Raw genomic sequence first — 72,089 nt, 5'->3', positions numbered from 1 at the left:
ATACTACATTGTTATTATTATTATGTATTTATTTATTCATTTATATTATTATTATTATTATTATTACTGATGTTGATTTTTTTACTAGCACCATTGTCACTGCTGTTACTTATGATTATTCACTATTATAACTTTACCGATGATGATGATGATTATTATTATTCATACTATTGCTACTACGATTATTATTATTAATGATATTATTACCGTTACCACTTGAGAATATTCACCATTGTAACTATTATTATGACTGATGCTAGATTATTATTATTATTATTATTATTATTATTATTATTATTATTTATTATTATTGAACTGTAATATAGTGGTGCTGAGGTAGGATTGATGTGATGTTTTGTTATATGTTTTGTGTTGTATGTCTGCTTGTATGTATCTATAAATAAAATGATTTTTAAAAAAAAGACTTAAGCTTGCTACCTTACATAGCCTTCACATTCCCTCCAAAAAAATTAAAAAATTGAAGTGTGTCTTGGAAGAGAGATGTTTGTAATAGTAGAAAGGTCTAGTGGCAGTGGTAGTAGTGTTAGAGATAGTTGTATATTTATATTTAAAAAGGTATGAAAGGTAACATGACATAACACTCTGAAATTAAAAATCTCCTTGTTAAAAAACATGAACATAGACACCAGTGGAACTCAAGAATTCCGGCTAATTTTTACTAAGAAATGTGTACTTATAGCAGAAGATCTTCCCTAACAGTTAAAACAGACAATAACAATTTGTCTTGCATTTGAGTGGATATATTGATAAGATATCCTATACACTAGAGTGACTCATTACCTCTAAATCTGAAGCAAATCAAGGCCATTAAAATGAAATGCTACTGGTTGTCTGGCTGACTTTGTTTGGCTTCATTCTTCAATAAGGTATTGCTTTTTCCTCCAGCAGTACCACTTGGTTGTTTCTGGGCAGTAGGTCTTACCTGTCTTTGAGTGTCTTTTTATTGAACTAAAGTGTAGGCATAGTCCTATGTTAAGTTGCCTCTGCCATTGAACCTATGCCCTCTGCTGTACTCTGAGTTAAAACATGACAATTCATTTTGTTTTCATTAGAAATTCATTCCAAAATGACAGATTTTCATCAAAACTCACAAAAAGAAAATCTTTCTTTTTTTTAATAGCTAAGCTAACAGTGATATGTGTACGCCAGAGAAAAACATTTGAATCAAGTCATTATGAAAATATTATGCCGAGCATCAGGATGACACAGCAAAAATTGGAGGAGACATGTTTTAGCCTACGCCCTCTCCCACCAGCAGGGGACTTGCGCAAGCAACAGGGAATAGAAAGTGTGAAAGAACTGGCAATGACTAAACTGGGTGAAAAGGGTGTAAAACAGCAATAAACAAATAACGATTACTATGTCAAGTCTGGCACTATCTGCTTTGTTGTTCGTTTTTCTTTTTTTTTTTTTTTGCTTGTGTTGTGTTGCACATAGTCTCCTAATTAAGCATGGTTGTGTCAGAATAAGATCTTTCTGGTGTTCCACACTAATATAGAAATTGTGGCTTGTTTTTATAAGTAACCAGGGCCAGCATCTGCTCAGCATCGTCTGATCGTGACACAGAATGGAGAGTGAGGTTAATATTTCATTAATATTTCAAAGCTGTGGCTCATTCATCCAAATATTTTTCTGTTTTTTCCACTTAAATTTCTTTAACAGGACCAACCATAATGGCTGTGAATCATGGGCCAGAGTCACTGGGAGTAAACAGCTGAGGACTGCAGTCCTTCCAACATGCATATTGAAACAGCTTCCACAAAATAAATAAGATCCACATCATCTCTCTCTTCTCTTTTTTTTTTTAAAGCCTATTTTCTCTATCGGCGGGGCTGAACGCGGCTGTATGTTTAGCTTTTCACACTGTAGTAAGCAAAAATTTAATTGACTGTCACAAAGATCTAAAGACAAAGACATAGCGATGAATTATCTGGAATTATCCACTTTCGTCTAGCATAATTCGTATTCATTCTCCCTCTCCTTTCCCTGTCCTCCTTTCTCCCCCAGTTACTCCCAGGGGAGCAAAAAATCTTTTTGTTAAAAGGGCACCTACTCTCTCAGTGGGACTATCAGTAGATAATGTTTTATCTCTGAATAAACATAATCTTTATTTGGAGACAGTTTCATGAAGAAAAGTTTTATTTTACATGGTTATTTAACTCAAAACCATTGGGTTGTACACTAGAACTTAATTGTGCTTACAAAAATGTGAGCCATCCTGGATTCTTATTCACTTCTCATTCTGAGATGGTGCTCCTGACTATGGCAGTGGTTAATCAGGTTTGCATCACATTTGACTGCTGCTAATATGTCATGGAGGTTGAACTGATATCTAAGGTTATTTCAATGCTTCTCTTTCAAACATTTCTTCCTCATGTCCGTGTATAAATAATTACCTCCCAATATTATAAATGAGCCCAACTATTGTTCACATGGTTGTACGAAAGGGAGGGTCATCTGACTACCTATTAAGAGAGAGAGCTTTTCCCGACTGAATGTGAAAAATCTGAAGAAAAATCTGAAGGAATATTTTTCAAAAATTGGGAAATATCCACCCTGAGTTTCTCTCCTATAACAATAAGCCGGGGGGGGGGGGGGGGCAGGCTTCCCTTTCTGTTGGGAGAGAGTAAGGAGTGCTGCAAGCAGGCAATTAGGTATTTAATGGCCTGCAGAACAGCCAGTGGAACAGCCAGTGGAACAACCAGTGGAACAGCCAGTGAGTCCCCTGTCTCTCAGACTCTAATTACACAATTATTATTATTATTATTATTATTATTATGATTATTATTATTATTATTATTATTATTATTATTCCTCGTATTCCCCTTGTTAGTTTACCAGTAACATTGTCATAAAAAAATTATATGCTTTGGCAATATTGCACATAATACAGTCATGCCAATTAAGTTTGCTAAAGTGATTTGAATTGAGAGAGAGGGGGGGAGAAATGAAAGGAGAGGGGCAAGAGAATATGTGGTGAGAAATGGCCGTTAAAATATTTATAGATGACCTTCCTTCTTTCAAATTCACGGTGGCATCTGCGGCAGAGGGTGAAATATTCCTGAGAGGAGGGGTGATGACATTCACCATCTTCTCAGTGAGCAGCTCCTCCAATGCAAACTGACTGCTCCCATGGTTTGGCCTGTCACCTCAAATGAAGGCTAGTTCCCTCCTGCACTCTCCTATCATGGTCTTTTGTCCCTGTTCTCATCCAAACCACTTCTTTTTGGAGGGTTTTCAACCATATATCATAGCAACAATTCCAAGACCTGTAAGAGACAGTCATGGTGTGCACAATAAAGGTAACCACACGCCTGATCCCAAGTCACAATGCAGATTACAGATTGCAGTATTTTCCTCAGTTCTCTGGCTCTTGTTCTATTGGGAGTAAGACTTAAGAAAGGTAAGGAATCAAGCACATGGGCTCCAGTGAAACAAAAGAGGAATCCATTCCATTCATACATTTGCACATTCCTCTGTTTCATAGGGATAAAGTGTTTGATTGTATGTTACACACAAAGCCAAGTGAAAAACATTGTTTATCAAGATTAAACAAACAATGACCAAATCATATACCTATTTATATTCCCAGTCCTCTGTGTTAGTTCTGAATGGGCTGACAAGACAAGGAATACAATTTCTAAGTCCTTTCAATTCCATCTCCTAAGAGTCACTTGTACTCTTCATTACTTAGAACATCTGGTAACCACACTGTGTTGTCGTGAAGTCTACCCAGGGAAACTCGTCTACTTTTTTTAGACTTGGCATGGCATTCATTAAAAAGCCATTTTAATTGGCTCTGTATCTCTGGGGTTTTTTTTGGGGGGGGGGGGTTACATTTCCCTCTATATTAAAACTTGAGGCAGGAAAAAAAAGCATTAAGTGTGCAACTGACAAAGGTTGTGCCGGAGAACTGAAACAATGGGGCAGATGTTATTGCTGAACTGGGGAACCAAATGGGTCAAGCCTCCACATGTTGACATTTAGGAGGGTCTCCTATGGGAGTGCAAGGACCCATCATTTCACACTCTGCAGACGGCATCATCTTTATGCAACATGGTTTTCGTTACATTATACCTGCGATTCCAAGAAAGGCGGGGTTGTGTGTGTGGGGGGGGGGCCCTCAAGAGCACTTTGACGTGTGAAGCTGTGCATTTCGGTTGTGACAGCATTAATAAAACATTAACCATGAGAGGGTCGACAGCTTACATTACTACATCACCTCCATATTGAATGGGGAGCCGAGTGTCTTCATTGATTTGCTTGGGTTTTTAATTCAGGTGAACCATGGCTAAACCCTCATATCAGTATTCATGAATTTTGCTCAATATTTCATGAAACTGAGATAAGCATGAAGCACAAACCAGGTGTCTGTGGCCTGAAGTCATTGTCACAGCTAAAGATTCACCATTTCTGAGAACCTCAGGAGAAAATAACTAGTAAGAAACACACACACACACACGCACACAAAGACCTGTGGGGTCATTCCTGTCCATTGGTTATGACATTCAAATATCTCTTGCACAACAGTATGCAAGCTGTTTGGTGGAGTTAGAGAAAAGTCTCTGACACCTTTCAAAAGAGTGTTAATTAGCTGTTTTCATTGGACAACATTCACATTCTGACCTCCGAGGAAAGCACAATAGTTGTGCGCACCTCCTGTTTCCCACAGTGCATTGCAATTCATCATACTGTCACTTGTAGCATTAAGCAGTCACATGGGTAACTAAGTTCTCTCAGATGTTGGTGCTACTGCTACAGCTAAAAAGGGACAGAGTAACGATTCCATTAAATCATTTTGGATAGGTTTCTTATTATACTTTTAGAAACAGTGCATAAACACATCTCCTTTGAGGCATTCCTGAGTTCACTTGAGTCTTTGTGGCTCTTTTTCCCCCTTCTAATCTGTCCAGCATTCTCAGTTTCCCACCCTTCTCATGTCCCCAGGCGAGAGGAAATTTGAATAATCACCATAATGAACCTCTAAGCTGCTGGATATAACTATGCCACACAGGTGATATACCATTTCATAAAGTTCGAACTGCAAATGGATCTCAACTTATGTTCAGCAAAAAGGGGTATAAACAGTAGAAAAATTGCGTAGAAATATATATCTTGTACATATATATATCTTGTCTGTTTTTAGACGATAGGAAAAATATCTTATAGGAAGCCATTGTAAGCCATAACCAGTTTTTAGTAAAGCAATATTTTTTTGTGGTGGACCAGAGAGATGGTGACATTTTTCCTTTGTGAATCTGTCTTCCAAAATTTCAACTGTTCCAAACAATTTAGCTGTTGCATTTTGCAGATATCTACATCAAAACCCATTTTAAAGTTCACAGAAGCCAAGCTAGAAAAGCAAGAAAACAGTTTGTAAAGATTCTGTGTATCCTGTTTCAATTTTGTTTCAAGTTCTCTTTGTAACAGGGACATTGGAGTTCCTCTTGTCAATTTCACCGGTTGAATCAACACTTGACTGATGCCTTTTACTGTATGGATATTTTTTAAGAATGATTTGAGGGGTAACAGTTTTTCTTTTGTCTAGGAATCAGTTTTATATGTGGTTGTTGAACTCATGTTACCAAGCTAAGATGAAGCTTCTGTTGCAGTCTGGTAAGTGGAAACATTTAAAAATAAGCCACAGTCTTAAACTTTCAACAAAATATAACAGCTTTACAAGGATTTAAACAATCAGATAAATGCACCCCCACCTTTAATTTTTCATATTTCCTCTTCTTATATATATATATATATATATATATATATATATATATATACAATATATATATATTTATACACACACACACACACACACACACACAGTATGTGTGTGTGTGTGTGTGTGTGTGTGTGTGTATGTGTATAAATATATATATATTGTATATATATATATATATATATATATATATATATATATGTATACACACACATTTTTTTTAAGACAGTCAGCGACACCCCATGGGTTTCTGTGGGCTGTAACACATTTTTTCAAGTCACCATTAATTTAGTTTGAACACTGTCCTTTTCTAAGAGCAATCAGACAACAAACACAATACACTCAACACTCAAAGCAATTCCAATTCTGTTTTATAAACCCCCCTAGCAGACAACAAAACTAGTATTAATTAATTTCCATCTCAGACTTCATGAACTGACATATAATGAAAAAGTTGTAATGAATACACCAAGGACAAGGGTTCTTAACACAGTCTCGGAGAATTCTCAGCCATTCCAGGGCAGCAAAGAACAAATATGTTGATTGGCCATGGATTCTCAAGAACGCTGCTGAGAACCTCTGATACAACAAATTAGTAGAAAGCTCTCAAATCGGAACTCACTGTCCTGTTGCCTTTTATGATCCAGCAGAGTATTAAATTAGCTGAATTTTATATGAGATGGGTTGCACACTCTGTTCTCATTAGGACGCTGCTCACAAGCATAATTAGTCTGAATTTAGTAGGTACAGAGAGGGCAGGGCAGTAGTGTGGAATAGTGTGGGTGTAGTTGCTACAGAGAGGGCAGGGCAGTAGTGTGGAATAGTGTGGGTGTAGTTGCTACAGAGAGGGCAGGGCAGTAGTGTGGAATAGTGTGGGTGTAGTTGCTACAGAGAGGGCAGGGCAGTAGTGTGGAATAGTGTGGGTGTAGTTGCTACAGAGAGGGCAGGGCAGTAGTGTGGAATAGTGTGGGTTTTTATTTTTTCTAATAAACGATTAAATGAACTGCTTGCTTTAAGGATCCTTTCCTCTGGATTTTAAAATGCTGAGAAGTTGTTCATTTAAAGTTTATCTTCAAAACTGAATAGATCCATTTGCCCTCAATCCACAGGTTTGGGAAGAGTTTGCTGCATTGGTTATTCCCAATGAATAAAATGATCACAGTAAGCTTTTCCACAGAAACATTGTTCTATATTATGTTTAGAGTCTTAGGATGTCTCGATATTGCTTCTCTTGCTTCACTCTCTTTTTCCCTTAAGAAAACTGTTATTCTCAAATTGAGATTTTAATAAGAAATCTATGAGAAGATTAGAAATTTATATGATTAGACGAAATCTAATTTGTCACAAATGTACGAAAATTGAGCACATTATAATTATTTCCTGAATTCTTTCTTTTTTTTTTTTTTTTAAAAAAAAAGATTATCTAGTGATTATCTTGTATTGGATTATCTCTCCTGGCAGAGAGAAGAAACTCATGGCTAAGCAGATTCATCCATGTTGGAGAGGAAAGTCTGGATTGTGATGAACCTTTACCAGCTGTTGCATCAGTATCATTACAAGCAATTTGGTTAGCATGCTTACCTGAACCACTGGCCGCTGGATGCACTAGTCACTAGCTACTGGATCATCATCATCATCATCTCATGAGTAACACTGTCTCAATCAAAAGCACCATTATTACCATCATCATTCTCACCATCACCATTATCCCAGTAACTTAACCGCCTTAATCACCACAGACAGATCATTAAAATCACCATAGCTTCATTTAGCTACACAAAAACATCACAGCTGTTATGTTCATCATCTTCATCATCCATGTAGTAATGAACAGCCCTGTCATCTTCCTGCATTGCTGATTTGCATTTCTGAATGTGGAGTAGTCTTTGCTTTGGTAGGCCCTTTTTCAGATGGAAACAGTAGATTAGGCAAGTCTAGGGCACTGGGGGTTATGTTCAGACAAATGATCTGCCCTCTAACTTTGTGAAGTTTCTCATCCAACAATCAATGACAGGGGATCCCCAGGGAAATATCAGTTTATTTTAAAGTGTGTGGGCTGCCAAGTTAAAAGAGAAGCACGTGACCTCCTTCTGTGGCCCTCTGTCCAACCTTGTTTCAAAGCAGCCTTCCTCCTTCTCTTCCTCCCCCCTTCAAGTCTGATTCTCCAGAGGGATGACTGTCAACACAGACCCGGCAATCCAAAAGATGACCGGAGCAAAAGGGCCATTGGGGGTTAAACACACTCTGTTCCAGTTGAGCCCTGAGGAAAAGCATTGAGCACAAACCATTCTCCTGACAGTTCACTTTGCTTCACACGACACTGCACAGTGCAGAAGGCACTTTGTTCAGACTACGCAACATGCATACACACACACACACACGCATGCACATACACACACAGACATACACACATATGTGCATGCACACAAGTGCACACACACAGACACAGACACACACAGAGACACAAATACACACACACACATACATCTGAAGAAAAATAATACACTCAAAGACACATTCAGAACTGAGGGTGATGTGGAGGAGAGGCCTTGTGCTCAATTGCTTTTGGAGAGATATAGAGATGAGATATAGACAGGAAAAGTGTTCTCTTTAAATGAGTAGGAAATCATTTTTACTGCAGTTGGCAGCAAGAAGATTTAGGTGCAAACAGAGACAGAGAGAAAGAATGGTGCTCCACTGTGCCTACTGTTTTCTTATGCATCCTATTCTCATGCAAAGAGCAAAGCGTTCTGTTACAAAAGCATTCTGTTAACTTAAAATCTAAAAATCGATATATAAAGAATTTTAACAACAGGTTGAATTCAAAATAAACATGGGCCTTATGCATATTAATCCCGTATCCAAGTCATTCCAAGTAACACACAAAGCACATCTATGTTTTCAGAGCTGAAGTCAATCTTGTTTATCAATATTGCATTTTTGAAAGGCTGTCCAATGCCTCTCTTATTTTATAAAGTGATGAAATATGTTTGCCGTCACATACTGAGGTAGTTTCAAAGCCGCTAAAGAAACACAGAAATTTTAAAACATGTTTTGATCAATACGTTCTGATGAAACACAAGTCAGAGACGGTTAACTTCAGTTCCCTCATCCATGAGAGCATATTCCATAAAGTAACACAAAGCTGTGTGAGTGTGTCTATCTCTCTTGCTCTCCTGGTTCCTTTTTGAACATTTTATTTATCCCCCTTTCCACTAAGACTCTCCCTCACTGGTCTCTGTCAATCATTCAACTTCTTATCAGATCAAGTATGCAGTCACTCAAAGAGATGAGATGGACACATTAAAGAAAAAGTAAAAGAAGAAAAAACTTCTCCAGTAACTGCATTAATGCTGAAAGTGGTACCAGTGGTTCATGTTGATTTGTTTTAAGCATCTGACATTTTTTGAAATGCATGAGGAGAGTTATATACGGGACAAAACTAAAAAGCAAATCCTCCTAAAACTGAGATGTTGACAGTAACATCAGTTTTATGCTCTGAGGTGGAAGTTTGAGATTGTTCACATCGTAAATTACATAAGACTATGTGAGGCAGATTATGTGGTATATTATGAACAATCTTCTCTAAGTGATCTGCAGAAAAAATCCTTAATGGATCTCAGTGGCTTAATGGCAAAAGTTCTGAAAAAGAATTTCTTAAGAGCAAAAGGCATAGACAGTGGAGAAAACATCCACTCAGCCAAGTTTTCTTGCTCTTGTGGGTAATTACAGATGGTTGTGAATTATTGGGCTAGGGTTTCAGACAAATGGTACTTCAGAATCCTGGCTCCTCTGAGACTGGCCTTCCTATCTCGTGCTCCCAGTGCTGCCCAAGAAAAAGTGCTCCAGTGTTTTCTACATACACAAGAAAAGAGCTGTGCGCTCCACCACAGTCAGGGTAGACATAAGAGAAATGTTAGGGAGCATTGATTTGTTTATCTTAATGAAGAGAGACTGAGGGGATCAGAGGGAGTGTGAGCGAGAGAGGATGAAAGGGAAAGTGCATAAACAAACACACTTGGATTGGTATCATGCGTGTAAACATGAATGATTTGAATTAGTCCTTTTGATATGGCTGAAAACACAACCTGCATATTTTTATGACTGCTATAGTACCGGAGTCTCAGGAGAGGTCACTGGCAATATCGAATTATTTAAACAATTTTCACGCTCTTCTTCTCTTTTCCGAAACTCTATTGTTTTTCTTTTTGATTGTCTCAGTCATGAGCCAATAATTAAATTCGCATTGTAGAGCAAGAGGGTTACCCAGGAGAAGGAAAAGTGGGAAGTAATATTTCTTTATGGTATGTCGAATTCTGATGATGAATCTAGCAGATGAACTCTACATTTATTTCAGCTAGTAAAATCAGCAGCTGAGGTAACTGGAAACCATAACGCCTTTTTTCTCTCTCCCTCTCTTTTTTATTTTGGCAAGGCCTGGACACTTGGTCATTGTAACATCATCAGTCTCATGAGTTACAATTTCCAGCTGTCTACAAGCAGGATTCCCAGTGGTCACTGACCACCTATCAACATTTCGATCACACTTACCAATTTTTCCAGGATCTGAGGGTTGATGGAAGGCCAGGCGCATAAGTGAAGGTGTCTCACCAGCAGCCATTGCAGCGTCATTGGGCCAATCCACAGCAGATACAGAAGATAAGTCTCAGAGGTGCTGCTTCAGTTGACTACTCCACTATAGGATACTGTGATTACACAGGTTCTCTTGTTTGGTCTAATAACACTGCAGCAGACAATCCCCAGTGATGGATTAGCCATGTTAGAACAGGGTGAGTGATGAGTTCTCTAAAAACAGGTCTATGATGTCAAGAACTTCTTAAGGAGACAAGCAGTGCCAGTCACCACAGGCAATCTTCCATGGTTTCCTCTTTTGCAGAAAATTCTTATTTGCAAATGACCCCATTCTCAGTTGATAGAGGATAGAGGAGTACAAATTTCTTGTATTACAAATTGCAAGAGGATTACAAATAACAAGTTGGGTTTTTTTTCTCTCTCTCTCTCTCACATATATGTACAACACCTGGCTTCAGACATGAACTCAACTTCTCAGATCCATAGGAGAACTGAAGCAGCTCAGGCCAGACTGGAGGTACAGGGGACAGATCGATACACTAGTCTAGTGCAATCACTTCAGAGGCTGAGTTAACGGCATCAGCCTACTTAAAATACACAATACATCAGCCACATCCTGATTACGGTCAATCCACCTGCCATAGCCCAACATACTAAACTATTCCTGTGGCCAGGGGCAAATTTCACATTTGTGTTCCTGTGTTACCCCAAGGGGAAAACCCAGTTTGAATGATTCTGTTGCTTTTGCTGTCCTTGTGAACTGCCTGCATACAGCCTCTCTCTGTCTAATAGAGAGAAAAAATTGACTGAAGTTAACTTTTCATACTCACGTCCTCCAGAAGTGTAATGAACACAAAAAGTGGATCCATATAAAAAATGAACAAAAAGTAAAAAAAAAAAAAAAAGTTACAAATAGTTGCATGCATAAATAAAAAAAATGAAAAACCAACATGAATAATTGTCACAACCTGCACCGCCATTTTGGACTTTTGGTTTGACATGTCTTTGTGCTCCTGTTCTCTGTCTGTCTCCGCCCCTCACCTGTACCTGTTTGTCCAATTATTACCTTGTTAATTTCTACCAATCCTGTGTTGCCCTGTTTAGTTCTCCCTCTATTTAAGTCCTAGTGTTTGCCTTGTCTTTGTCTATCGTTGTTTGTGTAGTTTGCACAACTGTTACGCTGCACCTTTTTGTTATTGGCTTTGCTTTTGTTTTGCACTTGTATTTTGATCTTCATTTTCAGTAAAGTCTTCCGTTTTTGTCACTTCAACCATCGTGTCTTGCACTTGGGTCCTGCACCACACCACCAGTGTGACAATAATTAAAAGTTACTCACAGTTCTGTTAATTGGCTTAACTAATCCTGCGGTGATGCCATGGTGTTGTCTTTTTTCCCATTTTTGAATATCTCACACAAGGTCAGTAATTTCTGATTGAAACTGACATTAATACGAAAATGAATCTTCATGTAAATCATGCTGAACTCACAGAGCAGCTGTTTTACTTCGGAAACTTTCTGATCACTTATGACAATCTCCTCTTTTTTTTTAACCACTGCATACAAACCCTTAAGAGGTGACTGGAAAATGCACTAATACTGGACCTAATTGACTGCAAAGGGGCTGACAAATGGAGCATTTCTTACAAACTTCAAATGCTTCAAAAATTCTCGCAAAAAGTGTGTTGTATCAGCCAAGGGCTAATGTTTCAATTCAGCATTATGGGGATAAAGCCTTTTAAGAATGTGACTTCAGCAAGTGAACGAAGATGCCATTTGTTCACATCCCTCTAGCATTTCAGTGCTGCTTGCCAGGCACGGCCATACTCATTAATCATTACTGAATAATGTTATTTTTAGAGTTTAACGTGTGCAAAACTTTAGAATTTGTGCCCTACCAAAGTGCTTGATGTAACTTGGTGGAAAGGTCTGTATCACACTCATGGATGCTCATGTTTCTTTCAAACAAAGTCTTTGATTTTGGAAAGGCTTTTTTGTGAATGACATGATGAATGGTACTGAAGTTGTTAAAATATTCTTCGTAAATGTGCTATGCAACTTATTTCTGAGGACAACTAAGACCCATGATTAAGGTGAGTAAAAATGAAATAAATATAAAAGTAAATGTAAGTTTTTATTTCTGATTCTGTGGTTTAATATGCTGCAGAACAGAAGACAATTTCTAATTCAGATGGCAAAAATGACACTACTCAGGTCACTCTCATGCAAAATAAATTTTTCACTTAGGAGGAAGAAAATGGTAAACTTCCAGTAGGATTTGTCAGAGTGCAGAAGTTACATCACTATACATTGACAAATATTCAACTGCAAATTCAACCTGAAACACAGAGGTTTCTCTATCAGGTTCATGGATCAGGGTTGTGGATCTGAGCACAGTGATTGTCTTTGGGTTTGGTTTGAATGGTGCAGGTAATGCTGAAGGTCTCCTCCATACCCTAACAGTAGAGATTCATGATTCCTTTTGTTCCATTGTCCAGGACTACATCTCCTTAGTCAATGCCATAATCCTTAGTGAATTCTTCACCATGAAATCTTTTCTTTTTAGAGGCAGACCAAGAACTTTATTTGTAAAGACAAACTTTGAAACACTCATTAACATACACACACACACACACACACAGAGGCAGTTGACAGCTCATTGGCTGTGCCTTAGTAAGCTTTGTAAGTGACTGAGGAATTTAACAATTGGGCTACTAAGCTTGTCGGACACAGAGAAAATGACTGTTTTGTGAAGGTGAAGCAGCGTGTATGAAGCCCAGTCTGATTGGTCATCTCAGTGCAGAAGGCATGTGTCGCTACAGGGTCATTCTGACTGATTGTTTTAAAGGCCACTCTGGTCATCTGAGTTGCTGTTTTAGAAAAAGAGGCCATTGAAACAACTGCAAGTGACGTGTCCACAACACTCTTCTTGCTGTTTGGCAGGAGAGAGTAAAAACAAACAAACAAACAAAACAAATTAAAAGTTAGTCTTGGAACTTTGTGGTGGTAACACAAAACACGTCTTCTCTTTTCTGACTTAAGAACTTACTGAGTTACTGTCCTGACTCAAATCATTAATTACTTTTACTTATATCTACATATACAATCATTCAACACAGATCAAAGTCATTTTATACCAAACTCACTACTGGTTACATTGTTCTGCCTGGTAATGTGAAGGCTGCTGATTTCAACCCTGTAGAGGAGTTATGATGAGAAGTGTAGGGCCACAAAAGACAGCCCCGGTTCTTCAAAGAGATGGGAATTATTATATTAATGTGTATGAAAAGGCAATACATCACTGAAAGCTCTTTGCTTAACGTCCAGTGATCAGCATCACTCTGTTCCTATACTCAAGCATATTTTGTCTGCACTGAGATGTTTGGCTATTTATCAACAGACAGCTGCAGCCAGACCATGGGCTAAACAAGTGTAGCTAACTAACCTGCAGCGCTTTTTTGGCTTCTTCTCTTTTTGCTGTGTTTGTATGAGTGTCTGCGGAAGCAGGGAGATCAAAGAAAGTAAACATCTACAATCTTAGTCTTGCATCAAGCACATGTAAATTTCACACGCACAACCAAGAGTTAAAACATGGTCTCATCTTACAGCAGAATGTTTCACTTTATGCTAGAAATCATTACTGTTTGTGTATTATGACGTAAAATCTGATTTTTGTTTTTGGGGTGTGTGTATTTATGTTTTAGCAAATATTATTTTCACTCTCACATTCAAGGCAGTGTAAGTGATACCTTGATCCTCCTCCGACCCGGGTACTATCGGTGCATCTGATTGAGACACCATCAGTCTCCTGCTCCTCCTCCTCTTTTTGCTCCCTGATTGGTTTGCTATTCCTCCTTGTTTCCTTGCTCCATTTTTCACTGTCACGCTTCACACCTCTGTTACTCCAGGTTACATTCATCCAGGCACGGGCTTTTGTTCTTCTCCACATCCAGAGCCTCAGTGAGCTTCTGCACCTCCTCCTTTTGGTGTTTCAACTTCAGTTTCACAGCTCCTCCACTAAAGCCTGCAGATGCTGATAATACACCTTAGTTTCAAAGAAAAGGTATCTAAAAACAGTTAGTGACAGTAAAAAACACACAAAACCAGAGAATGAGTTAGAAAAATGGGCTTTTATTACTCTTTGTATTCATAAGATTGCATCAATACAGATTTAAATCCAAGCAGACAACTGAAACTTTAAGCTATTAACACTAGAAGCGCCGAGCGCCGGTCATTTGACCGCTGTGACGTCTTACTAGAAGCGCCGTGCTGGTTTGACCCACTTATACCTAGAAGCGCTGAGCGCCGGTCATTTGACCGCAGTAACCCAAAAAAAATTTTAATCTTTGCACTCGGTCAAATTTCAGTACCGTCCTTTCATGACTTTTCCTGTTAACTGTATGTGTGTTGGCTTTGCTCTGACTAAACTGTGTAATGCACTCAGTAAGCTTGATCACACCCCCCCGCCCCAAATCGTCATAGTAGCGACTCTCGCCAGACCTCGTTCAGCACAAAGTCTTCACAACTGTTCTGACAGTTAACTCATGAGAGGGTGTCAAAATGTCTGGAGTCCATGTCGGTAACAAAACATGTCGGTAACAAAACACTGTAATGAATGGAAATGATTTCATATTCTCCCAAACAGCAGAAAAGCCCTGGAAGCTTTACCATGTTTGTGAGAGAATGAAGTTGTGTCACAAACTTTCACTCAGAAAACGATTGCCACTGGATTTGCGCGATACAAAGCTCAACAACAGTCTATATATGATATTTGCTCCAAGTAACAGGGACATCATCCAAAAGAGTTTCTAGTCAATCAAACATCCCCTGAACTCTCAGACTTAATGCCTGGGAGGCACTCTAACAGCTTCTGACTTAAGTTTCCATCAAGTAGTTGCTGAGCTGGTCAAGTGGCAGTTTGTCTCCCGGTCTGTCCTGGTCTCAGGAGGATGAGACAGTTAAAACTTTTCAATCTCACACTGCAGAGATTTCTTAAGTGGCGCTGTCTTCAGTAAGCTGAGGAGCCAGCAGGCGAAAATGCCCTATAACTACTGCAATGTTCCCCTTTGGTACCTCTCCATTCTTTCCTTTTTTGTGTGCATGTGTGTGTGTGTGTGTGTGTGTGTCCCATTTTAAAGATGGGGGAGTTTTAACCTTGAGCGCCTCTGCATTCAAAGGTCTACTGCACACTCGTAACGATGCTCTCACAAGCCACAAGCCTCTGAGAAACGTTAATAAAACACTAATAAAATTGTGTCCATTTCCACAACGCTCCTCTCCTCCTGCTCAAGTTAAACGCTTTGGCTTGTCCCTAAAACTGCAACCCATGTTCCGTTTCCAGGAAAATCATAAAATGAAAATAGCCATGAAATTGTCATGAAGTAAGTAGTATTGTATGGTACACGAGAGCAGTGGAGCAATGAACTGTACGACAGTAACACGCACAGGAAATGATCTACGTCAAATGAGCGAGATTTGCTTACCGCACTTATATCCCATGATTATTACTGCGCTTCACATTTTAGCTTTTTATCTATACCTGTCGTGATCCTGACCACTATATTATAAAATATGGTTTCATTGGCGACAATGTACACGATGATTCGCCAGCAATTCTTTGACTTTGTGTAGTGAGACACACAGATGTGCAAATTTAACTATCTGATAATACAGTGCATGTGCTAGCGGGATTAGTTTATCACGCCACTATCACTCTACCCCTAAAGCCAAGGTTAAAACGGCAGTCCACTCTAGAGCAAACCGTATCGCTTCTGTTTTCGGTTACAGCAGTGAAAACAATGTGCTGGCTGGTTAAACTAGTGCCTGAAAAGGTGATTCTGCCTGTCAACATATATAGGTTTTGTGTAATCTATGCAAGTGTATAAACCCCTACGGGTTTACGGAGTATGAGCATGCTTGATCCTATGATCCTTCCACTCGCTGCTTAGACAGAAAGTTTGCACAGGGGCTTCGGGGCAATGGTTCTTGTCTACAAGGGGATATATCTCAGGTTAGTCTGTACCCTGCAGCATACACAAGCTCATTTCAGCCTCAGTGATCCCATGGTAAAGCTTTGGCATGGAATATACGCATCAGTGCAACATAATGTACACTGTATTCTATTCTATTTCCTAGTAAACGTTGGTGTACAATACATTTCGCAGACTATTGCCTTTATGTTTGCTCACACCAGAATTTGTGTAAACAGAGTGTTTGTAAAATTAACAATGTTAGATGATGTTTTGACACTGATGCTTGCCCTCTGAGAGGAATCCAAACTCTATGGAATGCGCTAACACACACCTTATGGAATGTTCTCTTCCTTCAGTATAACAAAACAAAACCTCCCTGATGATCAAAGAGGGAGGTTGGAGGTACACACACACACACACACACACACACATACACACCAACATGAGTGAAAGAAGGTTCCAGGATGACCCATGTAAAGCTAGAGACACACTTTAAACACATTTAAGGCATATTCTTACAGGGACAGTGAAAAACAACAGGTGTGAATTCTGTATTCAGACTGTAGGCCACAATGTGAAATTCAGCAGTGCTCTTACTGTGTTACTTCAACTCAACAAGCCCTCTCTCAATTTATTTATTTAATCTGACACCACACATCAGTCAATACCAGCAGTCACCTTCACAGTCTCTGCCATGAAAGAGAGCAGAGAGAGAGAGAGAGAGAGAAAGAGAGAGAGAGAGAATAAAACAGATAAGAATGTCTGGACAGTTTTTGTCTTTTTTGTTGTGACTAAATTACAGACTCCTTTTGATGATAAACAGTGATACTGATGAATTATGAGAGCCATAGAGAGAGAGAGAGAGAGAGAGAGAGAGAAAGAGAGAGTTGACAATGACCTGTGAATGAACTGTGTTGAATGGAGAGGGGGATGAGAAATAGTCTCCTCTGTTAATCACGTCACCTATCCTTGTCCCCTGTGGCTCTAAACAGAATTGTTTTTTAAATGAGAGACAGAGAAGTGCATTTCTCAGCTAACCAAACCTGTCCTCTCAACACTCAAGAGTGATCGCTCTCTCACACCACAACTGGAAATCACTGACACAGGCCCACGTGTCATAACGAAAAAAGGGAGGGATGGAGAGGAAAAGAGAAAGGAGGAATAGAAAAATGAAAAGGGCTGGGAGAGTGGAAAGCCTTTGAATTGAGTTACGTCTGGGAGGAAGGCCCTTATGACAACATTAATAGTCCCCTACCATTACAAAGAAAAGCAGTGTGTGTGTGTGTGAGAGAGAGAGAGAGAGAGAGCGAGCGAGCAAGCAAGAGGGAGGACAGCATTCTTCAGATTAGTCCAATGCTAGAAAAAGAGCAATTTCTATTTTGGACTTCTAAGCATGGCCTAGTGTTATATAAAGGAGCTTCTTTCAGTTATTAACACAAATTATACTTCTTTTAAAGTTCACTCTCTTAGCAAACCCAGGGAAGCTGACAGACAGTAGAAAATCCCATTCACATTCCATAGGATTCCACAGAACTCCAATGTAACATGGTGAAAATAATTTCTCCAGGGGAATCTGCAAATAAGAGGACCTGTGGTTGGTGGAAGCGTCAGGGTGACGGGTATTAATATTCGCAAGGATATTTGGGACATTGAAACAATAGCACAGATCAGAAAGATGAATGGTACACAGCCAACTGTGCCTCATCTGTAAGCAGCCGGCCTCCAGGCCGAGTAGGGTGGATACTTCGAAGAGAAACTGGTAAATGGCTGGTCAAGCTGGGAGCTGAGATATGTGCTAAACCGGCTTGCGTGATACACACTGGTGAACATCTCATCTGGCCTCACACAGTGTTTTGGACACACACACACACGCCTGCAGCACTATACTATGTAATACAATAACATTGTCGACAAAAGTCACGTGTCTGTATGCTTGTTTCTGTATACACACTGGACACACACAGACTCATTTTCCCACAAGCTCACACAAGCGTGCGCGCGCGCACACACACACACACATATAGCACTGTGGTTTCTTTACTCTTTTTGAGCCTAAAAAGCACCTGTAATATAAACATCTCTTGCTTCTCTCAACCATGTTTCTTGAGACGGATCTCAGATCTGGTTCACAAATTCATTGCTTATTTTTCCCTTCAACATAAATGAACAGCACAGTGGTCTCCATTCTTGCAGTGTAGCACTTTGCTTCATACTATTAATTTATTATATAAATATGCATCTCTATCAAACTATTAGCATACGAGTTGTGCTGTCTGACTTTAACTGAAGCGCACACAGATGTTGCGTAGTTAGTGGGTATTCTGTGGATGTAGCCAGGAAAAGGCAGCCTGGAGACAGCGTAACGGTGTGTGTAGGAGGAAGCTGGAATAGAACTGCCTCAGACAGTTTGCCATGTAGCACTCTCTGGAGCATACTAAGTAGCGCTTAAAACCAGAGATCACAATGTTGAAATTCTGCAAGTCACCACAGAGAAGTATCGAACTTACTGACACCTGGACCACTCCTTGATCTTATCCCACATTTGGGTCTGCCTATTCCAGCCTGAAAACAGTACCTGCAGCTCCAAATCAGGCCAAGATCTATTCAAATTAACGTCATATGTTACCCGAAGAGAAAGTAAGAAGACGCGTTTGTGGGAAAGAAAGATTAAAAAATAGTTTGGTTTTTTTTTAATAAAAAATACATATATACGTATATAAATTTTTAGGTCTGTGTCATTATGCTGTTTACACAATTCAGACATCAAAGACTTTACATTGTACAGCCAGTCGAACTGAAAACACTGGAGACAGATTTAGGGAGTGTACAATTAGGCTGAACTGGACAGAAAAAAAAAAAAAACATAGAGTAAGAGGAGAAATAAGGCTTTGGGCTAACACCACAAGGTCATTTCAGTCCTTTTACAACAGCAGCTTGTATAAATAAAAACAACAAACAAACAAAAAAAAAAGGTAAGACTTGGACACAGTTTCCTTGACTACGTCACTGGGTTACTTTACAAAACAGCACTACTGAGTGTAGCTGACAGAGTTTGTGTGCGAGAGTTTTTTTTTTTTTTCCTTCAGAGCGTTTGCTGTGCTTCAGGCATAGTTCAGTACAGGCAGTCCAACATGGCCAGATGCTGAATGGTCCCATTCACTTTGCCTTTTCTAGCAAGGTAAACCCTGCTCTTCCAAATGGGAGTAACAATAGACTGTTCTCATTGGTGACTGGGGAAATGGGAGGCCAATCAGCATAATATGCATTTAGTGACTTCTTATGACTCTTTTAAGCCAGTTTTTAAAACCCGTGGAACACCTCTACCTACATTAAGAGGCTCCACTCCTCATGAGTCTGCAAAGTCTACTTAGCGTTCAACGCTAGAATATGCAAGATTAGAGAAGAGGATGATAGACTGTCTGGAGCCCATTAATGTTACCTCACACACCAGACAGGAACAAACAGACCTAGTACCAGTCCAGATGCAGAACCTTTCTGCATTCACAGGCAGCCCCGTAAGATAACTAGATATAACATGTATGGCACAAAGCATTCACAGAGAGAACTGGTGTTACACTCATGGTCAGGCACCTGAAACTGCTGTGTAAGAGGAAAAGTCATGTGCAGAAAACGTACTTTAACCCCCGAAACGAAATGTTAACCATAACTTTGTATAAAAAACCTTGTATAAACCTCTGATGAATGTCTAAATTTGTTGTCCCTCACTGCTGATCCATAAGTTGAAACTTTAAGTGAATTGTTCAACCTGGACAAATTGTTTTAGCTATACAAGGGATACTCAGATGAAAACTTTTTTTTTTCTTTTTTAATCGCCAAAATATTTCATTTTCTCTGCAGTCAAAAGACCACATTTTTGGAGCGCCAGTCATTTGACACTGATCTCACATGACAAATGAAACTTCAGCTTTCAAAGCACTTGTCACTTCCATTTGAATCACCCTCATAGTGAGTGACCTGCCAGTCATTAGCATTAGAACTGGATGTGCCCTAGACCAGTGGGTTTAATTCCAGGGTAATCACTGTACTTCTAGACCAGTGGGTTTAATTCCAAGGTAATCACTGTACTTCTAGCGATCTTGACTGAACTAATCCTCCTGGAGAAACATACATTGTGCTAGGATTTTTACTTCTTTAGGCGCTTCTCAGGACTAGCTGATTGAGGTATGTTTGTATAAGGTTTGAGCAAACATAATCTCTCCCCCTGGAGGAAGATGTCCTAACCCTGTTCTACACAACCAACATTGGAGACCGCAGGAATAATGCACCACCTAACAGTTTATCTGAGTCTCTATGCTGAAAGCACCTATGTGACAATACAAACTGTACAAACATCTTAGGGCAGGACCTCTGAGTGTCCTGCTGCTGTTAACCTAGGACACGTTATTACATGGAGGACCTCTGTGCTGACCCAACTGGTAGATATTAAAACTATGAAACTTAATGAAGAACACAATGGAATTCCCCATTTTGTCATTTATACACTGAAAGGTATATGTTGTGCTTTGACACCATTTAAAGGCTTTTTTTTCCCCCTACAACAATGTTTCGGGAAATATCCCCAAAATCCTGCATACACTAGGTAACACCACCATCCTACAGTCAGACGCATTGTACACTGAATTGGGAGAGTTTTAAAAAAAAAAAATCTTCAATGATCTTTTCATGACATGCATCCTCTGTCACAGTTTTGTAACTTGAATAATCAGTTCACATCGGATGATAAGCGAGCAAACAAATGAACCTAGAAGAAAACACTGCTTTGAGACGCAAGGAAAGTGCTACGTGGGTACTGAGGAAAACACACAACAGAACGCTTGTTTAACGCATGCAGCCAGTAAAAGCAGCCAGTCAGCCTTTCCAGGGACAAACATGTCCATGCTGAAAGAACAAAGGAGACACTTACACTATTAACTTAAATTAACTATCTTCAATAAACTATATCTCTGTTTCAGTAGACCCACTTAAAATACTTGGGAAACGGAAAACAAACAAACAAACAAACAAAAAAGAGGGCATCAAATGAAACATGTCTGATGCAAATCTACACCCACAAACATATGAACAACTTTAATATGTATACATCAATATGGAAATTTCTCACTCTCCATTTTTCTCCTATATATTGTATAGAACTCTGTATAAAAAATATATATACAGTCAGCTAAAAACGGGCCAGCAGCATTTCAATGTCCAGAGATTTTCCTTAAGAAAAAAAAAAAAAGATCAAGTTGGGCTATTTGACCTTTGAACTGCAGCAGTGCACTTCTTGGCAGGATTACAGAGGAAACCGAAGTCAGAAGGTCAGAGAGAAAGAAAGCTGCTAAGTAAAGTCTTCTTGTTGGGTCGCGAGCCCCCCCCCCCTCTCGTCTGATTGGATGTTTCTGGACGGACTTGCTCTGCCAACCCTAACGCTCCATGCAGAGAATACTTGAGGTTCTCAAATGGATGGGAAGACAAGCTTCTGTTCTTGGTTTCCTCCCGAATGCTGTCATCGCCTGTAAAGACAAAAGAAAAGAAAAGGTTTAAAAACAACTACCAATGTAGTGCATTCGCCAGAAAGGATACACCTGAGGGAACAGATTCCTCTATTTGGGTGGAGAAAAACTCTGCATCTTCTGGCCTACGCCATAAAATCAGTCATGAAAACACGAACCTTTTAAACAGGTGGCAATGGATTGGAATGTGCTGACTTTTATAAACAAACTAATGTTTGGGGTTTTTTTCTCCTTTTACAGTGATTTTTTTCTTAAGTGGTGGATAATGAAAATCCTATCAGAGAGCCAGTATGGTGCAGTAACTTTCTGAGACAGATGGTGCAGAGGAATGCAGACTAGGGAGAATAATGAGAGGGCTAGAGGGCTAAACCGCAGAGTTGTGTATTTCAGGTAAAGGAGGTGACTGATAAGCAGAGCTCGTGTCTTTCCTTCTAAGTACGCGGATTTGCGCATGTGATACAGCATGCCAGGGGCACCTTAAGACGAGTGCAAGGCATACAACTTATGCAGGTGTAATCAGTATGGCTGGCATACCGTTGCTTCACTGGACCATAAGAGTCTAAGAGCTGAGTGCTGGCCAGCTCCAGGTTCCAGTCAAACATTTCCAGAATCTTAAGACATTCCACCCTGCTCTTTAGACCCAAACAGAAGAGCTGCTCCACCTAGAGAGAGAGCGAGAGAGAGAGAGAGAATGAGCATGTGTGGGTATGTCCATTTGATGGTTATGATGCACTGGATGTATAGCCTATGTATAGCAACACTCTGAAACTGCAGGGAGTCTGCCTGTTTATGCATGTGTGTGTGTGTGTTTGTGGGTGTGTGTGTGTAGGTGCATGTGTTTGTGTCTAAGGTTCTGCTTGAGGGCAAAAGTAAAAGCAGACTCCCTGTGAGAGGGAAAAGCAGACATTCTGTCTGTCATTCTGTCTGTGACTTCATCGATATTAAGAAGGTTTGAAAGTTTGCCCTCCAGAGTGATTGAACAGAATGACTTTGAAGAATGAGGTCTTCCCTCTACATTTACTTCACTCTCTGAATAACAGTCCTCTGCACTGTGCGTTTGTTCCTTGCCTCCTAACAATCACTCAACACAACAAATGCAGTACACTTCAGTCATTCGGAGGCAGAAGCAGTAGAGAGACATTAACAGTAGTCATGCACTGAATGAAAAATGAGACGTGTTCAGATCCATGAACTCTTACCTTTAGGTAATTCACTGCTTTCTGCACATTCCACCCATGGTTCTGCAAAGCTGTCTGACACTCCTCGATTGTCACGCCATGCACCGCCTCCTGAACCTGAAGCCCACAAAAAATGCCCAATCCATCCCATGCTGCTGAGTGACAGACACTTACACTGCCCAGTCATAAGAATGTTGTCTGTGACTGGCACCTTATTTAGGCAATTATGTTTGACATTAAGCTTTGATTGAGAGATGAACTTTGAGCCCTATTACAAATCCAAGTCAGCTGTGCTTGGCCGTGCTGCTCTTTGGTGCCCTCTACTGTTCCATAAAGAGACATACACAAATCTACACTCCGCATACACAACCCCAGGTGCTTTTATCCCAACAAATGACAGAAAATACATGTAACACAGCAAAAACTAAGACCCGCACCCTCCACTGTATCAATCCCACATTTAGTAAGATTATGGCACACAGAAAGTAGTAGTCCAATCTTATGCAAAATTCCTCTTTGGAATGTAAGTTTAACTTTGTCCTAATGTCTGAGAAAACAAACATGTTTTCATTTCCAATGAGATGCAATGGCAAATCAACCAAACTCGACCAAGGTGTCCGTTCTTCCTTTAGCGGTAGTCCATGTACCTCCCATTGAAGCACATGACTCTGTCATCAGTACTCACCAGTCTCACCCTGTCGCAGGTACTGGCTCCCGTCCCATCCACACTCACTCTGGGAAGGCTTAACGAGCACTTCAGTGCCCCCCTTCCCCCAGGCCCCGTCAAGCTACTGTTGTTATTGGTGGAAAAGTTAGCTTTCAGGTCACCCTGCTGATGCACCATGGGCCTGACGGTCGCCGTGTTGATCTGTCGGCGTTCCTCTCCGCTATCCGCCTCTCGGAAGAACTTGTCATAGCGGTCCAGGTAGGGCGGCCGCTCGGGCAGGAGGTAGTAGTGCGTGTTGCTGACTTTCTTTCCGTCTCGGACAATGGGCAGGATGCAAGGACCCTTGGTTGGTTCTTTGTCTTTGCCCTGTGCCTGGATGACCTTGGGCGCAGCATATTTGGGGTCGGAGGCAAAGCTCTGGGTCGTGGGCATGAGTTTGCCCGGCGAAGTGGAGAGGTAGGTGGAACCGTAGGAGCCTGCCAGGCTGCCACGTGTCTGTGGAGAACCCACGTGAAGGCCCATTGGACTGGGCGTGCGTGAACCTGGCCGGGAGAGGGGATCTCTTGGGGGAATCTGCGGGGGCCGGTCCTTCTCCTCCTCACCTCCCGAGGCTTGGGAAAGTTCACCGGACCAGCGGGCGTACTCGCCGGCCGGAGATCGCTTGGCCGGCCGGGGCGGGATGGGCACACGCGGGGGTATCTGCGGTTTGTCCTCGGAGAGGGAAAGCACAATCTGGCGGTGCACGTCCAGGCCGGGACTCGTCGTACCCACCGGGACGTTGAGGCGTCGCATGCACTCCTGCTGAAGCTCCTGGAATATCTCGGCCGACTGGTTGTAGGTGGAGGTCCGGCCCTGTCGGCACGGAAGGAAGAGGTTGTCCTCCACTCGAGGTTTGTCCTGGTCCTCTGTTGGGGTGCAGGGCAGCGCCGAGGGAGGGGCAGGTTCGTCGGCAGCAGGGCGTTCCATGCTGTTGATGGAGCTCACCTCAAAGTCGTCCTCGTCCTGAGCAACGTCATCGTAGGCTGGAGGTGGGGGCAGAGGTCGGGCGTCCCAGTCCACCACCGGTGTGGGGTGTAGAGGTCGGGGGAGGGAACGAGAGGGACTCTGGGGAGGAGTTCTGTCTAAGAGTGACTCGGCTTCTAGAGCCAGTTTAGCTAAACTGGGAATCTGGGCGTCCACGACGGGGGAAGGGGAGGGTGTGGAGGAAGGGACTTCCTCGCCAAAGTCTATGAGAGAGACCTCAGTAGGGGTGCTTCCCCCGGGAGTCCTGGGGCTGTAAAGGGGGCGATCGCCCAGTTTGGTGGCTGAGACCCAGGCAGATGGTTTGAGCTTCAGGCCTTTCACGCTGGGTCTCTTTAAAGACAATCTCCTCGTTCCTGCAGACGTCAAGTCCTCATCTTCAGTAACGGGGTCATAGCACGGCTCTGGAGACACCCACACGCGCACACACACACATACACACACACACACAGAAATCTACATGAGACACTTCAAAGAACTGACCGAAAGGAAACTGTTAACACAGGAGTGGCATCCTGGTAACATTTGAGTGAGAATCATTTCCACTCCATTTTATCAGTTTGATATGATTTGTCACAGCACTGAACATTCATCTGAACACTCATTAATCTGAATGACAGGGTCCTGCAGGGACAACAAAAAAACAGCAGTTGCCTCTCTCTCGCTCTCATAGGGCTAAGAGAGAAGAGCCTGTAAATCCCCATTGGCATTATAAAAGTCTCAAAGCAAACAAGGTTCCTCATATTTATGCCAGCTCTCTGAGGAAAGCTGACTGTTCTAACCTGTGAATAGGCACAGCACACAGACTAGAGAGACAGAGAGGATGGGGAGGCGAGGGAGAGAGAGAGAGAGAGAGAGAGGGAGTGGTGTTAGCCAGGAAAACTGCACATTAAGGGAGAGAAAGAGAGAATGGGAGACATGGAGTGTAGGCTGCACAGAGGGGTGTTAGGAGAAGACAGAGGGGGTAGGAGCAGAGCAGACACTGGACTAAGGGGCCACACTTACTCTTGACCAGCACCGCAGGCTGGGGGGGGCGAGGGGGAGGTTCCTCTGCTCAACAGCACCCCAACAGACAGAGAGAGAGAAAGCGAGAGAGAGAGAGAGAGAGGTAAAGAAAGAAAGAAAGAAAGGAGGGAGGGGAAAACATATAAGAAAAAAGCAAGCGTAAGAGGCAATTCAGAAAGGCAAGGTTTAAGTGAGGGGGAAGCAAGAGGAATGCAAAAGCAATGACAAATAAAAAAAAAAAAATAGAAGCGCCATCACCAGCATTAAAAAAAAATGTTAATTAGGATGTTGATAACTGTTCAGGAATCAAATATGAGAGGTAAAAATCTCTCTGTTCTGACATTCAGATGAGCAGTCTTGCATTGGCAGAACTCACTTTTCGCCCGTCCAGGAAGTTGAGTAGGCCTAGCAGCATTTAAATCCAAGCCAAGCACATCCGGCGGGTCCATGGGATTTCCCAGGTAAAGACTACAGAAAAACAGATGGAAAGATACAACTCCTCAGTGAAGAGAAGGAAGGCTCAAACACCTGAGTTATGTGGTCCCTGACGTATGTGAAAAAGCTTCAGTGTGACTGGTTTCTTTGTTTGGAATCAGAAGCTACTCATTTCAAATTAAACATGCATACCCTCTGTACATTTTGGCCGCACGTGGATATCTGTAAAACGTTGGAGAGCAGAAGTAAGCTATGCTCTGCTGCCCTCTTGTGGTGAAAATGCATTTAAATGATGTTCTGCAGGAGTTCTCCGTTGCTTGAACAATTACACCGCAACTCATCTTTGTTGTGGTCATTACATCACTGTCTGTATTCAAAACGCCCTGTTGCTCAACATGAAACATTGTGTGGGTGACTATAAATCCTTTTAGTGTGACAGCTGAGACTGAGAATTCAATTATAGCCGCCACACCTTAAGCAAAAGCCATCTTCAACAACCAGAGTTTGGCATTCTAATTAAAGCAAGGGTGTTTCGCAACTGTTTTGAAGTAAACGTTACACAGTTATTAAGTACAAAAACTTGCACGCACGGAAATGAATCACAAAATATGGCACAGATCTCTGCATTAGAGCTCATAGCAAAAAAATACAGATCCAGTAACAAAGCTCAGCGAAACACACGGCGGATGTCTTAACAAATCCTAAAAATGCACTTACCGTAAGACTGTAATATTTTTAACCTGCATTTCTCAACCCAATCCTTACATACTCCCAGCCCTTGAATGTTTTTTTTATCACCTCCTCTTTGCCTGGATATGCTCAGTTACATTCAGTTCAACCTCATCGGCTAATCATGAAGCGCTGAATCAGTTGAATCAGATGTACTAGTGCAGCATTACAACAGTCAGACTTGCGTTTAGGAATCTCATAGGGTTTAACAATCTACAAATCTGATTTCACATAACAATCGATCAAAGCACCCTTTCCACCCACATGAACAACATGTGCCGGGATAGGGTAACATCCGGCTGTGGTATCTTACTCGTCAATTTTGTCAGGAAAACCCCAGCAGCGATGAGGGTTGGTGTCTCCGTGGCCGGTGTGGATGAAGCTGTTCTTGAGCGGACGGCTGATGTCGTGGGCGGACAGACCCGCCACCGACGTCACCGTGTTCCTGGGGAACTGGCCGACCTTCAGCGTCCGCTTGTTCTGTCCTCGCCACCAGTAGTTCTCTGCCCTAAACGTCAACACAGAATAACTCAGTGACGCTCTGAGACTGGGTCAGAGACAGACGAGAGAGGGTCCACCTGTAGGACTTCGGTTTGATCTTGGACTAAAGATATACAATCTCTACTGTCTCCCTGCTGTTGAAGCACCAGATCAGAAGAAGTCGTTCACGCTGTGTGAGGTCAGAGGCATTGTTTTGTCTCGTATTAATATGTTCAATTTCATTACTGTTTCATACTTTTTTGTTTCCATTTTAGTTCAAAAACATTAGCTTTATGACAAGTCCAAACAGTCCATTGGATTTCATGGTCTGTTGGTGCCCCAGGTATAAATGACTAAATGCTTCTTTTCTAGAGAAGGTGTAAGAGCTGCCACACAAAAGGAATGAGACTGTACGGGAAGGACCGAGAGTCGGCATAGGTTTACCTACTGGTTTGTGATGGAAGTAAACTTGTCTTTGTCTGGTTGCTACGCAGTGAGATCATACCTGCCCTCGATGATGGTGATGACATCGTTCATCTGGATCTGTAGTTTGTCTGGCTCATCAAAGTCCTGCAGGGCCCTCATGTCTGTGGGCATGGTCTGAAGGAAGCACACAGACACAAACACCCATCGTCACCTTTCATTCAAAACAAACCACAGTCACACCCCCTATTTTGGTCCCTTTTTTTGTACTTCTTATGGAACAAAATACACAGATAAGTGCCAAAACACTCCCGTAAAGTGTTTTAATATGGAATTGGGCCACCAAAAGCAAACCAGCTTACAGCTCAAAACCAAAAACATTCAACTGGGTTGAGTTTTGACGACTTGTTTTTACGTTGTTTTCACACTCGTCAAATCATTAAGCAACCACCTTTGTCCAGTGCATGGAGCACTGTTATCCTGGAGGTGACCACACCCATGAAGAAAGAAATGCTTTATCTTAGGATGAAGGGGATGATTGGTTAGCATGAGGTCTTGTATTTACCATTATTGAGCTTGTCCTGTGAGGACCTAACCTATGCTGGGAAAATACACATCATACCACACACCACACCTCCCCACTTCACCCCATGAAACAATCCTCACACCACCCCATCACACCACAACCCACACCCCACCTCTTGTCCTGACGCGCCCCCACACACCCCATACCCGACTGCATGTTGAGAACATGGTGAAGGATGACTCGTCAGACCATGTGACTTTTTTTCACTGCTCAGTGAACCAATGCAGCCAGACCACAGAATCTCTCTCAGAAAAGTTCTCCACAAACCGCTCTTAATCAAACACTGGTATTTGTTCTCTCTACATTTCCTTGCATCTTGCACAAGTGCACAGATATCTTTCCCTCAGACTTCTGGGCTAACATCACTTTTGCCATTCTTTGCGACACATCTATAAGTTGAGCAATTATTTCTCAATGAGGCTGCAACCAAACAGATTCACAAACTATATCATCAGGGGCAGGCTGAACCACACCCACACTCACACCCACTGCCAAAAACACACTCATACACACACACACTTGCTCACACGAGTGTATGGATCTCACCTCCACCAGGAACTCGCGTAGAGCCACAAACGTGGGTCGGTCATCTGGTTTCTGAGCCCAGCACTGCAGCATGACATTATAAATGTCCTGAGGACAGTCCTCTGGTTTAGGCAACCTCTCCCCCTCTTTATCAATCTTATGAAGGATCTGACCGGACAAACACACACACACACACACACACACACACACACGCACACACGATTAAGACAACAACAAAGCAGAGTAAGGTATGACAAACAGGGTATTTTACATTGTATGTCTACATATCTTTGAGAACAAGGTTTCTCTTGGGGTCCTTTAAGACTCTACTGTATATTCTAGATGAATGTGAACGTCAGATTTAAAGGTCAGTGCATTGTAATTATGAGGAAAGAGAACACAATTCATAGCACAGAGACCTGAGAGGGACAAAAAAGGACTATTAACATTTACCATGACCTTAAAAGTGTTTTGACACCAAACAGTGTACAGAAAATACGCAAATGATTCTAAATGTGCTGTTGTTCCTTGCCTTCACCATGCTTAATTAGACACAAACTTAGTGGTACCTCTGCAATACCAGCCATTAAATATCACTTTACATACATGTTTGTGTGTGTGTGTGTGTGTGTGTGTATGAGCCATTACCTGGCTCCCATTGAGGCCCAGCCATGGCTCTTGGCCATAGGTGCACATTTCCCACAGAGTCACACCAAACATCCAGGTATCTGTGGCATGAGAAAATGTGCGCGTCTTCAGGCTCTCTGGCGCGCACCTGAGACAGACAGACACACACACACACACACACACACGCACGCACGCACGCGCACACACACACGCAAGAAAACTCATTAATAAAAAATAAATAAATAAATAAATAAATAAAGTTTAAAAAAAAAAACAGAAAAACAGTCAACAATTGACAGCCAGAAAGAACATGTGGTCTGGACCTTGAAGCACTAAAATGTATGTCACACTCTCATAAACTCCATTCAACATCTAGACAAATGCTCACATACAAAATTGACCTTGACTATTCTCTTGCTGTCTCTAACACAATCACTCTCACTCTTTGTCTCACCATGCAAAAGGGACTTTGCGGTGCTCTTGCATGACATAGTGGTCGTCATTTTTGGGCAGCGCTCTCATAAGGCCGAAGTCTCCGATCTTAACCAGGTCGTTGGAGGCCAGCAGGATGTTGCGAGCGGCTAGGTCTCTGTGGATGAAGCGTTTTGACTCCAGGTAGGCCATGCCATTGGCTATCTGAATGGCGTACAGGCAGAGCGTGGAGATGAGGAAATGACCCTGGTTTTTCCTCAAACGGTCCAACATAGACCCCAGCGGTGCCAACTCTGTCACCTGAGAGAGCAAGTGAGAGAGAGAGAGAGAGAGAGAGGTTGGGTTATCCATTTAAAGTTGTACAGCCTTCATAAGTGTGATGTGGCAAGGAAGATGTGGGCAGCTTTAGCCAGAATGACAGGGAGAGCTATCCAACACCAGAGACAATGCAGAGTGACAATCAGAAATAACTGCAGGAGTGAGCAGGACAAGGAGAAATAATGAGCAAGCAAATGTCAGGCTTTATTTTAAGCCACCCCCTCCTTTCTCAAGGCCTTGATATTTATGCACCCTGTCTTTGACTCAGTGTTGATTTAGAGGGGGCCAACACATATACATACACATACACATACACGCGCACACACGCACACATACATACATAAATACATACATACACACACACACACAGACAGGCACACACACAAACACTCTTACCATCTTCATTGGGTGTGTGAGGACAACCCCGTAGAGGCGTATGAGGTTCTGGTGGTCCAGTGAGTGCATAGCGTTGACTTCTCTAATAAAGTCATCCAGAGCATCGGGCTGGTTCAACACGTCCGTCTTCAGACACTTCACTGCCACGTTGATCTGAAGGCAGAGCAAAATGAGACATAAATTAGACATATATGCCAGAATGGGACGAAATTAAGACTAAAGAGAGATCAGAATGAGACTGGAACCATGATGTTAAGAGATAATGGACAGAAAACAAAAGAATAAAAGTGAGAAAAAGAAAGAGAAAAAAGGTTGAGACAAAAGTGAGACCGAAATGAGACACGTCTCCATTAGGGAGAATTCTTCGTGTCTGAAGTCATGCTCATTATTCAACCATTCAGAAACTGTAATGATTTCCCATCAGTGTTTCTTCCTTTAAATATTGTTGTGTATTGCTCCTGGCCTCGTATCCTAGCAACCACATTGCCACAGCGACCGCACTGGCTTTGGTTCTAGTACTCTGTAAGGCTAATTTTTCAGCTCATAATATAACTAGACATAGCATATTTGAGCTCTCGCACCTGATCCAAGATGAATGATCTGTCACAACTTGGGCTCTCAAAACTCCCACAGACTCACGGAGGTCACAATGATTAATGCACCCAGACTCTGTGTGTGTGTGTGTGTATGTGCGCGTGTGCGTGCACATGTGTGTGCGTACTGGTCTCGCACATTCTTTCTTCATCCGTCCCCAGAGAAAAGTTAACTCTGGAGTAAACAGAGTTTGCTCAGTGCAGATGGTCAGTGGGAGGACGGCCTCCCTGCTGTGAGATCCCCCCAGTGAGACCCCCACACTGCATCCAACCCTTCCCCCTGGGCCGCCCACCCCCTCCTCCCCATTGGTTCGGTTCGCACGGCCGTCCACTGACCCCCCCGATCGAGCCATCAGAGGCCTGCGTTCTCCCACCACACTGACCGGAGGAGAGCACAGCTGCCGTGGCCCAGTCCGGTGGAACAGAGAGCACAAATGGTACACAGGAAGTTCATGTGGAGGCTGGGCTTACTTACAGAGAGAGAGAGGGACATGTATTGTGCTGTGTTGTATCGAAGGAGTTGAAAGTATTCTAGGAGACTGGGCTTTGTTTGTTTTGTGTTTTTTTCTTCCAAACTTCCTGTGATTTCAGCCACATTGTGAAAGCAGAGGTATGGCAGGAAGTGCTGGCCTGCTGGCTTTTAAACTCTTATTGCACACATACAGTCACACACACACACAACAACATGCTGAAAATGAGGGACTAAGGACGTTGAAACAGCCCCTGCAGGCAGAGTGACCCATGATCCCACTGACGAGTTCTGTAATTGATTATAGAAGGCACGTCGATGACACAGACTGAGACCACACTGCAACGCAGGACAAGTGCCCTTGTTCCCCTCAGTCTACATAAAAATGATCTGCTAATGCAAAAAAAACCAACGCTTAGGCATAATTTGCCTTCATCTTCATAATTTGCCTTCATCTTCATAATTTGCCTTCATCTTCAGGAGTCTCAAAAGTCAGAGCAATTCCTGTCTTACTGTCTGGAGCAGTGAAACCCCAACAACTCATACATCAGCAGATGTCTGTAATGCACATTCACAACAAACACACAATTCATCGACAGACAGAGCTTAGGACCCAAGTTAAAAAAAAGCCCCCCTTTATTTTATACAACTCTCATCTTTCTCTCTCTCTCCACCTACCACTTTCCCACTGGGAGTTAACCACTCGCCACGTTTGACTACACCAAAGGAGCCGTCCCCCAGTTTCTCACACAGCGCCAGGTCCTTCTCACTGATCAGGCAGGTGAGTGCCTGCTGGCCCTCCAGTGGGGGAGGTGTGGGAGACAGCTTCCGGAAGGTGGTGGCAGGCTGGGGCTGGAAATCGCTTTCTGGCCTCTTCCCACTGAACACCTGGAAGGGAGAGTGGGCGGAGAAGTCAAGAACCAGAATGATAAACGTACCAAGCAGTTCTAACTTTTGAACAATGACCAATGAAGAAGGCACAGAAAACATTCTACAGTCATGACCAGGAGAGCTGTAACTGTTTATACCATCTGTTAAGCGCACAGAAATGCACAGGCATCCTGTTTACACAGATTTAATATCAGCATATTCCCCTGCTTTTTCTTTCTCTGCAGTGCAGTGTGCCTTTTAAGAGTGGGAGAACATTCCGGTAGTAATCTTGGAAAGAGGTACTGCCAGTTGACTGCTGATAAACTTAGCGCTGCTGTTTTCAACCCTTATCTTCTGCTGTTGAGGCACTTTGTACGTGGAGACTGCCAGTCGGCAGAGAAAAGGGGAGCCCTCCAGATGCCCCCTAAAACAGCGCAGGGTGTGGGGTGAAGGAAGGCAGACCCAGGGTGGAGGGATAATTACACGCGGTGGTCAACGCAAGTGCAGAGGGAAAGGAGCGAGGAAGAGAGTTATCTGGCCACCATGCACCCGCCCGATTATCTCAGCAGAGAGAGAGAGAGAGAGAGAGAGAGAGAGAGAGAGAAAGAGTGAGAGAGAAAGGGGAGGGAGGGAAAAAAAAAAAAACAACCGAGTCCACTCCAAAGCTGGTGACAGGAGGGGAAGCGTTTAGAAGTGCTCATTAGGAGAGAGCCAAAACGATGTGACTCAAATCAAGGCAGGGCGCCACCGGAGAGAGAGTCAAGAGACACACAGAGTCAGACAGAGAGACGTGGTGGTCGGTAATAATGGGGGATTCATTTCTGCAACAGTCTTGTTTAATAAGCCTTATGAGGGAAGGGTGAGATGCTGAGCTGGATATAGGAGAGTACTGAATGTTGCTGAGGGTGGAAGTGTACACAAGACACAGCGCTGAACCTGTGGCTGCCACGCTGATTAACACTCATGGTGTAAATAGTGAGACACACTATTTAGCACAGGCCCTAAACTCACTCATGCTGACACGTAGTGTTGTAGTTGAGTCACATACCTCAAGTCCGAGTCGAGTCTCAAGTCTCCACTGCTCAAGTCCAAGTCCAAATCAGTAGTGTTCAAGTCCAAGTCAGTAGTGTTCAAGTTCAAGTCCAAGTCCGTGTCAGTAGTGTTCGAGTCCTAGTCTCTGTTTCTTGGGTCTAAGGGTCTTTTCACATACAGTCAGCCCTCCTTATCTGCGGGTTCTGTATCCACAGATTTAACCAATCATAGATCTAAAATATTTGGGGAAAAAAATTCCAGAAATTTCCAAAAAATGACACTTGAATTTGCCACGCGGCAAGTACTATACTGAATCCACGCAAATGAAGTGATGTGTAGGCATACCCTGCTGTAGCCTCCCGTCATTTCACACATCCTCAGTGTCTCTCCAGCACTTGTTGTTTGAGCATTGTTCGTTCGCTACTTGTGTTTTGAAAAATGTATATTTTCTTTCTTTACAATTATGTTTTCTATATGTACTTGTATTTTAAATATTCTGTGTTTTATTCAATGTATTTCTGTCTCAGGTCATTAAATGAAAGCAATCTTTAAGTGTTAGGCCTACGATGGTTGCATCTGTGGTGAACATGTACAGACTTGTTTTCCCCTTGTCATTATTCCCAAAACAATGCAGTATAACAACTATTTACATAGCATTTACATTGTATTAGGTATTATAAGTCATCTAGAGATAAAGTATATTTAGAGATAAAGTATATTTAAAGTATATGGGAGGATGTGTGTAGGCTATATACAAATACTACTTTATTTTATATAAGGGTCTTGAGCATCCACAGATTTTGGTATCCACGGAAAGACCTGGAACCAGTCCCCTGTGGATATGGAGGGCTGCCTATACAGTCCTTTTTAAACAAACCAAACTCAGTCCCTCTAAAGTGGACCAACAGAAAAGGGACTCAGTTTGCGTTCAAATTGTGAGTTCATTTGAAAGAGGACTCAGTTCTCTTTCTGGCTCACTTCAGCTCTAATGGGGCCTCAGTCCTCTTTCTGCTCACACTATAGTTCTTTGTATCGTTACCAGCGTATGGAAGCCCTAAGATACCATGAATTTGCATTTAATAGATTACGTTTTCTCATGACAATGTGTTATTTTTCTTTGTTTTCTCAAGATCTTGACTTATGTCATTATCAGGAAATAACGAAATAACAACATAATTAACTCGAGATCTGTTTTCCCACGATAATGAATTAATTATGTCATTATCACAGGAAAACAAAGTTTTGTTACTTCGTGACAATGACATAAATAACTTGAGATCTCGAGAAAACGAGAAAAATGATACGTTATCACGAGAAAATGGAATAAAAATTCAAATGCAAACTGATGGCATCTTAGGGCTTCCATACCAGCGGCCATGGTTCCGTCTATTTTTTATTTTTTTTTATTGTTTTCAAGTGTCCCGAGAAGGGTCTATCTGCAGTCTTGCAGACATCTCCACATGGCCACTTTATTACATGACACGCCCCGTTCAGAACATGCCCCTGAGGATGACATGTGTGATACATAACTCTAATCACAGCCCTGACCATAACCATAGTGGGCATGTCATGTAATAGGCATGACGTGTAGCACTGCGCATCTGCAGTTAGACCTACTTGGGTGGAGCATCCCAATGCAATAGCATGTGATCTGTCTACAGCAAGCCTAGAGGGCTAAAATACAACAGCAAAAGGCGAAGCGAACCTGGAGCGCTTTGTGTTCACAATGCACAGGTTAAGCGCACCGTAACACGGACTTGAAGCAAATGGTTTGTTTCAGAGGGGTCTGAGTTTGTTTGGAGTGTTCACATATGCACAAAAAAATGCTGACTAATCACTCTGAGTTCGTTTTGAGGGCTGAAAGGGACCAAGTGTGAGAACACCCTCAGTCCAAATTCGAGTCAAGGTGTCAGAAATAAATGTTATCAAATTAAATCAATCTGGGATAAAGAGGACAGAGAATTGTTTTCAAACTTTTACAACTCAAAGATTTTTAACAACTTCAGGTCTTTATTGATGGACTTCACTTCCAATGTATGTAAATACAACTGTATGTCAATAAAGCAATAATGTAACTTGAGGACATGCTATAATAACCAAACTTCGTTGAAGCATTGTCGTACACACACATTTAACGTACAACACGATAGTATTAAATAAACTCATTTTTACTGTCTACTGACGCCTTGCCTTGCGCCATGTTTGTTAGTGCCATCCCCCTATCTACCTCACAACTCGGGCAACTCGGGCATCATAGAAAAATTCGAGTTTCCCCATTAGTAATTACGACTTTGTTTGACCATTCATGTGCTCGAAACTCGTAATTACGATATTTCCGATAGCACATGAGGATCACAACAGTCGCGTAGTCAAGTCGGCTTTCGAAGATTAAAAATCCAAACAGGAATGGGCAGTTTCGTGAGAAGCGCTGTTGTGCCTTTGAGAAATGCGCGTAACATAAAATTGGTGCACGTTTGGTTTTCACTGGAGTTCTCATTTAGTGATGGTAAAAAAAAATCTCTTGCCACTGTCCCGTTGGTCGTGTCAAAATGTGCGGAGTCTGCAAACCCAGCTGAGTTCAGCTAAACTATGATTGGACGATCCGTCATTTGGGGAGTAGAGGGATAGAGAGATTAGACTATCAGCATGATGTCAAGCGAAAAATGTTTTATGATGATATAGAGGTGTGGTATACTTCATAGGCTGTGTACTTGAAGTAACCAAAAAGATGTATCCTGGGATTCGTTCAAAACTTTAATTTGTTTTAGATATATATACCCTAGTGGAAATTCCAGCTGAAAAACCAGTAGCCAGTCTATTGGGATGAACTGGTCTCTATTGGTCTGTACTGATTTCAATTGGTTCCAACTGGGTTTTCAGATTCTATTGGTTTGCCCAGTTAAGAATACCAGTTGAAACCATTTAAAACCCGTTCAGACCAATAGAGCCAGGGGCAGTGGCTGCTCCACCAGTTCAACCCAGTTGAAACCAATAGGATGTAACTGGTGTTGTCTGCTATTCATTTCAACTGGAATCAATTGGTCTCAACTGGTCTAACAAACCCAATACCTGCACTTGGTGAGAAAATGCTGTACATTGAGAATACACTCAAAAATAATGAAATATAATGAAATGAATTGTTTGATTCATCAATTAACAACGTACAAAGTGCACTAAAGAGAATACAGTGGGTTTTTTTTTAAATGTCCAGTCATTCGTAAAACGTTTGAACCATTAGTGTTTCTTTTAAAAATAAGTGTTTTTAAATTGAACATGAATTCATATTCAATTTAAAAACACTAGTTGTATGTTGCTTAAAGAAAGTTCTCTGCCTTCCTGCTGGTCAATTTTTATTAATTATATTTTGCCGGCTATAACTGACCAAAGAAGTGCACACACTGTTTATTTGGACATGATCACTACTTCCTCGAACAATATTACATCAGAGCAAGCATTTTGATCACACGATCAGCTTGTCCTCCGTCTCGACTGAAGAGATACCTGGGAAGGGGGCGTGGCTCTTGGCCCTTCTTGAGTAATCTGATTGGTGTATTCAAAAATCCTTGCTGTAACGTTGCACGAAGGCAAGCAATCAAAACCCGCGAATTTCGCTTCGGGTAAAACGCAGCTTTACAGTTACAACCTACAGTTAGCCTTAGTTCACAGTAAAAAAAAAAGTTTGCTCAGGTAAGGTACTTGGAAGATAATTATCGGGCTGTTGTTCCCTTTTCTCGTATAAACAATTTCGATGAAACTACCAAGTACTGGGTGTTTGGACGACGGAGCCGGCCAGGTTTTGCTACCTGTAAGCTACTCATTGCATTAAGTGTTTAACATATCTTACTTAACTTACTTTAGCTTTTACATATGACAAAACAAGTACTCACTTCGTGGCCTTGTATGCTAGTAGAGCTATATTGATAGTTATAACTATAGTTAAAGACAGGTGATAACGTTACCGAATCAGTTCCTGTGTGTCCCCGTTGAGACTGTATATTTCAATGTAGCACACGCTTGCGACTGTTCGTTTTTAGTTAACCATAACATAGGCTGGCCAGAACAAGAGGGCCCCCTCCCCGAAATAAGGACAGAAACTGCGTCGCCCATCAGGGAGGTCACCGCCATTAAGAACGACAAAGTATGATTTTAAAAGTGAAATTCTGTATTGTACCATTACCAGCGAATGTTGTATGCCTGGCTATAACCATGTTTAGGCCTATTAAGTAGCCTAGAATTTGACACTGCCGTTTAAATGTTTAGAAATTTCCATCCTCCAACGCATAGCCTATTAAATCAATCAAACAAAACACTTCCTGAGGCACTGCACTGCCGCTTAAAAATGATTTTATATTCGTATTTTTATGTTTCTATATTTTCTTTATGTTTACGTTTTGTAGTTATATTTTAATTCCTTCTGTGTTGCTTGGCACTCTGACTCTCGTTGTACATTTACGATGACAATAAAGGCATTCATATATATATTGTTTTTAATTTGACCGAAAGAGACAATTAAATTGTTAATCGCATTTATTTCTGAGACAATTAATTGTATGGCAACATTTGGAATTGTAACAGCTCTAGTGAGTACTACGACACTGCTAACCCGCTACTTGTATAACAGCATACGTATCTGTACCAAAGTTCTTATCGGGTGAGAATTAATACGACACATAAAACAATACATAAACACACCAAGGGGAGATAAAATGTTCTCATTCACTGACAAGTACAGACTGCATTATGATTCTGATCTCAGACTGCCTTAAGGACAGGTAATAAATCCTTTGTTTATTTAACATGTTCTAGCAGTTAACATGCATGCTGTACATTACTTAAAAACTAGAAGAGGATTATTTACATCTGGCATTTTTTTTCTCTAATATACCAAAACGTGTCAGACCACGACTCCAAAACTGTGGTCTGCATACCAAACTGTGACTTTTGTGGTCACCAGAAGCTCTAAAACAAACACTGAAAAATAACTCTCACTTACGCTGACTTGTAAGAACATATGCATGCACGCACGCACACACACACACACACACGTGCGCACATCTGTGGGGAATTATATATGGTAATACTATGAAACACATATAAGACAAACATATAAGCCTGTACACACACACACACGTGGATAATTATACATGGTAGTACTTTGAAACACATAAGACAAACATATACACACACACAAACACACACTGTGGCCATGGCTGAGGTCTGAGTGGTGTGCCAGGAGCGGAAACAAACACGTGTAATTTTAGAAAGCTATCATCCCCTCTGGCTGCCTCCTGTATGACCAGGCCAATAGTGCAATCAAGAGCCCTGTTTTAAAACTCTGACAACCCTCTGACATGCACACGTGTGTGTGTGTGTGGAGAAGGCCTATAGGACATGAGTGATTGTGTACACATACTTCTCTTTAACACACGAACACACACATGTTGGCTTGAACCAATGTTCTAATGTTCTTTCCCGCTGTGAGCACATGAGAGTTCATGAGTGTATGTGTGTGTGTGTGTGGGAGGTGGCTTGGGGGGGCTGTTTATATGGACGTGCGCAATCACTCTTGACCATGGGGTCAAGATGTCCCTCTATCCCACAGAGAGAGGAATGCAACATCCACACATCTACCACTGAGAGTAAACATTCCTCCACATTCTCTTCACATCTCTCCTACTTACATTACAGCTCTACATCCATAAAGACACACACACACACACACATATCACTAAACCTCGGACATATTTGGCACTTCTTGTTTTAACAGTGATGGTTGTATCTTTTTAAGAATGCTTTAATCGGCAGAAAAATGTCCTCACTAACTCAGATTTTTTCAGATATTTATACCCTTATGTGGACATTTTTGTCGATACAGTGTGCACTCATACACACTGTTTGCACAAACCCTAAATCGGAACAGGCCCAAATATACAGGGATTTTTCGAAAGCTAAAAATAAAACGCCCATGACCCCAATGACCTATTCACTGTCATCAGTTGCTCTGGTAACTTGTGTTAAAAAGCTGGCACCCTGTGACCAATCTCAAAACTTATAAAAAACGCAGCAAGACATGAGGTAATCTCATCCTTGGCTTCATTATGCAGCCTAATTTATCATGTCAAAACGTTCAACCACACACTATAGTTTTTTGACACAGGGAATTTATCATGAAAAGGTCATCTCCATAAAAATGCAGACAAGGACAACGGCACCCACTGAGTGACTCAGTACATCACTACAGGACTCAGGAATCTTTGCTTTGATCCAATCATAGCAGTCCATTCCCACCAGACACCATAAGTCATCCAATCAAATGTTTCCTTCATTATCTACACTACAAATGCCTTAGTGACAAGACACATACATGCAAAAAAGAAAGAAAGGCAGAGGAGAAAAAAAGACAGAAAAACTTTGCAACGGTCTGGACTTGAATGCAGAGTCGGTTTAAATTTGAGTTGGAATGGGCGATTAATGACGTGGAACCTCAGAGAGAGCCAGCACGTGGGACGGGGCAGACAGAGGCTCTGACTCATTCTGTGGTTTTTCCTCATTCCACTTCTGGGCCTTGTGCAAACACAGCACCGTAAATGAACCTTCACTGAGACAATACACAGCAGAGCTAAGGGCCGACCTGGGAGGACCTGAGTCTGCACAAAAAGCACTCTTCTTACAGTAACTACTGCAGCTACTGAAAGTATTACTAATATTGTTTTAACAGTTATTGCTTCCATAACGCCTACTCACACAGATCAGCTCATTTCTCTGATTCCTGCTACTGTTACAAACCAAGCAGTGGCTACCACTCAAGTACTGCTGGTTACACCTAAACTACTGCTGCTAAAATGAACTAATATTACTATTACACCTAAAGTACCACTACTGTTACACCTAAACTACTGCTGTTGTTGCTCCCCAACTGCTACTGCTACTCCTAAACTACGGCCACTGTTACACCCCAACTACTACTACTGTTACCCCTCAACTGCTACTGCTACACCTAAACTATCGCTACTTTTACAGCTAAACTGCTACTGTTACACCCAAACTACTGCTACTGTTACACCTCAACTACTGCTACTGTTACACCTCAACTACTGACACTGTTACACCTCAACTACTGACACTGTTACACCCCAACGACTGTTTCCCTGAACTACTGCTACTGTTACACCCTTGCTAGTACTGTTACACTTTAACTACTGCTACTGTTACACCCTTACTAATACTGTTACACTTTAACTACTGCTACTGTTACACCCTTACTAGTACTGTTACACTTTAACTACTGCTACTGTTACACCCTTACTAGTACTGTTACACTTTAACTACTGCTACTGTTACACCCTTACTAGTACTGTTACACTTTAACTACTGCTACTGTTACACCCTTACTAGTACTGTTACACTTTAACTACTGCTACCCTTACACCTCCTCTACTGTTTTTACTGGTGCTAATATAATGTTATTGAAACCACTGATAAAGTAACTGAAACTATCACATCTGACACTCTGGCCATCCATACACACATATGTACTGGTGTATGGGTGGGCTGTCACTGTGGACATTTCCAGGTCAATACTGCAGCAGTTCTGAATGTGCTGACAGGTCTGGGCTCACGGGGCCGCTAACTACATTTCCTCCACATGCTGCGTCTCACGGACACGCACGCTGCCAAGAGAATGGCAGACATTGTGCTGATTTATGAGTCATGGCTGAGGCCAATTGGAAATCTTTCCTTCCCTCTTTGAGAGAAGTTAACCTTGTTAAGCCATGTAATGTAACCAGGCCAGGCTGTTTCCTGCCTGGGCAAACCCTCAGCCCTTAGCAGCTGGACTAAGTGGAAGCTTCCTTCATTAACGCACAGTGTCTTGTTTGGCTTAGTTACATTAGAAGCGATATGAGATGCCAAGCAGGACGTGGCTTGCCTGAGTGATTGATAAAATAATGTTAATGGATTAATGTACAAAGAGAACTATGGGGTGAGCCAATGAATGACTGTGAATGAGTGACTGAGAATGTGTGAAGAAGAACATGATCGAGAAAGTGAGAGAAACTCAGAGGAACAAAATCAGAACTCTGCAAAACACAGCAAAGACCCTCTCAAGTTCATTTTAACCATAGCTTTATGAATCAAAGAGAACTAAAGAGAAAACCCTCAGACCTCATAAATCTGCCACTGTGTGTGTGTGTGTGTGTGTCAGGGGCCCTTCTCAGGAGGGTTCTCTCCAGGCCAGTGCGTGCCTTACCTTACTCATCCAGGACTTGCGCTTACACATCGCTTTCTTGCGCTTCACTGCCTCCCACAGCCGTCTCTGTCCTTTAAGAAATATCCCAGAGAGAGAGACAGAGAGGGAGGGAACACAAAGATCGTCATTAAAAAACAAAGCAGAGAAACAGCCAAAATAACAAGAGGAAGCATAAGGATATGCAGAGGTGTTAACACAACCTCAGTGTGACAAGTGAGACTGAGATACAGAAAGAAAAGAAAAGAAAGGGGATGAGAGGAGGAGTGGAGGGTTGAATGGGTGTTTTAGACAAGCAGTGATTGGGGAAGCTTAAGGGAAAATGACATTAGCCCTGTTTATGCCTTGCTTTCCCTGACAAAGGCAGCTCTCTGAGAGCTCAGTGACATGGTGATTAGGACTTGGCACACACTCCGGCCCTGCATTTAACTCCACCACAGGGGCAAAAAGAGGGAGAACTCAGTGTGTTTTAGCTAGAATAACAATCTGACTGTAATGACATTTAAAGCCACATTTAGTCAACATTACTCTTCACTGAATGTGAGTATATTATATATATATATATATATATATATATATATATATATATATATATATATATATATGAGTTCTCCTCTGTCTGAGGGAAAAGCTAAACTGTAGACACGAGACCGCAAGTGAGACTGAAATAAAAAGAACAAATTATATTATGAACCTGATAAGAAAAGAAAAGATAAAACAAAGAAAGTCACAGCCGCACAGGGTGAAAAATGCAAACTCATTTGATAAAGTTGCTACTGAAAACCAAAAAAAAAAAAATGCAAAAGCTCACAGCAGTACAGGGTGAAAAATTCAAATGAATTCAATAAAGATGAAGGACATGAACTGGGGCAATGTGGACTGACAGAGAGAGAGAGAGCCTGGATGTGTGTGTGTATGAGTGTGTCTGTGTGCGTCTGTGTCTGTGAGAAAGACAGTAGTGAGAGGAAGCAGGTGTTCCAGCGGGTGGTGAATGGCCCTACGGAACAGATAAAAAGAGAAAAAGAGAGAGAGAGAGGGAGAGAGAGAGATAGAGACAGACAGAGGCAGTATCCTTTGTGTCCACACCACACAATGCCAGGCTTTCTTTACTAGTTCATGTTGTACCACAGGGTGAGAGTGTGGAAGCTAGCAGCTAACACTTCACACAGACGCTGAGAGAGAGACTCTCTCTCTGTCAACCTCAGATGTTCAGGTTTTATTAAACACACTTCACTTTCTCTCTTTTTTCACTGACAGGTGCATTTAACCGCTCATGGTTTACCCTTCTCATACACTTACTAGTGACAGTGGCCATGACAAGAATGTAGTTCTGTGTGTGAGTGTGTGTGTGTGTGTGTGTTTTGGAGCATCGGGAATAGCAGATGGTGTTCTGTTTTACTGCTTGCTTTTGGGAAACACTACAGTTGCTTTCTATCCTGTCTATTCCTGAGCCTGTCCACTTCTCCCTCCCTCTTTCTCTCCATCAGCCGGGACTCACCGGGTCGGCCCATACCAATCTTCTCCAGGTCCTCGTTTTTCACGTAGTCGAAGTGTGAGAGGCGCGTGACGTTAAGGTCGTCACGGATACGCAGGAAGTACTGTTGCAGCTGTACCTCCATGAGAAGTTCCAGCAGCCATTCTGTTCCCTCTTCAGACTGCATGCTACTGCCCAGCTTCTGCACACACACACACAAATACACACAGACACACACAGGGAGAGAGGGAGAAGGAGAGGAGGAGAGAGACAGAGAGAGAGAGAGGGGTTTAAATAGATGAGAAGTTTGCATTCACATCCTAACAAAAGTTATCTTACTGTTACATTATACACTAACTTACATAAGCCCATCTCAAACACTGCTGTCAGGCAATAAGATCACAGTGACCCTATCCAAACCCCTCAGTCATACACACAGGATAATGTCTCCCTAGACACTTCTGTCAACATCCTGAGGCAGCTCTGAAACACTAACAAAAGGACGTCATTTAAAAGCTGTAGAGAGTTGTGAGATGTACAACCTGCTTCAGTAAATGACTGAGTCCAGGAGAATGATGCAACCTGAGTTCAAACTAAACAGGACACAAAGGACAGATCCACATAACCAATGACAGGCCGACACACCAGGTCAAAATCAAACCCACACAGCTGGCCCTCATTCTTCACACCAGACGCCTCCTTGTCACATAAGCAACTATCTACTCCAATCTTAAATTAAAACCCCCCTTTCTGCCCTACTAACACACACACACACACACACACACACAAACACACACGTCTGGTTAGTGTGCAGCCCACCTGAAGTCCATAAAGCACAGCTGGCACAGGCCTTGACCCAACTACACACACTCCTCTACACTCTGCATCAGAACTTTTCCTTCCCAGAACTTTTACCAGTGTACACACCCATGTATCGCTTCACCTTTCAGAGACTGCGACTGTGTTTTCATAAATTAATTCCTCTCATTTCTGTCCAATCCATAAAACAACACAATTTAAAAAAAAAAAAAGTCTTTGGTCCCCTGTACTTACCTTGTTGAAAAATTGTGTCTGATTTTTAAGTTGTTATACATAAAATTATGCTGAGCAGAGGAGAACTGGTGCTGCCTGAGGCTTTGTCAGAGAGCTCTATAGAAATGGGAATAGCTCTGTGCTTTCTTCTTGTCATTTTTTTTTCATATGAAAATCATGTTGAACATCAGCTGCTTCTAATTTTCAAAGCCTTCCCCCTCCCTATAGCTTGAATCTTATCTGTTGCCAGTGACTCACAAATTGTGTTAGAGAGAGAGAGAAAGAGAGAGAGATTGATGTCAGTCACTGAATACTTCAATTCACAGAAGTACCTCAGACAGAGCAAGCAAGGGGGTTGAGCAAGAATGACATGCAAAGGAGCTTGTTGTCTATATCGTCCCTCATGACAACAAATTACTGTGTGTGTGTGCGCGTGTGCGTGTGTGTGTGTGCGCGTGTGCGCGTGCATGCATTTGTGTATGGACAGGTCAGTTAAAAAAAAAATCGAATTTAAAGCTTACAATCTTCCATACAAACTTCCCAGAAAAATATTAAACCTATCCCTTAAGGCCACAAAGAAGAGTCATAATAACCCAAGCTCTCATAAAACAGAAAAACAGACGAGACATTCAAACACGTCCACATGATCAGAGATGAGCTTCTGTACCCCCCGGAACACTAAAGCAATGTGTTGCCATCGGCAACCCGTTCCTGTCCATTCTAACCTCTCTCCCTGTCCCCCCTGAGGGTGTCAGGGCTGAATCCCTGTCACAGGGCTTGGCTTTTTATAGCTCTGTTTCAGTGGACCAGGCTATCTGGACAGGAGGGGGACCTGAGGGGGAGTGGAGCGGGGGGGTATCAGGCTGGAGGGGCAGGCCCGTAAATTATGTGGAAGGCTGAGAATGTCGACCTGCCACAGTCCTGGCCACAGCAAAGAAACCCCAGTCTTCTCCATTAGGACCTTCTACCCACCACAGCACAGAAACCCCAGTGTTCTCCATTAGGACCTTCTACCTAGACAGCACAGAAACTAGGGCTGTGCCACGTCATATCATGCATGATATACCGGTACAATTCCTCCCCATGATAAGAATTTGTCATCCCGCGATATTGTCGATATAGTTGATGACCTGTACTTACTTACATACGCGCCGCAATGTGGGCATGTCACTGTCTCACACGTAGAACAAGAACAAGCATGGTGGAAGGCAGAGTTCAAACCCTAGAGGAGGAGGAAGAATTAATCCAAAGAAAAGGAGCTTCCTCCATGATATGGAAGTGGTTTGGATACAAAAGATCAGATGTGAATCAAACGTCTGTGATTTGCAAAGTGTGTCAAAAACCCATATCAACAACCCGTATGGAAATATCTCAAATTTGTTCCACCGCCTCAAGCAAAAACACCGACCAGAATATGAGGAAAGCCAGAAGAACGCGAGGAGAAAGTGGCAACAAAGTTAAGCAAACTCCTTTAATTCACAAGGTTATTGTCAGCACGTTTGTCAGTGGCACTCCCTATAATAAAAAGAGTAAACGCTGGAACGAACTGATGGAGGCGGTGGCATTTTGCTTAGCCAAAGACATGTTGCCAATCCGAACTGCTGACAAGGAAGGATTCATGCTAATGATTCAGAAAATGAGCCGTAGATACAGCAGGCGGTCAAGGAAATATTTTTCAAAAACGGCCCTGCCAGCTATGTACGAAGAGTGTTGCGGTAGGTGACAAACAACACTGCCTACAGTGGAGTTTTACGCCTCAACCACAGACATGTGGAGTAGTGGAGTGACGAAGCCATACATTAGCCTCACGGTCCACTTATGGCCAAAAAGATAGTGTTGAATGGTACTAACCAGCTAATAATCTTCATAACCTTAGCTACCTGTATGTTTTTGACTTGGCCAGCAGACAGGGGCTTCAAAAACTTACTGGTAACTAACGTCACAAAAGCTACAAACTATGTGTCGCCCCATTCAAAGCAGTTTCATAATTAGCCAGACCTTCACTGTGAGCAATGGGTGTTCTCTGATAGCTTCAGGCAAGTGGTTTTTAAAAGTAAATTATCTTATATCACATAGCACCAAATGAACAAGAGGCTAAATACATTCACAAAAACATGTTCACTTAAGGTATGGAAGAGATTTAAATTCAATAATTTGATACTAGCCTGTAGTAACATTAGTCTAACATTTGAAGTGCAAAGGCATCAGATCATGTCTGATGGTGTCCTGAATGTGTGTCTAGAGGAGCCAAAGAGAAGAATCAAGTGTTTGTGCTCTCAGTATATCCTTTATTGACACATAAAAGACCAAAGGTCATTGGGGTCAAAGTGTTCTTTTTCTCTGTTCCAGTTCAACCATTAATGGCAAGATAAGTGCTTCCATCACATAAATGTGCCAAACCCTCAAGGGCACTTGTCATCTCTCTCTCTCTCTCTCTCTCTCTCTCTCTCACACACACACACACACACTCCAACTGAACTTTTGGGAAACCTCCTCACTGCTTTTCTTATAATCTCTTGACCTGTGTGCTGCCTCCAATACGACTGCTATTACTAATGATCACTCAGTAAATTACAACTGGGAGCAAAGTCCTCAGGAATAGAGCAGGGAACTTGGAGAGCACACATCTGACAGTCAGTCAGAGATGAACAGTCACAGCTGGGAAGCTGAGGTTAAATACTTCTCTTTGGCTTCTCCTCTGGTCAATGAAATGCTGTCTGTAAAGTTGTCAGTTGACAAAATGCTGACAAAACTCAGATGATGCCTTTAATGTAAATACAAAAAGTTCACACCAGTGTCCACTTGCAGTATGCAGACACTTAAATGGTAAGGAGCTCTTGAAACCATGCCAGAGTCAGTTTGAATGTCTCTTCCCTCACACCAACTTACAAGTTAACCTTTCACGCTTTACTGGTGGGGAAAAAAAAAAGAAACAAAACAAAACCATGTCTTAACATCCTGTTACCTCCTGTCTTTCCCTCAGCCAGCTGAGAGACAGATGTCTGGGCCGGAACTGCTCCGTTTAAACATGGACTGTTTGCGTCAGAGGCAAGCATAGCTCTCTCCCAGATTAAAGAAGGGAGCCTCTAAGCAAACTCTGGACAAATTTCAAGAAAAACTAAGAAAGACAGAGAATACAGCTGAGAAAAGGGCTGCATGTGTGCAACCAGGAGAGAGAAAGGGAGAGGAAGAGGATATATGAGACAGAAATCAAGAAACCGGGCTTCTATTCTTATGTAAGATCGAGCTCCTGGTTACCCTGTTCAGAGAGTCAACGGTAAGGGGAAGGAAGAGAAATGATGTATAAAGCAGGCCCTCAAACAGTGAATGGGACAGATTTGCTAGTGGGCTGCGGCGTGTCATTTGTCGCAGGGCAGTGCAGAATGTCAGACCATGGGCCTGAGAGTTTTGGAGCATCGTTGGAAGAGAAGCAGGGAACATTCGAGGTCCAGCTACATCACGTTCTCAGGAGGACATTACTCAGGTCTGACATCACCACCTTGGTTCCCGAATCCCAATCACACCCAACCTATGATCACACATAACAATACAGCCGCCTCAAAAAAGGCAAAAACATGAGCATCCTCCTCAGCCAATTGTCACATTCAGGGTCTACCACAGTTACAGTGTTTTGAGTTCAGTATAGCATTTCACAAATGTAACAGGTCACAAATACCCAATATAAATAAATAAATTTAAAAAAAAGATGTTATGCAGCTACACAGTAACTTCTCATGCACAGTACTCACACAAAAGCGGAGCAAGGGTGCCTGATCTTTCCCCTGGAGCGCAAACCCTAATCTGAGCCGCCTGGCCATAATATTCAGATACTCCTCCCTCATTAGCTGAACCCTGTCGTTACATTTGTACTGTAATCTGAGAAATTGCATCTCCATGAAGAAGAAGGGTTTCCAGGGAGACAAAGCGGACTTCCTGAGCAGTGTTTCTCAACCCCATCCGCTAACATTTTACCACTGGATAATATGTTATTGGACAGAACCGTGTCTCTGAAGCAACATCAGACTCAACTTGCCATTCAGCGACTGCTAATTAGCAGAATCAGCCAGTTTCCAAACAAGTGAGATGAACAGCAGAAAGGTTGAGAACCCTTGCAGAAGCAATGGCTAAAGAGACTGAGGAAAGTGACACCGGAGTTTGGACCGTGTGCACAAGGCAACACTCTGGCACTGTGAAGCAATGCCCGTGGCATTAGAAAGCCGCAGACGCTAATCCCAAGTGGGCTATTGCTATGTTCCCTGGAAAGGGGCCATTAGTCTGGACCAAAAGTGACTACACCCCGACTGAACAGAAATAAACGGTCGGGAACGGTGAGCTTTTTAAAGTGAAGCTGCTTGAGGTGCGGACGCCGACCCACTGGACCTGGACCAGGCATCAGCGTTCCATTCCTGAACGTCTAACAATGTACCATTGACCTGGTCTTTGTGTACTTTCTGGAAAAACGTGCAGCGGAGTGTAGAGATATCTGAGTGCTCTGTGGGTGACACTCTATATATCCTTGTCTTGGGGTTACAGTAGGACACATTCTATGCAAGTTCTATGTTACGTAATTGCTGGATTCCGTGAGGTTCCTATAGGGTGTAATGTCATCCATATGTTACAGCTGAGTTTTTTTAGTGCACGTGTTCAGTACGTCGCTGCTTGACAACCGTCGATACGGACACTCAGTGGTACCTATACTATGTCAAACCTGTCCTGTTCCCCCAATTCCTAGGTTAAACTACTTCCCTCCTCGCCTTTCACTCTTCTTCCACTGACTTCTGGACACATCATCCCCGGCAGATATCAAAACAAAGTGGAAGAAAAGAAAAAGAAAAAGTGTGACCAGACTCACTTTGTAAACATGGAAATGCGCAAGAAAAGGCAGAGATTTCTTGAGCTTGTCGAAGCGGCGCATCCTGAAGAGCGTTCTCCAAAAGAGACGTTTATCACAGAGGGTGAGAGGTGTTGTTTCGCAAATCCGAGGGGCTCGCTCTCTCCTGTGTCTCCCGGGACACCGGGTGTCTGAGGCCGGCTACGATCGACAGGACTCGACGCCCAGAGAGTGGGATGTCTCCTCTGCTCCAGCAAAGCATGAGCCACATTCCATCGCGCATGCAATCCACATTAAGCTCCTTTAGTCTGCACAGTGCAGGAGGAAAAAAAAAATAAAGCAAAGGGAGCAGAGGGAAAGAAAGGGGGGGAGAAAGGAGCAAAAAAACAACCAGAGGAAGTTGACTCAAGAGGAACCGCTGCCTTTGCAGCAAACTCAGAGGCTCAGTACCAGTCCATGCGCTCCGTCAAGTTCAGTGCAGTCTTAGTTTCAAATGAGGTCCAAACTGAAGTTCTTAATCAGGTTTTGAAAAACAAATGAGGCTCTTCCCCCATTGTCATCCACTGCTCTTTCCACCTTCATGGCCCACACTGCTCCTGTTATCAGTAATGTTTCTCTTCAGTGTTTCCCTCGCAGAGATCCCAGCCACAGAATGAGAGATAGAGAGAAAGTGAAAACCAGAGAGGGAGAAGGAGTTCACCCATCCAGTTGTCTGTCGTGGAGAGGTTGAAGTGATCTTGAGTGTATATCTGTGTCTGTGTGTGTGTGTGTGTGTGCGTGTGTCTGAGGCAGGAGGACGTGTTGTTCTCTATGTGTGGAGCAGGAGGAGGTGTCTTGGGCTGTTTCTCTCTCTCTCTTTCTCCCTCTGCGTGTCTATGTGTAATTCCTGCTGCAAACAGACAGACGCTGGGGAAGTGTTCCCTCTCTCCGTCCCTCCCTCCCTCCCTCCCTCTCCCTCACTCTCTCTCCCTCCCTCCCTCCATTCCTCAGCCCGTGCCCAGGACAGAGACTCTATGGTATTCCAATGGCGGGAGCATTTGATCGTGAGCCAAGAGGTCAGATTTAACAGCAGGATGGAGAGCTCATTTCCTGTGGGCCCCCCTTATGTTGGGATCTTAACTAGTCTCCCTCCACCACCACCACCTCCCCCTCTTCTCTCTCTCTCCCTCCAACTCTGTGTTATGACCAGCTATGCTCCATCTCTCATTCTTCTCTTTCCTTACTCCAGGATGACTAATTTTCTTCTTCTTCATTTGGTTCTTGTTTTATGTACCCCATCTTCTGTTCCCTGAGAACACTAATCCCAACCAAATGTATGCAAACTTGTTTTTTTCCATTCCTTCTTTTTTTTCATTCAAATGTGTGCAGACGTTCATGATTCATCATTACACATAAAGTAAACCAGGCTAAACTTTTATTTGTATCACAGTCCAGAGTCCACTACCACTCCTCTTCTCTGATTCATACAGACACAAGACAGGGCCAAATGTGAGGTACGGCGAGGTAAACATAACAAACAAAGTATGGAGGGTTATAATTTGTTTTTGGTTTTTTTTTTGCAGTGGTACAGCCAAGGCTGATGGGGACGCATGGCCAGTATTCTGGGATCCTGCGTGTCATAAACAGTCTGCATCCAATTAGAGTTCCGACAGAAAGAATTTCTAGCACTACTCGGTCCTGCTCAGTTAATGTAGCAGGAATGTTCTGGAGAGTTATTGAAAGAAGAGGCCTTTTTTAAGGGTATTACAAAAAAAACAACCTATCTAGTGGAGCAGACAGTTCTCTGTATGCAAGTGTGTGAGTGAGACAGGGAGAAATAAAAGAGACAGAGAGAAAAAGAGAAAGAAAAATAAATATCTTGGGTGGCGACAATAGCGGTAGCGATTGTCCATCGATGCATCATCTACTCCAGGGTCAAAGTTTACATTCCATTTAAGAGCACTCGAAACCTCAGGACCCTACAGTGTCTGGCTACGCTGACTGACCCGGAGCAACTGCTGGCATGAGCAAAGCCAGTAAAGCCAATTCAGAAAGGATGAGCTAACTTCATACTAAGGTTCAGTATTTGACACCTCACTCGGGTGAGGAGGGGGTAAAATCCTCTTCAGGGAGGGGACCACAACTCCCTCAATCGTCCTCCACAGCTTCTCCAGTCTCTTTGAGCACACACACACACACACACACACACAGACACACATACACACACACACACACACACACGCATACATACACACACACACATACACACACACATACACACTCTCGGGGAGCAAGCCTGCCTGTGCTAATGCTAATGAGATTCACCAGCTCTGGTATTCAAGTGTTGACTCTCACAACAGCTGAGCAGTGAATGCTGTGATGGCACGTTGCAACTGTCAAAAATGTTGCTAATTCTGTCGGGACTAATAACAGCAATTTAGTTACTTTAGTGTAATGTGGTTTTGAAACCACAACAGCAGATGTAGTGCCCCCAGCACACCACCAGAGGGCAGTAGAAACAGTGTGGATCGAGCCACTGGAGCATCTGATCCTTTGGCATCTGAGCATGTGACTGAGGTCAGACTACAGCAGTGCTGCAGAAACCACTGTCTCATCAATTCCACAGTATTGATCATTACCTTCTCATCCCTCAAACGTGGTTTCTGAGCATTAACAGAGAGGCTGTTACATAAGAATACCACAGCCAACACTGACAATGCTAAAATTCAGTCTCTTAAAAATGGAACGACCCTACAATCCATCCAAAATGGTTTGGTACTTTCGGTTTTCAGCTACCATACTGTAGGTCCATCGATGATGATAAGTAGCTACAACACCTGGGTGCTGATGGAAGACAAAAGGCTGCTATTGTCTGCATTCACTGCACACAGCACTGCAGCGCTTGTGTATAGGAGCAAAACAATACAGACACGCACACATGCACACATGTGTACTCACGCACACGCACACACACCCAAGTGTATCAAAGGCAAGGGCAGGGATAACGATGAGCTGTAGCTCCTATGTTGTTTTAGCTCAGTCTTCATCAGTCTCTCTCTCTCTCTCCCTCCCTCTGGCTAAACGATTCACAATACCACTGCCCGAGGGTGACTAGATCCTAAGCCACAGGGGCTGACGCCCAGTGTCTGGAAATATCATAGAGTGGGAAGACAAAACAAACACTTTGCAGAAGTCTGAACAGCGATAGGGACAGTACTGAAATAACTGAGCCACAGTTCATTTCACCAGTCCTTCACACAGAGAGACCGGGCCCCAAAATTAACACTACTGCTGTTCCACTGACTGTAGGATACTGACTGTATCTGTCTTCAGCTCTTATCTTATGCCTCATTTGCCACTCCTCTTCAAAGCTTCCAGAGTGATGATCAACTAAGATGTAGGACAAATCTAAACATGGATGTTTAAATGCTCTTTTGGTTGATATCTTGTTTTGTTTTCTTGTAGTTTTTGACATTGATGTTGTTGCTGCTGTTGTTTTTGTTGTTGTTGTTAGTATTAGAAGAGCTTAGTAATCAGGGTGCCCTCAAAGGCTTGATCCCCTAAATCAGACACAATGTGTCTGTGTGTGTGAGTGTGTGTGTGTGTGTGTGTGTGAGTGTGTGTGCGTGTGTGTGCGTGTGTTTTTGGACTCGGAGGATTACAGGGGCCTTTCACTGAGACCCTCCTTGTTAATGAGCCCAAGCAAGACTGATGCTGTATGCCCCCTTTTACAATTACATTGTCCAGCGGGGGGTATTCAGGCTTAAAGCACAAGCAAACACACAGATGCTTTATCCCTGACTTAAGAGAGTGACTCTGGGCATAAAACAGGAGAGAAGCTCCAAGCTCAGTTTATGTGTTCGCCTATCACTGGATCCCTCTATGCACTGCTACAATCACAGGCAGTGTGAGGAAACTGAATTGAAAATATTTCAAAACGGAAAGGCAGTCTCTAGATTGTCAAAGCCCAGCTGGTCTTATTTCTTAAACATTTCAGTTCAGCAGCATTCACTTGTTAAAAAAAGGGGGGGGGGGGTGTCCCATGCGTCCAGTTTAGGCGTTACTCAGAGAGGTTCACGTGATTATTGTTCTCCAAGGGCTCCTAAACCCCCCCACCCCCCACCCCCAGAAACACAACAGGTGGGTGAGAGAGTGAGAGAGATTGACCTTAATGCCTCTGTTGTCAGTCTAAGTCATTTGCGTGTGACTATGAAACATCAGTGGGTTGTGGTGGTGGTGGTGGTATGTGTGTCTGGAGTGAATGAGGTAATAAGGCTTACTGTAAAGGGGGTGGGGGACAGCAAGCAATGCCGACTGCCCCCCCCCCCAACAGCCCCCCTAAGCAGCACAACCTCTGATTCATACTGAGAGTCATCGCAGACAGTGACTACAGTATAGAGATACATCATCTATGGACACGTAGTACAGTACAGAGAAGACATATCACAGATATTGTGGGTTTTTGGATCGCAACACCAAGACAAAGCATTACAGAAGACTTTATACATCACCTCTCATTAACAGTCTCACACACCACATTCAGCATCATGTGAAATGCCTGAGAGGCAGTCAAAACACTCTGACAATAACGCAGAATGACTCAGACACAAAGATTAGCGACTCTGTGCGTGTGTGTGTGTGTGTGTTTGTGTGTGGAGCAGAAGTATTAGCTCTACTACACAGGACAGGTCAAAGCAAACGTTATACCCTGTGTTTTAGGTGAATTGTAAGTTACAGGACCCATGTAAGACAGACACTCAGAGGGCTCTGGTTGCAGGATCAGGGCTAGGACATACAGGAAAAGGTTGGTCAGCACGCAGTGCTTCCGAGTACTGTCACGACTGGATCCACCCAGCACAAAACACAGAAGAGAAACAAACCACACCTCCATCAACTACAAAAACATTTTTCACTGTCTGCGGGACGCGCCTTTGGAAAACTCAGGTGGCCAGTCAGCCTCGGAGGCCTTTTCTTTTGAAAAATCAAAATAAGGAAATCAGAATCTCTGAAGATATCTTTGAGTCACTGTCTATGATTCTTCTAGTAATGGCACACTTTTTGTTTGAATGGCTATGAATTATTGTTCAAATCTTGTCGTGTTATGTCTAAGAAATACTAGGGCGTTTTCACGTGCAAAACGGAAAGTAGTACAAAGGTCCATCCATTTGAAAGTGGATTCAGATCTGGGCCTGCTCCCCCTGAGCTCTGATGAGGTCTTCAGTTTCCATTCACATTACCATCTTTCAGTTTGTTCAAAAGCGTACCAAGTAAAAAAAAGAGATTCGTCAGAAGAGATCAGTTGTTCAGCTAATGTTTACATTGCGTGCGTAAAGTAACCTTATTGAAACCTTATAATGAATTCCCAAGATGGTCTGATTTTGGTCCATTTCAGAGAGGCGTGAGTTCCTCTGGCACACACATGTATGGATGGAAAATCAGGTGAACTGCTAGAGGGACAACTGAAAATGACCCTGTGAGCTAAACTATTAGAAATAATACACATGCCTGAATCACAGAAATCAGAAATTTTTATTACACTTCTTTCAAATAATTGTCCTTGAGGCATTCCTGCTGATGTGTAATCTGTAAGTTTAATCACGTTTTGGAAAGTTTACATTAAAAATGTATTATTTTTAATCAAAATGAATGATGAGAATGCATGTGGGCTAAAATTTTACGCTTCTTTTCCCCCCATAAAATCCTAGTCCAAACATTTGATATGGTTTTGTTAAAGGTTTTTACTCTATCAGGCAGAGGGAAAAGTAACAGCCCCAAATTTGAGATGAGAGATCTTTCAGCCTACTGTAATTTACCTGATTTTATGATATGTGTCATTTGAGATGAGAGATCTTTCAGCCTACTGTAATTTACCTGATTTTATGATATGTGTCATTTGAGATGAGAGATCTTTCAGCCTACTGTAATTTACCTGATTTTATGATATGTGTCATTTTAGATGAGAGATCTTTCAGCCTACTGTAATTTACCTGATTTTATGATGTGTCATTTTAGATTTTAGTGGGTTTAATGGGTGGGCTTCCCCAGTATAGCATTATAGCCCAGAGTACATACTGTACTCTGTCCTATATGGAAAACGATCATATTAGTTGCAAAAAAAAAAAAAATGTCTGTCAATAGATTTAGTACACAAAAATTAGATGCATAACACTGCGGAGAACACAATACAAACACCCTTGCTACACAGACCTGACCAGTGAGGTCCTAGCGAACGTTAATGAGATTTTTTTTTTGTCTAATATGTAATGACAGTTTTTATCAGAAATACCTCTTCGTCATCACTGGACAGGCGTTGGTATTCAGCTGTGTCCCCCATGTCGAGGTCAAACGTGGTTTCTTCAGAGGTGGTTGTGTTCGGAATTCACTGGATATATCCCAGGATATTCCTCAGAAGGATCCATGATCACAGAGTCATGGTTTGATTTGAGTAAAAATGACTATTCCAAACACGAATGTGCACGAGTCTGTCTGTATGTGCATGTGTATGTGTATGTGTGTGTGTGTGTGTGTGTGTGTGTGTCTGTGTGTCATGAGCCAGTGAGCATGTCAGTGCTAATGCATGCTTCTCTAGATTTAATGGTGCACCTCTGTGTCTGGTAAGAGGCAGTTTGTATGTTTCAACAGCATCCAGCAATCCAGCTTTTTTGTGTTTTTTTTTTTTTTTTTTTTTTCAACTGAATTCCAACCGCACGGTAGGATTGAGCTGTCTTCTCGCTTCAGGCTGCTTTTCACTCACTCTCTCCTGTTTTTTCTTTTTTCTTTCTCCTCCTCCTGTTCTCTCACTCTCTCACCTCCTGAGCAGCTGTGTGCTCTGACCAGCAGCTTACCGCAGGGAGACTGGGAGTGTTTCTTCTTTTTCTTTCTTCTTTTTTAAATGGACTCCAGACTGCTCGGCTGATGCCAACGGCTAATCCCTTCTTTTTATTGTCATTTTTTGTATGTCTTTGCACGTCTCCTTTCTCCTCTCCTTCCTCCACTTTTTTTATTTTTAGCCAAAGCCGCCGGTCTCAGCCACTACAGTGAGTGGTCGCCCTGACGACACAGCCAATACCTTTTCATGGAGTGGTGGTACACAGGCAGCCAGCCAATCACAGCAAAGGGAAGGAGGGAGGGAAGGGGAGGGTTAGACTCTTAATGAGGAGGCTTTAATCCAGCAAGAGAGGGACAGAGAGAGAGAGAGAGAGAGCGAGAGAAAGATACAGAAAGAGAAAAGCACAGTGGAGAGAAATCCGCACAGGGAAGCCATCTGGGGACCCGTGGAGCTGACATCTGGATGGATGGATAGATGGAGGGAGAGAAAGAGCGAGGGAGAGAGACGGGAGAAGGACAGCGAGTTTCCCTCCTCCCCCTGACTCCTGATCTCTCTCTCTCTCTCTCTCTCTCTCTCTCTCTCTCTCTCTACTAAGCAGGCTTAAAAGAGGGATCTAATCTGGTGATCATCAGTCTGCAGGACGACGCAGTTCCACAGATTCCACTGACCCAGTAACATTTTACTGTACATGGACAGATTCCCTCACACCAACACACATTCTGGTTAGGCCTTTTGCTTTTGGTAAATGTTTTATGAGTTACACACCCACACAGATTTTCTCAACGTGTTGGCTTTTTTTGCCTACCCAGGTGTGCGTATACAACACATTATAACCCATGCACTTCTATTCCCAGACTTCCCCACCCATATCCGCTCCCACCCGTATAGATTTATCACGCTCCTGCAAAGCCGGATCCATAAAGAGATGGAGTTTTTTTTTAACAGACCCCCCCCCCCCCCCCCGCCCCCCGATAACGTGTCAGCTGAAGAGATGAACGTGAACGAGTCTGCTTTCTGATCATCTGGGCTTTTTTTTTTCACCTTCTCTCCAAATCCCAGACTTGATGCAGTAATTGTTGAGGACAAAGCTGAGACACCGACTGATCTCTCTCTATCTCTGTCTCTGTCTCTCTCTCCTGCCTTTTGACTCGTGGTTTTCACACTGTTAAAGCAGAGAGCACTGCATTAATGAAGCCCAGCCTCCATGAGCCCCCACCCCTCCCACACACACACACACACACACTTGTTTTTATTCCCTCAGCTCATTTGAAATCAATAATAAAAGCTGTTCTGCCCCCACCCTCATGGCAGATGGCTGCAGCATCAGCGGCAGTGTCACTAAATCCCTCTGTCCCTCCCTTCTCCGCCCAGTGTCCTCACAGCATTACACACACACACACACACACCTGGCTTTTAGCAGATATTCTCTCAGTAGTGTCTCATTATTAACAGTTTCTTCCAACACAGCACACGCAGAAACATGAAAGTAGTCGTTTGCATAGATGCACTCTGATCAAAAATGATTTGAAGACCAATTATGCTCCAGTCAGTGCACCACAAAGCAACCCTGAACAGCCAAACAACAACACAAGTCACCTTGTGTTATTACATTTGAAGCGCACAGACACATGCAGAGTGCAAGGAAGGGGGATTTTTCATAGGAAACCTTAGATAAAAGAGTATATCTGAGACATCTCAACAGAGAGTGGATCCACATATGGGCTGTACTGAAACAACCTCAGGACAATGATGTGCGTGAGTGAGACAGTATGAGAGAAGAAAAGTGGGCTATGTGTCACATTCCATCAGTAAAGATAAAGAACAAAAAAAAAAAAAAAAAACCCCATCCCTAAAAACCATCCCTTTGAATTCCATCAGGACTTTAATGACACTCTGTGGGTGCTGTGTGAGAAGGCTGTCCCAGCTTTAAGACACAAGTTATATGATATCCCTCTCAGACACTGGTGGACCTGGACACAGGCATGGGAAATGGATTTAGGGGGGTGTAGCGCAATCCCCACATGGACGTTTACTTCATCAGCCCGTGTCCAGAGGGTAAAGCAATGTTAAATGGGAGTCTCTGGTCAACCTACGCTTGCTGTGTGTGTCCATGGAAGTCTTTGTCGTTTTTAATATTAGATACATTATTCTAGCATAGACAGTGGGAGAAACTTCTGAACCTGGTGTACCGTGACATTCGGTGGAATAGCATATGCCTAGACCAAAGCAAATATAATGGCTGTATCACGTTGCCGCAAATTCATATCGTGGTATAATTTAAATTTCAGACTGTAACGTTATAGCTACATCATGGTGTATAGTGTTTTTCTGCTTATGGCAAGAGTTTATAAATCCACAACCACGTCAGCACGATGGTGGAAGCATTTTGTTCTGCCGTGACTTGATCGTGTTTGGCGAGTTGTAGGTGGATTGGCTTCTTACGGCCTCTTCTTGGTGCCCTCCACTTCTCCACTCTTTGTAGTACAGAAAACATGCTATCATCACACTGTACATGTCCACGGTACATTTGACGTCAAGTTTACATCGCCGTTTGTTCCTTCTTGTTTTTTCCTCTCTCCATCCAAAACCTTCCTCATGGCCATTTGCCAAAATCTTCCATTCTTTCACTGGAGGCATGCTCGAAACTTCTTGATGTGGTAGCCCACATTCTTCTTTCCATACAGCCAGCATACATGGTTGAGTAGAAACCCTATCGTAGCGGGAATCTCTCCCAGTGCCACAGCTGAGCCTTTGTAAAGACCAAAACCGCAACACGGAACCACGGGTCCTAACTCCAAAGGTGTTCCGAGTTATTTTGTTTGGGTCCTCCTGTCTGCGTTTTGTGTTACCAACTTTTACGTGATAATCCTTCACATCACAGAGCAGAGATTCCGAATATGCTGTTTGAAGAGAAGAAAACTTGTTCGAGCCTGTTGACTCTATTCTCACAGCAGGTCTTCAGATTATTATGGCTACAGAAGATGAATGGGTCTACATGATAAACAAGTCTTCCAGAACAGGGTTCCATGCTTCATTTCCCTCTTCCTCAACACAGTGAGAACAACCGACGTACAGAATTAGAGAAATCACCCTTGTCCAAAATATTTATGTAAAGTGACAGTCCTCATGCGTGATGGAGCACATACTCAACACAGCAAACGTGAGCAAAGGGCACACAGGTTCATACGGACCATTAAAATGCTCTTAACGATCTCCGAGGAATGCTGAATGGGAATTCTGTTGACACAGTACGCCAGCATCTGCTAAACAACTTGATTATTGACCAAGAATGCTGAAGTTTCTCCAAGTGTGATATCATTCCAAACAAAAGGAAATAGTAAAACGAAATGTACATATAAGCCTCTAGGACACCAACACAGACATGAAATTGAACAAACCTACACGAGTATCTATAGTCTAGGTCCAGTTTGCACAGTGTGTCTATCCATAAGGCTGTGTCTGGGAACACACGGACATTTGATGGTGCTCTGCTTGATTGGCTCTGACATACAGATGTGCCTGGGCTATATCCTTTGATTTAAATGAAAGATCACACCCACAGCAACACTGCTCCATGCTGATGCCTGACTGCTCCACACGTGCTCACTCATATTTTTACTCATCTAATCTTCCACTGGATGGAAAATCCACACATGTGTGCCACAGCTGGAAAATGAGTCAGTCATAGACACAGACAGAGACAGAGACAAAGACAAGGAGAAACAGAGAGCAAGACAGACACAGACACACAAAGAATGACAGAGAATCAGAGACAAAGAGAGAAGAAAAGACAGACAGAAATGGAGAGAGAGTGAGACAGAGATGGAGAGAGGGTAAGACAGAGATAGAGAGAGTAGGTCAGAGATGGAGAGAGAGTGAGACAGAGATAGAGAGAGTAAGACAGAGCTAGAGAGAGAGTGAGACAGAGATAGAGAGAACAAGAGACAGAGATAGAGAGATGTTTCAGACTTCAATTCATCTTAATCACATAAGTTTTAAAATACTCTAAGTTTGCATGTAGGATATGATCGTAGTGTGAAAACAGGGTCTTGCATGTGGAAATGTAATGTGTGTTAAACTACAAAGGGTCTCAGAACAGTAGATACCGTATAACTCTGCTTTTCTCTCCTTTCACTTGCTTTTTAACCCCATGACTTCAGCAGGAAAAAAACTAAATTAAAACTTGCTAACACATGAGTTCAAACCCAAAAGACTGTCATAAGGACACTATGCAGAACACCTGCATGAAAAAAATGTGAATTTAAACCTAATATTTACTTTCATGTAAGCTAACCCCAGATAAAATATAACCACTCTGGTTACATGCCAATGAAAAGTGTGCATGTCAGGTAAATAGGCCTGTCTCTACCTCGCCACGACAACAGCGACTTATCCCACACTCCACACCCTCAAGAGCAAAGCAAACATTTACTGCAAATATTTGAATATTTTATTGTCCACCGTGTATGCAAAGCTCTCTGAACAGAGCATGATGACAGTGGAAAAAAAAAAAGAAGAAGAAAAACCTTGAGGTTGATGAGAACAGTATGAATCAGTGACAGAAGGGGCCAGAGGTTACACAGTCCTTACTGTAACCTGGACATACGTGAGATGGGTTTGTCCTTAAGGCCTCTATAATGTAATGTATTACGGTCTAGCCACTGGGAGGGGAAAAAAAAAAAAAAAAACCACAGGATGAAAGCGTTTGTGCAAACTGCTCTGTCCAGCCATTACACCACGTAAAGGGGACCTTGCGCCAGGGATTCTCATCAGAGATACACACTGTGTCCTCCTTCAATCTGATGTCTGCACCCTATCAGATTTCACGAGAATTTGGGCCGCCATCATCATCATCATCATCATCATCATCACCATCAGAGAGAACTACAGAATACCCGCTAAAGTTGTGCAACACAGCTGGTTATCCGTGTTCCGTGTTTCCCGGAGGGCTTTGCGTTACCTTTGAAACACAATCAGAGAAGGTGGAGTAAGAAATCCAGGATAATCACATTGCACATGGGCGTACAGTTCTCTGTGTATGTGTGCTAATCTGTGCTATTGTGGCATCTCTCTAGGAAACAATGAGTGAACATTTGACCTTTTATCAGAGAACAATCCCTGACTCTCTCTCTCTCTCCATCTTTCTTTCTCTCTCTCTCTCTCCTCCTAGAAAAAGAGGGAACAGGTGGGGTTTTAGGAGAGGACGCAAGTCAAGCAGATTAGCAGTCACCTCACAGAGAATAGAGAGATGGCGTGAACAAGGTGTGCGACATAATATCATTATGCACACACACACACACACAAACACCTCCATGACTTGCTCACTGGCACCCACTCGTGTTTTAAGTTGCAATTATAGTGGAAGTGAAGCACTGGTATACAATTCAAACACACAGTATAATCTCATTGTATATTTCACATGAGGATTTTCAGATCAAATATATTTTTTATAACTGAAGCACTGAACAAAGTTGAAAATGTTTTTGAACAATGTTTTTGGACAGGAAAGTCATGTCCAAATATGTCGCTGTCGCCCTTATTGGGTTGTGAAGTCCCCGTCTGTGTTTTTCTGTCTGTCTACTTCTATATAGCAAGTCTGGGTACAGGTTTGTCCGTTTGTGACTGTTTGCCAGTTTGCCTGCCCGCCTGTCTGTCCGCCCCCAGAAAAACCTTCTCCTCACTCCCTGTGTTTTACTCTCTCAGAGTGTGGATAACAATGTTGTTCTGATTTTGTAAGTCCTGCTTTCTCTTGCTCACACAAACATTTTTGGAGCAAACAGTGGCTCACGCATGTGTGCACACACACACACACATACAGCACATCACACACAACTGACCTTCAGTGAGGGCGTATTTCACTGGCCCTCCATCTTGTGGGATATAACAGGGCTGCAGTACTGCACTCACACAGAGAAAGACAGAGAGAGCGAGAGAGAGACAGATGAACACACTACTGCAGAGTGACATAGGACCACATTGTTCTCGCAGTTTGGCACATGGCCACCAGGGGGAGAAATGCACGTGAATAACTGCTCCACTCACTGTAACCAGGAGTAATGCTGAGGGCAGCCTTATTCACCCAATAAATTAACTAATAACAGTTTTTTTGATCTGAGACCAGAAGTCTGAATCTCACCATGTGCACTTCATACAATTAAGAAACAAACAAACAAACAAACAAATAAACAAACAACTAGCACACACCAACACGTGGTGGTACATTAGAACAATGTCTCCAAATCTTCAATTTTGGGAAATATACTTTTGCTTTAATACCTCATTCGATTATTTAACACAGGACCAAAACCATGGCCAATTTCATTATATCCACTGGCTTTAACTAAAGTATATAATATATTCCTGAATTATGTTATGACTATGAATTTGCATTCATTTGCACATAATGTACATGTCAAACAAAGCAATCTCAGATGACCTAAATCAATGCTAATGAAGCATAAACTAAAAACAAAAGCTTGAGAAAATCAACTGACTCAGTATGTGCATATAAGGCTTTGAGAAAGTACAGTGAAGGTGGGTTAATCCACACCACTCTGCTCTAGATACAAAGAGAAAGAGACAGAGAAGAGAGAGAGAGAGAGACACACACACATTCACACACGCACACATCGTTACACACACTCATACACACACACACTGCGTAGGAGTCCAAATGAGTCTTGCCAAAATTAGCCCTGAGGTGACTGATTGAATGAATGGTTCATTTTGTATTTGTTTTTGCAGCCCTGTGAAATTATTCCCCTCTCTCTCTCACTCTTTCATCTGCTAAAAAGGTTTGTGATGGCGTGTGGTTCTGGATAAAGCGTGGGTGAACAGTTCTGACACTGGTTCAAACAGCCGCTAATCAAAACAGACATGCAAAATAGAGTCAAGCCTCATTCATAAACATCACAACAATGCTTCACGACACAAATCATTTTATCACTGAGCCAAGCATACACTATAACCTGAGCCATAAAACATGGTTTATTCATACAGTTACATGAATACATAACGCTGTAAATAATGTCATTGAGCCTACACATTTTCAGAACGTTTCACAGTTTTTGCTCTTGTCGTTGTTTTTGTTGTTTTACCAGCCTACAAATCATCACACATTTAAACCTAGTATGTTTCACCACTGAGTCCAGCAGCCCTCTGTCCATAAGCAAAGCAGCAGAGAGAGGGAGAGAGAGAGAGAGAGAGAGAGAGAGAGAGAGAGAGAGAGCAGCAGAAAGAGAGAAAGAGAGAGAGAGGGAGGGAGAGAGAGAGAGAGAGAGAGAGTGAGAGAAAGAGAGAGAGAGAGGGGGGAGAGAGAAGTCCAGTTCAGCTGAAGGTCAGAGTGGGAGAGATCACTGTTCCGCTGACCTTGCAACTGCTGTGGAGTGTATCCTGATGGAGGATGTGTTTTTAACCCCTGATGTTAGGTGACCCAAAAATAGTGTCCATGTACAGATATTAGTCTCAAAGCAAAAAGCTTTTTTCTTTCTTTCTTTCTTTTTCCTTTTTTCAAATTACACACAACAACAGATGGTCACCAAATACACAACACACACACACAATTAAATTAGGTCTAAAACTACCTGCCTGCTTTTACCTCCCTATGAAAACGCTGGAGATGAAAAAAAAAAAAACATAGTTTCATGTGAGCAGAGACATACACAAGTTTGTCACTCCTTCTTTTAGCAGGTACAACTTCCTCTGATTGTCTCCGTCCCCAAAATACAGCAGTTATGAGCACATACAAGGCTAACAAGGCACAGACACAAAACTGATGTTATCAGTGCCACAGGTCATGGCGTTAGCCGAGGAGCCAGTTTAGAGGACAAAAATGTTTCCATTAACAGGATGTGGGCAATGAGCTCATTAAGACAGGAGCATTTCTGTATTGTATACCTATGTAGTACATTTTTGATGGAGAGAGAGAGAATGGTATAATGTTCTGGAATCATTTCTGGTCGATGTATAATTAAGAATCACACCCTCTCCTAAACAGAGAGAGGAGTTAATGAATAAATGAATGTGTGTGTGTGTGTGTGTGTGTGTCTTTGCGCTCCTGAGACACGTTCTGTTTGATTGCATCATCCCAACAGTGTTTATATGAGAGCTGTGTAGACGTTCTTGTCAATCTGTAACTCACCCTTCCGAAGTCAGAGAGTAAAACCAACTACAGCAAGAGAGGAGAAGAGAGGAGAAGAGAAGAGAAGAGAAGAGAAGAGAAGAGAAGAGAAGAGAAGAGAAGAGAAGAGAAGAGAAGAGAAGAGACCAGAAGAGAAGAGAAGAGAAGAGAAATGTGCCCTTAGATGACCGTAACAGTAGGACATGACAGAGAAAGACGGGGAAAGATAGAGGAAGAAGGAAATACTCCACTGTTGTCGTCCCTTATCACTTGACACATCTGGCAAACGTCCTCCACGCAGTGGTAACCTGTCTGAATCACGGCCAGTCCTCACGGCGCACTGGTTTTTAATGGGCTGAGATAAGACTTTATCTCTCAGTTAATGAGTACCGAGATTATGACGTGCAGAGCACCTGCACCATCACTACAGCACCACACACATTACCTGTGCCCTTAAAAAATAAAAATATTTCATATATGAAAAAAGGTGTGTGTGTGTATATAATATATATATATATATATATATATATATATATATATATATATATATATATATATATACATACACACACACACACACACATAAAGTGTATGTGTGTGTGTGTGTGTGTGTGTGTAATAAAAATGGCTAGCCATTCTCCACCAGTTCACACATTAAGGACAGTCCATGTAGGCATGTATGTATGCCATCTGTAAGCACGACTGGCCTTGAGCATAGTACTGTAAGGCGATGCCTAACTGGGTGCAGAGGGCCTGTGTGTGTGTGTGCGTGTGTGTGTGTGTGTGTGTGGGAGGGAGAGAGAGAGACAGAGAGAGAGAGTGGTGGAGCAAAGGCCGGATATGACAGTGAGCAGGGTTAAAATAACACACACACACACACACACACACACACACACACACACACACACACACATACATACATACACCCGTACATGTATACATTCCTTCTGCTTTACCTTGTGCTGGAGCCCTCACCTCCCGGGCCCCCTCAGGCTCTCCAGGCATGTGCAGAGTAGCTCAGCAAGAAGCACGCTTGCTGCTATTTTAGAGGCCTAACACACACATACACACTCTTCCTCCGGAGTAAAAATAGTCCCACTTCCCCTGATGGGGACTAACCTCCCCACCCCCCCCAAAAAAACAATACATGCTCTCTCTCTATACCATGTAAGCACACACAGTGACATCCAAGGAAAAACACACACACGCACACAGACATGTGCATCCTCCTCCCCAAATCACCAGTGCAAGGACCCTGCTTCATTTGCATCTGATCATTAGATCAGAACAGAGCAACAAGTGCACCACCCAACTGTCTCAAACATGTCAAACGTTCTCAAACGTGTCTGAACAGCCACAAATGATGTCTGTAGCTGTAACAGATAGATATCTAAATAGGCTGGTAATTGCATCTTTAAATGGAGGCACTAATTATCATGCCATTTTTACTGAGAGTGAATCAGTGAGGCAGAGATAAGAACAAAGTCATTTAGTCTTCATGACATCATTTCCTGCAGAAGCACACCCACACCCACACGCCATTAAAGCGTACCTCAAACTAATGTTTAAGACAGAGAATAACTCCTTTTACTCAGACAAACTAAAGTGAGCTCCTGATTTGAAGGAGTAACTGTCAGTCATAATGCACGTGTATGTGTAGGAGTGAGTGATTACAAGGCTACGGAAAAAACAACATGAGCACAGCAACACTCAGTGATGACACTGGCACGTGATCTGTGTTTCTGCAGTGGTGGAGTTCTGCAGGTCCAAATGAAGTGAGTGTGTGCGTGTGTGTGTGTGTGTGTGTGTGAGTTACCCGTGCCACACACATAACACAGAAGAAAGAGACAGACCTAGAGAGCAAGAGGGAGGAATAGAGAGTGAGAGCTAGTGGCAGAATCAGAGACAGAGAGAGGGAGAGGCAACAGGGATATTGAGAGAGAGAGAGAGAGAGAGAGAGAGAGAGAGAGAGAGAGAGAGAGAGAGAGAGAGAGAGGCGCAGTACATTGTAAATGAATCTGGACACATTCTGGGTCAAGGCCATGGACCCCACTGAGTGAGCAGAGACTGAGGGGGGTCTACAGGGTCGGATGACTGTAGCACAGGCACCAGAGGCCAGGGTAACGGGATACAGCAAATACACCTTCCATCTCCATGTCAACCTCCACAACAGGACGTCTCACTAATGATGGATGGGGCAGGGTGAGAAGAGCTGTAGAGCCACACAGACTAACACACAAGGACGCGGACACACAGGCGCGCGTGCACACACACACACACACGGGAACAGCTTCTGGATCGGTCTGTACAGGTCCATTAGGTGAGAGGGTATACGGTATATCTCAAATACAAATCCATTCTGTCAGAGTGAATATCTCTGGGGACAAAAAGGACAATAACTTCTCAATCTGAGCTCATTTCCAACCAAACCTGAAATATTCCCTACTTGACCATCAAAGCTTTTACCACTGATCAATGGATACCGCTACAACAAAATTTAGTTTTGGTTTTCCACACATGGACAGAACACTCATTTTTGGTTTTCTTCCCCCACATGTGGATTTAGATTCATGCAGAGGAACAGTGGATCTTGGTTTGATTTTGTCTAAGACTTTGCCTGAGCTGCCCCCAGTCCATCTGCTCTGCTGACACCCCAGTCAAGAAGCACCTGAAGACTCAACTTTTCTACAAAACCCTTACCTCCCTAAACCACTAACTAAATCACCCTTCTATATTCGACCCCTACCTATGACCTCTATCCTCTAATGCAAAACTTATCGCCCTGTGACGTGTACTACACGGCACTTCTGCCTATACCGAACTATGAGATTGTAGATCAGCATAGCACTTACTTACAATACCCAGCATGCAACAGTTTATATGACTTGTAGCTCACTCTATTTTCCTTTAATTGACTTGTGTGTGTATCTTGCCTGATAATGAACTTAGCGGTGGCACTTATGCAACAATCCGCTCCTCATTGGTTATTTGTTTGGTTTCGTAATCTGCCTGAACTGGAAATCGCTTTGGACAAAAGCCTCTGTAAAATAAATACATTTAAATGCAAAGAGCTTGGTCCATGAGGTACTGAAGAAGAACAAGGGACTAAAGCGGTCATGTTCAGCTTGTGACCCATCATAAACACAGTGTACAGCGTTAAAAAAAAAAAAAAAAAAAGCCTGAGGTGTGTGATGACGTGGTATCACATTCTTGCAGAGAGAGAGAGAGAGAGAGAGAGAGAGAGAGAGAGAGAGAGAGAGAGAGAGAGAGAGAGAGAGAGAGGGAGAGAGGGACCAGCGTCCGTCTGAAGTATAATCACTGTGAAGGACAAGACTGTGTGAGGCCTTACCAGCGGTGGGGAGTCTGCGGAGGCGAGGGCTTAGGTGAGTGAGGGGACACTCAGACTGTGTGTGTGTCCACTGGAGCAGAGGGAAGACTGTGTAGTTCAGCCACGCGCAGCCTGGTGACAGATCCAGTCCATGGCCGAAGGAGAAGGACGAGATGGCAGCTAGAGGTCCGTAACCATAACGCCAACCAAGAAGTTCATCGCACCATCACACACATCCCAGTCCATGGAAAACACACCCCGTCTAGAAAGAAAAAGAGAGAGAGAGAGAGAGAGAGAGAGCGTGAGGGAGAGAGAGAGAGAGAGAGAGAGAGAGAAACGGATAATGAAAGAGTCAGTGGGTCTATCAGTTATCAGTGAATGAGAGAGTGAACAAGAGAGCGACAACGTGAGTGAAAGAGTGGCTAAGATTTGTCTTTTTTGACCTACAACAGAGAAATACAGAGAGACAGTCAAAGCATCGATATGTCAATCAGTAAATGACTGCATGAATGAAAGATCAGTGAGTGTTGATGTTTGGGTTGACATTCAATCTGTCTCGGGATTTTGGTATTTTACAGTTTTTGCCAATTGCCCACACACTGGAAGTGAATGCCTAGACAAACGCACCAAAACTTCAACTTTTGTAACCATGCCTTAAACAAAGGCACCAAAACTGCAAACACGTCCACAAACCATCCCCCTCATCCCTTACAATCCTTTACAATACCAATTTTTGTTTACCATTGCACTGTAATTTTTCTGTAATTATTTTTGAGTTTAGCATAACATATTGTATTGATTACTGTACTGCACTTCTATTTTTCTTTGTGTTTTCTTGTTGTTGTAAAAACCTACAATGATGAAAAAAATAAGCTGTAGATATTTTTCTTCTGAAGCCTTTCTTCTTTTGGGTTCATTGAAATGAGAGAAGATGTACTGTACTAGAACAATCTGTCACAGGAGCCTGTAACAGAAAATTGAAAAGGTATACGAATTACTAAAGACAGCAGTGTTTTGTGTAAAGTACATCAGTGTGTTGTTGCTGCTTTCAAAGAGGACTTCAAATGGTGCATTTGTGTATCAATTTGTTGCAAAGTTGCCACTTTGAAAAGGATTGTTGGTTTTGTCTTGCAGAGTTTCATTTTGACATGGAAGTGAGATGTTCATCTCCAAGTGTTGTGTCTTATTTGGCTCGTGTGTAGAGTTCTGACACAATGAGCCAAATTCTGTAACAAGTGTGTAAGCAATCGCAAAAAACTGTAACACCCTGGCAACAATGTCAAAAGTTGTGCCAATAAAGCAAACGCAGCTGAGAAAATGAGGACTGAGTGAATGAGTAAGTGATGAAGTTTATGATGCAGCAAACTGAGGGTTTGATAAAGGGGCACAAGGCAATGATTCAAAAGTCCACACAATCTCACAGTCAGCGAAGAAACATCTCCTTTCTCCTGTCACCTGAAGGTTGACTCATGTTTGTTCAGCCCACGCAGAACACGATGACCAAACCTCCTTAGTGGTTACACAGTTAATGTTCCACTAGTACGGACATGACCCGTTGTTCTTCCGTTCTCCACTTGGGTTCAGTCACCTGTCACTTCCGTCTCTCCTCTGAACCCCTCACTTTGCCTCTGTCTGTGTGTCAGTCAAACATTTACTCTTGTTCTCTGCTGCAGAGCAGGTGTCTCTTCCTCCACACACATAAAACCCACGTGGTTAAAATCACCTATGACTACATTCCCTCATCAGCAGGGCTCAGAAGCTAGACCACGCCAAAGTGTTTCCAGAATATACTTGTCTCTGTATGATGTCAGGATACTTACTACAAACAATTTTTTTTTTCAGTAGCACGCATCACAACCACATGTGCTCAAGCCTGTAGGGCACGCGCGCGCACACACACGCGCGCACGCACGCACACACACACACACACACACACACACACACACACACACACTAGGGGAAAGGTATAGAATACACAATTTCCGAGAAGAAGATTTCTGTCGACACACTACACCCCATCAGTCATCAGAGCTTCTCATGAATACACACACACACACACACACACACACACACACACACACACACTACACACATTCCCTATGTCTCCCTACCTCTCAGTCTTGCCTCTGGTCACTAAACAGACAGTCCTGCTCAGGCATTTCAATGTGGATCAACATCACCCAATTCAATAGTCAGTGCATTGTCTTTTGTGTGTGTGTGTGTGTGTGTGTGATAGAGTCAACATAAAAAACCAAGATCATAAAGTACAACCAAATACAAAACGCCCTACTACATAAGTGACATGGAAAGATAAAGTGAGATAAAATCTGTGTGGTCCAATTACTACTGTCATCACTTCCAGCATATAAAACAATGACTGACTTCCTGACCTAGAGGCCATAAATGTGAACTATGCATGACTGAAGGTGAAAGGTCTGCAGTGTAAAGGTTGAGAACTTAAGAGAATGTGTAGGTTTAGTCAGGGCTTTCTTTAAAATGACACAACATTTCACAGTAAGTGAATCTGTTGCAACACTTTTGATGCTAACAACAAAGTGGTTGTTACACTAGATTGGCTACATTTTAGACAACACTGGCTTTGTCACTCATTAGGATGGCATTTGTACGCACCTTATAAAACAAAATGATACTATTCAGCCCGTATTTCAAGTGCTTAGGCAATGTAACAGCAGACAAAAACTGACGATTTACTATGTTCCACAGTTTCAGGGCCATAATGTTTCTTCAGAATAAGAGCAAAAAACAAAAAAATAACCTGCTCCACTTAAACGTGCAGACAGACTACTGACAACTGCTGTCTCCACTGTGCAGATAACATAAATGATGTGCTAGGATGAGAACTTTGAAAAAAAAAAAAAAAACGTTTCAGTTCCTGCCATGCTTCAGCTTATCAAATATGCAAGAACATGCAGATGTCTTCAGAGGAACCAGCAGGGCATCAGTATTTTATCACAAATGGTTATTTCTGTGGAAACTGTATCACATTCAATTAGGGGGGGATGGTATAAACGGTATAGAAAGTACACTGGTGCGATGTGGTTTTTGACTGTACCAGGCTGACTAGTAGAGCCCTCGGTACGCTTCCATTGCAGCGAATTTCGCTTCGTTCTCGTTCTCCCTCTTCGGGCAAATAGACCACTGTAGACCTTCATTTAAGGACTCGGAACTTGACTGCTACTAAGGTAAGAGGATGGCCCAAAAGGTTTGTCGTCTTCGCGACCACGCCCCCCAGAGCAAAAAGCGGTAGGGCGAAATTCGCAAGGTGTTTGGCTGTGTGGAAGCCTAGACAGTGGGCTGCTGCGATTAGCTGACGTAGTCGATGATGCCGACGCTGAAAATGCGTTGACATCAATATTTTAAACCAACGCATCATTTTATTTTAATGAATTTACCTTTTTGATCTCTAAAAACACTTCAACTCATTATAATATTTTTTTTTTCAATATCACTACGTAATTGCTGCTAGGGCTGCCACTAACGACTATTTCTCTTTTGATTAATCTATCGAGTAATCGAGGCATTTTCCAAAGGCTGCCCTTACGAGAAAAAAAGTCAGCAGTGGACCGACACAACAAATGCCATCACTGTGTACTTGTTCTCAAAATACCTCTGTACTATGTGAGGACTATGTCCTAGTAATACAGTTAAAAGTACAGTATTAGCTGCCATACAGTTTCCATACTACTGTTTTACCCCTTCAGAAGCATTTATATTGAAATTTTAAGAAAAACAAAAATACAGTGATATATATTCCGTTATCAGCTGTGCTTCAAATTATACCATCATATAAATTTTAGGCCATACCACCCAGCCCTACATTCAGTGTTTTTTAATTCCATTAACCCTAATCTAGGAGAGAATTTTCAGTTCTCAGCCGTTACCGACCGAACGGTTCTGTATGAAAACACGGAACTGTTAAACCCCTAAGATTCAAAGCTCTTCCACTTCAAAGGCCTTCCACAGACAGAAGCAATATTCAAATTCACAATTCAATTTCAGCTTTGTTTTTTTTTTTTTTCTTTTCCTGACAGCACTGAGTAAGCCGTTACTTAAGTTTCTTTTTCCGTGGAAGATCCATAACTTAGAGCCAACCACAAGGTTCACAATGGTTTTACCTGAATGTGTCAGTGAGAGTCTATATTGGGTTACACGCACACACACCTGCAGGCAATGTGAAAGTGAGAGCTCTCAGGAGAGAAAGTGAGCCATCCCTATCACAAACAGCTTATCTAGTCCAGACACATTAAGGTCCTATTCATTTGCCTATGAGAGGTGTCAGATCATGCAAATCCAACACCGACCCATTCTAACGGATGGGTTCACTACAGCGTGTCATGGTTTTTGGGGAAATGTGAGCATGGTTTCTGTAAATGAGCTCAAGGTTAAATTCTCGTCACTGAGTCAATGAACCTTTCCAACAAAATAAAAAAAAAGGATCTGTATCACTTTATGACTTGATATCACATGGAAAAAAAACAAAAGTGCCAATATAGTGTATCTATCATAAGGTGTGTCTATTCCAATCATAGATTACACTTATCTTTACTACAATAGTGTTTTTCGATGAGGGGTGCCCTTTTGAATCTAATGAGCAAAAGTTTATAAAGTCATATGAAGTTAAATTCCTA

At 42.5% G+C, this 72,089-nt stretch overlaps 1 protein-coding gene across 1 annotated transcript; it reads right to left on the bottom strand.

The window, feature by feature from the left end:
- Nucleotides 1-21,693: 21,693 nt before the first annotated feature.
- Nucleotides 21,694-49,269, bottom strand: tnk2b (tyrosine kinase, non-receptor, 2b). Its single transcript, XM_030775315.1, has 15 exons — nucleotides 49,207-49,269; nucleotides 43,347-43,524; nucleotides 41,852-41,922; nucleotides 32,380-32,589; nucleotides 30,640-30,792; nucleotides 29,948-30,225; nucleotides 29,515-29,641; nucleotides 28,888-29,034; nucleotides 27,838-27,932; nucleotides 27,166-27,360; nucleotides 26,065-26,156; nucleotides 23,682-25,087; nucleotides 23,018-23,113; nucleotides 22,353-22,480; nucleotides 21,694-21,818 (listed from the first exon to the last, which is right to left on the bottom strand). The coding sequence occupies exons 1-15, from the start codon at nucleotides 49,267-49,269 to the stop codon at nucleotides 21,812-21,814; spliced, it is 3,246 nt and encodes a 1,081-aa protein (XP_030631175.1). The 3' UTR covers nucleotides 21,694-21,811.
- Between the last annotated feature and the right edge of the window lie 22,820 nt (nucleotides 49,270-72,089).

This window comes from Chanos chanos, chromosome 5, assembly GCF_902362185.1.
Source record: "Chanos chanos chromosome 5, fChaCha1.1, whole genome shotgun sequence".
In the NCBI taxonomy this organism is placed as follows: Eukaryota; Metazoa; Chordata; class Actinopteri; order Gonorynchiformes; family Chanidae; genus Chanos; species Chanos chanos.
Note: the sequence above shows the minus strand (reverse complement) of the source record. Positions and strands in the feature narration are given on the sequence as shown.

Excerpts from the sequence above, each read along its gene's own strand:
- tnk2b (XM_030775315.1), bottom strand. The coding sequence starts at position 49,269 with ATGCGCCGCTTCGACAAGCTCAAGAAATCTCTGCCTTTTCTTGCGCAT. Across the intron at positions 30,793-32,379 it reads TAACTCCCAGTGGGAAAGTG|ATCAACGTGGCAGTGAAGTG; the intron begins GTAGGTGGAGAG and ends CTCTGCCTTCAG. Across the intron at positions 22,481-23,017 it reads AAGCAGTGAATTACCTAAAG|GTGGAGCAGCTCTTCTGTTT; the intron begins GTAAGAGTTCAT and ends CTCTCTCTCTAG.